Source organism: Eschrichtius robustus, chromosome X (assembly GCF_028021215.1).
Source record: "Eschrichtius robustus isolate mEscRob2 chromosome X, mEscRob2.pri, whole genome shotgun sequence".
NCBI classification, from domain to species: domain Eukaryota; kingdom Metazoa; phylum Chordata; class Mammalia; order Artiodactyla; family Eschrichtiidae; genus Eschrichtius; species Eschrichtius robustus.
This window is the reverse complement of record NC_090845.1, coordinates 39,141,106-39,213,194: the sequence shown is the minus strand read 5'-3', so window position 1 is coordinate 39,213,194 and position 72,089 is coordinate 39,141,106. Positions and strand designations below refer to the sequence as shown.

General features: G+C 43.1%; 1 protein-coding gene, 1 long non-coding RNA gene and 1 pseudogene across 2 annotated transcripts in view; 1 reads left to right on the top strand and 2 right to left on the bottom strand.

Annotated features, from left to right (window-relative positions):
• Window positions 1-251, bottom strand: part of NYX (nyctalopin) — a 14,632-nt gene extending 14,381 nt beyond the window's left edge. Inside the window, exon 1 of the mRNA XM_068532604.1 lies at window positions 62-251. Coding sequence (XP_068388705.1) covers window positions 62-251 — 190 coding nt within the window. The remainder of the gene's footprint in view (window positions 1-61) is intronic.
• A 16,375-nt stretch (window positions 252-16,626) lies between these two features.
• Window positions 16,627-61,351, bottom strand: LOC137757324 (uncharacterized). Its single transcript, XR_011072326.1, has 3 exons — window positions 61,309-61,351; window positions 58,849-58,926; window positions 16,627-16,849 (listed from the first exon to the last, which is right to left on the bottom strand). It is a non-coding gene; the product is annotated as an uncharacterized lncRNA (long non-coding RNA).
• LOC137757490 (U6 spliceosomal RNA) lies at window positions 35,898-35,998 on the top strand (annotated as a pseudogene).
• Window positions 61,352-72,089: the final 10,738 nt, after the last annotated feature.

Sequence of the window (72,089 nt, the reverse complement as noted above, 5' to 3'; positions counted from 1 at the left end):
CCCGCACAATGATGTCTTTTTTTTAATTATATTTTTTTTGGAATGATGTCTTAATGCAGACCAGCTGAGGGATTTCTCCGTCGGTCCTCATCTTTTCGAGTATATGCTTTTGCCCCTTGAGGTTTGCTAGGAAAAGAGTTACTCATGGTGTTTCCAACCACAGACTGAGTTTGAAGTGTTTCTTCATCCTCATTGTTTTCAAAGAACTTGTGCCTCACGAAGCCAAAATAGCAAGGGAAAATGTGGTCCATTTTCTGATTTCAGCAAAATCTCTTCAGCCACTTTGGCTCTACAAGTCACTCCCCTCCCACTCTCGGTAAATGCTATCCCAATTACTCCTCAGACCAAGCCGCAGTGCTGGATTTTCAGAACCAGATGGGCTGAGGGAAGCAGAAATGCAGTGAGGGAGACCATTCCATGGCCTCTCATCTCACAGTGACCCCAGAACTTGCTTCTCACATCGTGCAGGTATCTTCTGTGACAGAAAAGAAAGGCTCATGGATTCACACTGCAGCTTTGCTGGCCAATGTGAATCATGGCGGGGGTGGAGAAATCAGTTGGTCTTCAGAGGGGTGGTCTGCTGACGGCCTCGCAGGCCCTGTGGATCTCGAGGTGGAGCGCTGTCCCATCTGAGGAGGAGAACACTAGGCCCCAGAAAGTCCTCCAGGTCTAAATACAACTGCCCCAAACTGGAAACAACTTAAGTGCTCAACAATAGGGTAATGGATAAACAACCAGTACACCCAGGCAAGGGAAAACTACTTGGCAAACAAAAGGAAGGAGCTACTTATCTATGTAATGACGTCGATGAATCTCACCCACATACTGCCCAGCTCTCCACAGCGCCTGACTCTCGATAACGAGGGATTTGTTCTCCTTGGGGTGCAGCTGCTCTCTCCCTACAACCTTCCTTTTTTTCTTTTAAGTCAAGTTGATTCAGGTATAATTTACTCACGATAAAACGTATCCATTTTAAGTGTATGTAGTTCAGAAAGTATAACAAACATATACACCCACATAACCCCCACCCCAATCACAATTTAGAATATTCCTACTACCCAGAAAGTTTCCTCAGGCCCCTTTGACAGCAGTCCCCTCCCCATCCTCTGCTCCAGGTAACCAGTAATACAGTTTCCGAAGTATACTCTTGCCTGTTCTAGAACTTCATGTAAATGAAATCAAAGGGTTCTTTCAGTCAACATTGTGTTTGTGAGATTCATCTATGTTGCTCTGAACATCAGCTGATTCCTTATTATTGCTGAGCAGTGTTCCGTCGTATGAATGTACCGCCATTTGCGTATTCAGTCACCTGCTGATGGACATTTGGATTGCTTCCAGTTTTCACCTATTGTGACTAAAGCTGACTAAAGTGACTAAAGTCACCTATAGTGACTAAGGACTTGGGCACAAGTCTTTTTGTGGACATGTGTTTTCATTTCCCATTTATCTAGGGGTGGGATTGCTGGCTCATATGGTAAATATATGTTGAACTACCCAAGAAACTGCTAAACAGTTCTCCACAGGGGCCGCGCCATTTTGCATTCCCACCAGCTGGAGAGTCCCAGTTGCTCCACATCCTCACCAACAACTGCTATGGTCTGTCTTTTCGACTAGCCATCCTAGCGGGCGTGAGGAGGCATCTCATTGTGGTTTGGATTTGCATTCAAATCAGTGACTACTGATGTGGAGCATCTTTTCATATGCTTATTAGCATTTTGTATATCTTCCTTGATGAAACAGCTATTCAAAAATGTTTGCCAATTTTTAAAAATTGGGTTGTCTTATGATTGGATTTGAAGGGTTTTATATATATATGTATATATATATATTTTTTTTAATGGAAGACCTTTATCAGGTACTGTCATGGTTCTAACCTGGGCAGCTTCACCCATTCAACAAGCAAACCCTTATTAAGAACTTACAGTAAGACTCTAGAGACAGGAGGCAAATAAGCCCCAAACCCTAGCCCTCATTAAAGACTCATGGTTTAGAGCAAGCCAAGACCCCTGTAAAGCAAGACAAGGAAGTGGGATATTGTGGACAACAGGAAGACCCTGAAGGGGTTGCCATGGGGGAGGGGGGAGAGGAGAGGCATTTCCAGGAGACCCTCCTGTGGAGAATTTGTGTTTCAGTTTTGCCCTAGATTTACCCTGCTATGAGCCACCTCTGATTCCACCATGATCTTGTTTTGTCAGGCTGATTTAGTCATTTTTCTCTAGCTGGGGAGGTAGAGTCCTATCCCTGCCTGCTTCTCTGGAACACGTTGTCTGCAATCCTTGTGACTTGTAGTCAGAGTAATATTGTCTGTGCTGCTGAGTGCGTTTTAAATGAAAGCGCCAGGGGATGTGGAGATGGTCATTAATTTTAAGTGCATCTATTGTTAGCAAATGATGTCACCGCTCAGCTCTCCAACTTGTCACAAGAAGTCTGTCTGTATTTCGGGTCTCTGCAGCAGGGACAGTTCCTGTTTGGCAGCATGCAGGCTATGAATACTGTCTGCTTTCTGTGAGGAACGGGAGAGCTTTGGGTACAGAATTAAAATAATGTTGGCTCTTCGAAGCAAACATTCTGTCCCAATGAGTCAATCAAACTTCATATCCTTTCTAGGTAGGAGAAATGGCAAGGAGCTGACTGTCTGTAATTATATAAATGTCAACCTCTGTCCGTTGGAGACTCCTGCAGCTAGGAAGTCATGTCCTATTTATCCATACTGTTCCCTGAGCCTTGTTCCAATTTTTTTTTCTCATTTACTTACTGAGTCGGCCATTAAAGAATGTAAATTTCTCAAGGACAAAGGCTATGCAATTATCTCTCTCATGATATCCCTAGAGTGTACTGAAGGTACAGTGTGTACCTGTTGATTCCTTGAATACAGCAAGTTCTACTTTTTGAAAAGGTGGAACTGAAGAATAAGAAAATTCTATTACTACCGTTCTTAGAATTATCTGGTAACATTTTCTCTGCCAGCATGGCATAGAGAGGTCTATTATGTGGGTCGTTATAACCTCAAATAATTACATTCACCTGAGGGTCAGAAGAACAGAGTCTTTGTGTAAATTGCTTACTGCAGAACTTAACAAGGGATTTTTCCTTGGGCTATTTCGGTTGGCTTGGAACAGCTGGAGCTGTAGAGGTGTGGAAAAATATTGGAGATGAGTCTTCCTGTTATATTAAAACCCATATAACAATAGGACCAAAAAACTTGGAAAAAATTCCTGAACATCCATAATCACATAATTCCAACATGATATTTTTCATGTCGTCTTCTTCCTTTAGGAAGATGATTTCTTTAAGGGATTTTTTAACGAAATGAGCTTAAAATAATGTGATTAGAAAACCACTATAGTTTTTGGTAATCACACCAATGAATTCATATCTGAAATTAGAATAAGAAAACCACCAAGAGTTTATTTCATATATTTGGCTCAGGAGTTTTGTTTTTAAAACAAACAAAAAACCAAAAACACCCCCCCACCCGCCCCGACCTGCTGTTTTAATTCTCTGTCCCCTCCCCCATGATCGCACATTCAGCGAAACCTAATCAGAAGCATTGGTGTCCAGGTACAGCTTTCATGGAAGCCACCTGAAGCCCACACTTCTTTGGTAGAAGCCCTGTGGTTTCCACGCATGTTCTAGCATCTTCTACTGACTTCCCAACCCCCGCACCCACTGGCAGGTGTCTGCTAGGGGACGGAAGGAGGGGGCCTTGGAACTCACCATGCAGCAGCAGGAACAGCATCCCGCAGCTTTTCACGCACCCGGTGGCTTAGAACCACCCAGCTGTGGAATCCCTACCTAAGGGGAGAGAGCACAGGTCACCGGGTGCCCAGGAGGGGTCCCTTGACACCCAGGTCACTCAGGCCCCTCTCTATACCTCCACTTCCTCCTGAATGCCCTGCCTCTCCCCCTTCTTCTCTGCATGCCTTTCTCCCCATCACCTTGGTGCTAGGTTAAGAAAAACCAGTAACAACAGCCAATCAGATGCTCCCCCCAAACTGACAGCTTGGATGTGTTTGGAAACCCTTCGTCAGCAGCAACTCACACGGACTCACTGACAACCCAGCAAGGAAATGGACAGAGAGGAAACCTCTGCAGAGGAGCATTAGTGAATAGTCCCCAAATGTTGCTTACCATCCTGGGGCTCTGCCTGATCCCGCTCCTCCTCCGAGGTGCCCTTCGGCTCCCCCAGCCCATCCATCTCCCAAGTCAAGCAGCCACAGATGCTAAAAATGATTCGACAGAGAAGGAAAGTGGGGGCAGGGAGGATGGTGAGCCGGGGCAGAGGAGAAATAGTTGCTTATGCAGGTTTGAGTGCCTATTTTTCTTTCTCCAGATTTAATGGCAGGAAAATCCTGTATCAGATGAGGATTAACAGAGATGAGAGAATGTGTCTGCCTTTCGAATCACCAAAGCCAGTGACAGATTTTGCTGACACACCAATCAGCTTTATTCCCAGGCCTCAGCTTCTCCATCTGCCTGGCCCCTTTCTCTCCTTAAACCTTCCGCAGACCCCGCCTCCTGCCCTGACCCCAGCCCCAAGCAATTTGCAGCCAGAAATTGGCTCCCTGCCACCCAAACAGCATTATCAGCATTTTCAACAAGGACATGTCATATAACTTGGAGAGGTGGGGAAGGGACAGAACAGCTTAAAATAATGATGTTTTCCCGAAATGCAGGCTGCTGCTTTCCTTTCTCTGTGGAGTGGTTGAAGGCAGATGATCCAAAAACAGACTGGAGATGGCTTTTCACTATCACAAGGCTTAGAGTCCCGGCTTTGGGGTCAAGGCCATGCTTGCCACCCCCTAAGGCAGCAGGTCCGTGGGCCATTTTCAGAACCTGGCTGAGATTTCTCAAACCCATCAGGACTCAGAGTGTGGCCTCAGACCAGCAGCAGCATCTGGGAGCTGGTTAGGAATGGGGAAGTCTCAGCACCCCTACCCCAACCCCAGGCCCCTGGAATCAGCATCTGCATTTTAACAAGACTCCTATGCTCCCTGAAGTGGAAAGCCCTGGTTTAGGGGAGTGATGAAGGGGGTCTGCTCAAGGTGGTGGCAGCAGTTCGGGTGCCCTCACATTCTTCTGGGCCCAGCAGATCCACCAGGCCTGGCTGTAGGGTCTGGCCCTCTGCTCGAGCAAGCTCCCAGGTATCCATGGCAACCTGCTGCATCCTGGCCGTCATGGCCTCGGTGTGCCGGTGCTGATGGGCCAGGAGTCCCATCCCACAAAGAGGTCTCGGGGTGTGAAGCTAAGCATCTGAGGCTGCTGTGCCCTGGGCAATTTTTGTTTTCTTCCATTTGGGTCTTGAAAGCCAAAATACGGCTGAACTTGTCATAACCTCTGCTGGGAAGGAAGCCATACTGGGGATGGGGTACGGATGTGGGTGGAGGAAGCCCCCCAAATGAAGTCCCTGTCCCCAGGGGTGGGCTCACCCTGCCCAGGTGAGAGCGGTAGGCAGCTCTCCCCTTGTGACCGCTCATGTTGGGGGCATCCTTGCAGCCTTCATTCCAAACCTTGGCCCCATGAAGCCTCTGCAGCAGGCCACAGACTGAAACGTGGCTGTGAGAGCAGCCTGTCGGCACCTACAACCCTGAGCTGTGCTTACTGGGTCCACCTTGCCTTCAGTCTTCTGCAGGCTAGTGGGCCTGGGGCTCTAAACCAAGGATCTCCCTCAGGAAGACCGCCTCTGCCTGTGAAATCAGACATTTCTCCCGAGCGGGAAATAAGGAGCAATGAGAAGCCTGTCAAGGGAGAGACGAAGGGCCCGTTCACTGGGCCAGCTAGTCACACTGACAACAACTGGGGAACAAGCAGCCTCGTCATCAAAACCTAGTTCCCAAGGGGAAAAAAAAGCAAGGAGGGAGGGGCTGTCACAGGAAGTGCGATTGACTGGCATGCCCCCAAGGAGAAACTTCAGACTGGACCCTGTTATCCAGAGAGCAAGACAGCAGGCCCCCAGCCACTCGGGGGCTGCCGGGGCAGTTAGCACCAGTGCTGGCTCTCTGTCTCCATGTAGCTGGTGGCTGATTAGAGGGGCAGGAAAAGGGAGGAGGGGTAAGCTAAGTGAGCCCGTGATATAGAGGCAGCCCAGGATGGGGGGGGGGCGGGGAGGGAGGGAGCCCTAGTGTTTCTTTGTAATTCCTGCTGCACTGGTTTGGAGGCAGCCTGCAGGGACTCAGCACGGGGCCTCTAATGATAGGAAAAGACAAAGTTCCTCCTCGGGTTCAGGGGTTCAGACTTCAGCGGCCTCCGATGGGCACCCTCAGGGAGGACTTGGATACTAAACCAGATTCTTGCCATTCCTCTGCTCCCGACTCCTGCCGGCACACACGTACACACACACCACAGGGAAACATGACCATTCCGCAGGGCCAGCGCTCGAGGGCATGTTCAGCCTGGCACCGAGTGAAACAAAGCAAAGTGCCCTGTTTCCATTTGATACGAGGCAGGAGCTTGAGGTAAACTCCAGCAGAGCCTGGGAAGGAAGTCGGCGATCGCGTCATTCCACGCTTTTATTTACTGATGAGGAAGCCCCGGCCCAACTGCAACATGAAATGTCCTTATGCTGAGTTCAGATTCCCCCAGAGGCAGGTCCTGGGACAATGATACGAATGGAAGTACTTGACTTGTGAAGCGACTGCGGAAGCACCAGCAGGAGAGTGGGGAAGGTAGAAGTCAATGGTGTTATCAAACAAGTTGGTGCTGTAAGCAAGCGGAGCCTAATCCCGTGGCAAACTCTGCGAGACAGAGCACACGTCTCAGAATTCTCTCTCCTGCAGGGCAGGGAGCTGGGGCACTTATCCACCAACTCCCGCCCTTGGTAGAGGCTGCTCCCAGAGGAGATGAGGGGCCGTTCCTTCTCCAGCAGCCTCTGGCTGGCAGGCAAAATGAGGCTGATGCACCAATTCCTAAAGAAAACTTCTTTCCAGGCTCACCTCTTACAGCAAACCAGGGCGGCTGGGGGAGTAGCTAAGTTTCCCCAACTTGGAATTGGTAAGGAAATGCTGATTACCAAGGAGGCATGGTGCGGGGAGGGGTGTCGGGACTCCTGCCCTATGCAGAGCTGCCCTGGGATGGGCTGCAGGGTCTCATCCTGCTCTGATGGGTGAGGCTGCCCCTCAGGGGCTGCACAGCTGGCGGCTGCACCCTACGTGGTACGGCGATATTCGGAGGACACAGATTTGCCTCCAGCCTTTCTACACCATGGTCACAATTCACAGACATTCCGACTCTGGATGGCTGATCCTCAAGGCCTTTGCTCCTTTCTTTCCCCACTTCTCCACCTGCTGAAACCCCAACCTTCCCGCCGGCTTAGCCCAAGTACTACCTCCTCTAAGAAATGAGCCCCTCTTGGCATCCTCCCTCCTCGCCCACAGGCATCAGCCCTGCCCTTTGGAGTGTCTGGATGGTCCAGGGCTGTGCTTGGTCCAAGTCTGCACCCCCATAACGCCTGGCAGGTACCACCCTCAGACTGGGCAAGATGGAGGACGAGGAGTCAAAGTGCCAAGGAGATGTCCACCGGATTCTGGGTACCTGGGACTGTTCCTGGTGAATTTGAGATTCTTTCTTTGTCACCGAAAGAATTCGGAGACGAAGTGATAGGTAAGAAGTGGATTTATTTAGAGATATACACACTCCACAGATAGAGCGTGGGCCACCTCAGAAGGCGAGAGAGCCTCGAAATATGGCGTGGTTAGTTCGTATGGGCTACTAATTTCATAGGCTGATGAGTGGGAGGATTATTCCAACTATTTGGGGAAAGGGGTGGGGATTGCCAGGAATTAGGCCACCACACCTCAGGACTCCCTGCCCAACAGATTCTGAACCCGCTTTTCTTAGTCCATCCTCCAAGGATAGTACCACCACTGTGCACACTGGAGAAGTGGCCCCTTAAAGGGCATCTGTTTGCACTTGAGGACATGTGTGGGAAAGGGTCCTTGTGGTGTGGGATGGACGCAGGCAGGGAAGAGGGAAGCCATGCCACAGCCCTTGAGCTGGGGCCACTCTCTGCGCCACCACATACCTGCTCAGAACGCTGAGGAATACAAGAATTCCAAACTGGAACCTGGCCTTCCAGATTGTTATTCATGGAGGTATATCTGTCAAGGTAGAAGGATAGAACACATTTTACTTAAGAGTTTGTTGGCTTGATTTATAACCTTTAAATATTTAGACATATGGTATGTGGTCCTCTGTGTGTACTCTTGTCCCAGGTCCCACAAACATCAGGGCCGAGCCTATGTTTGGCATGCAGGCAGTGGTGCACAAATGTTTGCTAACGAAGCCCATGTGAGAACTGGTGGGCAGAGGTGGAGGGGGGACTATGGAAGGAGGACTGGGGCACACGACAGCCTTGGCCCCTGGCGCCACCTTCTTCTCTGACTTACTCGGTGGTCTCAGGACAGATACCCTCACTTCCCATGCCTTACAGTACTTGAAACTTCCACAGTCTAGTCCAGACCATCATTCTTCAAGTAGGGAAACTGAGGCCCACAAAAGTTAAGTGACCAGCTCCCCAGGGTGACAGTTAAGTGGAAGTGGAACTAGGACCCAGTCCTCCCGCCTCCCAGTCCCTGGGTTATTCCGGGACCCTAGTAAGACAGGGACACAATCTATCCATATCCCCGTGGCCACTCCCGCTGCCGGCACTAGGAGAAGGGGAAAGGGGCAAGGGGAGGGGAGTCACTCCCCTTCTTGCCAGGCACCCCTAAACTACCTTGGCTGAACCCATTCTGTGGCTACAGCACCTAACTCCTTTGTTCTCTATGAGCAAACCATCCTACTTCCTTTCACTTCCAACCTTCCAATGGAAACCCAGCTCCGACGGGTCTGGTTAGATCTGCCTGGGCTCAGGGGCCTCGTTTCTGGAATTGGGGGGAGGGGAAGGGAGGGGCAGAGAAAACTGTGCCTTCATTCCGCGGACTTCCGGTGAAGTGACGTCGCCCCAACTGCAGGCCCAGACACAGTCGGGGTGCGGGCTCGCACCCCCTTCCATCCTCCTCCCCGGGGCGCAGGGCGCGCCACCGCGCTAATGGAGGGGCAAGTACGCAGCGAGTCAGCGGTCTGGACATTTCGGCCCAGCCCCTCCTTCCATCCCTCCCTCCCTCCCCGGGCTTCGGAGAACTAGTTCAGCTCGCTAACCCCGGTTAGCAACCACTCGTGACACAGTGGTTTTTTTCCCCTTAAGGTCACGTCCTTGTGAAACCTCTACAGCTCCTGCCCGCATCCGCCGGCCCAGCCCCAACCCCTCCGGGGGCGAAGAGGCGGAGCCGCTGGGCGCTAAGCCCCACCCCCGCCAAGCCCCGCCCCACCAGACGCGGCCGCCAGGGGGCGCTGAGGCTCCGGAGCCGGGCCAGGGCGGCTCCCAGCACTCAGCCCCCACCCGTCCCCGCCTTCGCGCGCCACTCTCACCAGCTCGGCGGGGCGGGACGGAGGCCCGGGAAAGTCCCAGGGTGCGTCTGTGCCGGAAACGTTAGTCACGCACCTGGAGCCGCAGAATATCCGGCTGGAAGGGATGCCAGGGCGAGGGCCTGACTTGTCAAAGGTCACACCGTGGGGAAGGTGTTCCCAGAGCCTTGCCCTCCTGACCCGGCCATGTAGCTCCGATTGTGGCTGATAACCCTGTTTGCTCATCTGTAAATGAAGAGCTGGCTCAGGGTCCCTTCCTGGCGTATCACTCAACAAACGCTGCCCACTGCCCAAAGGTACACCTCCTTGGAGCCTCTTTTGAAATCATCGCTCTTTACATTGCATCAAAAGTAGGTGTCTTCATTTCCAAGTAAAAGGAACCAGAGCTCCTTGAAGAAAAGTCTGTTTCCAGGTCTGGGGCAGGCAAAGTACAACATGATCCTGGAACGCCTTATTATTTCAGAAGACAAGCCATCAAAGATATTTGAGTAGAAGGAACGTTAAGTGGTTCCACTGGCCAAAGATGGACCAATAAGAATATTGACTGTAAAATGAAATAAATATATTTGTTAAATCCATGAGTTTATAATGATATTTGAAAAACTCCTCAGTAGACTTTGGAGGTTACTAGGGTGTTATTCTGAAAGGTGATAACTAAAGGGAAAGAATCAAGCATTTATCTTGCCTTTCCTTTATGGGTTGTATTTCAGGGTAACCAAATACACTAGTTGATAAGGGAAAGTTTTTCTTTATAAAAGAATCACACATAATAAAAGCAGAAGTGATAGAATGAGGAAATCACTGTATTGCAATGAAATCATGCATCCTACGGATCATTCTTAAACATACCCCCCAGGTGGCACAACCAGACATTAGGTACCTCTTGATCTGACATAATAGAAAGTACAGAGCACTACCATTGAAGTGTTTGGAGCAGGGGAAAAAAAAAAAAAAAAGAACCTGAAGCTAATCAAGCCTCCAGATCTAGCTACCATTTAAAGAAATGTGAAGGATGGAGAAATATGTTAAAAGACTCCAAAGATACAATAAGCTAAATACACACTGTGGAAAGTTCTACAGGGCAAATGATCCAGTGTTCCCAACAAATTAATGGAATGGGGGATGAAGGGGAAGAAGGAAGACCTGTTAAGTAAAAGAGACTAAAGAGAGAGTCACTGGGAGTTCCCTGGTGGCCTAATGGTTAGGATTCCGGGCTTTCACTGCCTTGGCCTGGGTTCAATCCCTCGTGGGGGAACTGAGATCCTGCAAGCCACGTGGCACGGCCAAAAAAAAAAAAAAAAAAGAGATAGTAGTCAATGCAATTTTCAGACAATTTTGAAACCATCAGTAGAAACTAAATACAGATTATTAGATAATATTAAAGAATTGGTTTTCTGTTGGGTGTGATAATGGTATTATGGTTCTATTTTTAAAATTCTATGCATTAGGAAAAATACAGAAGTAATTATGGTGAAATATGATATCTGGGATTTGCTTTGAAATACTCCCACAAAACAAGGGGCGGGGAGAATTGAAACAAAAAATAGCAGAAAGTTGATAAATGTGGAACCTGGGTGATGAATACATGGGGGTGTCTCTACTTTTGTGTGTGTTTGAAATTTTTTCATAATAGCTTTTTAAAAGTATGCTCCTCATTTGGCCCCTTTCAGATACATAGCTAAATATATTTGGAGGGAAGAAAATTTTATATTTTTCTCTGCATTTCCTTCCATGCATTCCTATCAACTTTCCTATATTTCCTTCATTGAAAATGAAAACAACCTATAAAAAGTGGAACAATTGGCAATCGTGCCTTCCTTTTCTGATCTAGAACATTTTCATACATAACCCAGAACTCAAAATGGTTAAACTATAGAGGAAACTGAGAATCAGAACTTCTGAGCTGTATAGTCCCTTTGATTTGTTTTGGTTTTCTTGTTTTTTGTTTGTTTAGATAACTTTAGGAAGTGGCTTATAACAAGTAATAATTTCTCATGAACCCTAAAATGTTCTGTTTTGGCTCAGGTGTCTAGCGTGACAAGATGGGAACCAATTTGTGCTTCTCATTTAAAGCTTGTGAATGGCAGTTCTTGGTCAAGCAGAGGAGAAAGATTGAGCTCAGTGCTGAGCTGTGAGGAGGCAGCTTTATTCTACCTCCAAACAGGACCCTTCTTTGTGTTTCACTTTCCTCTTTTGTAAAATGGGAGCTGTTTTACTTCTTCCTAGTAGAGTTATAAGGGCTAATTAAAAGCCTGTGGAAGCACTTTTAAAGAAGATCCTAAGATGTAGGGTGCTTGAGAAGTGAAAACTATCATTAATATATTTTAATCATCACGTTAAATACCCACATAGACACACCCACCTCTTCTCCATTCAGGCAGATTTTTGCAAAGGGGTAATTAACAGAGATGATGTCATAACCACAGATGGCTGCTTTCATCCTGAAAGCTGCAAAGTTTCCAAATGCTCACTAACTCCTCATTAGACTTTTAAAACATATTAAATAAGTACAGAGTCCCCAAATCTGAGCGAAAGCATGCTGGCAAGAGAAACCTTTTTCTTTGTAAACAGAGTAAATGAACATTTAAAAGTAGCCATCTTTTAGGTAAGCCTGCCAAAACCCAGAGGGCAGCAGTAATAAAATCAAATGCTGAGATTGCATGTTTGGAAAAATCAACTTGACTACATCCAAAAAGATCTCCAGAGACCTGTACCTGCTTTTTAAGTCTTCACCAGGAGGTGAGGAGCTACAAGAGTCCTGTCTCCTGGCACCTAGAAAGGGATGAGGGCAGCTTTTCAGCTGTTAAATGCCAAACCCTCTGGGAAACAGCTGACAAGCGCTTCGCTAATGCAGACACCAGCTACGGTGATGCAGCTCTTTGAAATTCTAATATAATGTTCTCAAATTCCCCTGTGATGGGAAACCCTGTGTCCTTTTCCAATATCTACAGGGAATCATGGGATAGTGGGGTGGTGAAGGGTACATTTTACCTAGTGACTTCCGGTTCAGATTTCCGGGGTTTGCTCAGAATTCTATCACCCACACTTCACCTCTTGTTTTCTCTCCACTCTCTGTCAACCCTAACATGTAATAAAGCCCCTTTTCCTTGATCTCCCCAAAACGCCACTCACCAAGGCCGTCGTGAATGTGTAGCAGAATTTGGCTGAGGACTTGGAGAGTTTAAGACATAATGTAGGTAGCCTCAGCCATTCATCTTCCCCTCACTCCACTCCCCTTTCCCCACCGAGGACCCTTTCCCTCTCCTTTGTTCCTCTCCCGAGCAAACTCACCCCAGATTCTCATTCTTTTCTTATGCTGAGCAGTCTGGCTTTTTCTCTGTCTCATTCCCAGGTGGCCCCAGCCCTGCTATCTTTCTAAAACCACAATGGCCCATTAGTTTGCTTTTCTAAACAAAGACAGTTCTCACCCAAGAAGAATTCTGTTCCAAGTCATTCAGGAATGCTTTTCAGAAATGAACAATTTCTGCAGCAGTTAACAGAAGAATCCACCTAATAATGCCTTTGGTCAGAAGCTCTCAAACTTTTTTGGCTTTCAGGACTCCTTTACACTCTTCATTCAAAATTATTGAGGATCCCCAAAAGCCTTTGTTTATATGGGTTATATCTATCAATATTTACTGTATTAGAAGTTAATACTGTATTTCCCAGTTAACCGAGAAACTTTTTAAATTTGTATTCATTTGGACTTCCCTGTCGGTCCAGTGGTTAAGACTCTGCGCTCCCAATGCAGGGGACAGCCCTGGTCAGGGAACTAAGATCCCACATGGTGCGGCCAAAAAAAAATAAAATTGTATTCATTTAAAAATAACAGTAATAAGCCCATTGCATGTCAACATAAATAATACATTTTTATGAAAAATAACTATTCTCCAAAACAAAACCAAAAAATGAGTGAGAGTGACACTGTGTTACATTTTTGCAAATCTTTCATATCTGACTTAATAGAAGACAGCTGGATTTTCTAGCAGCTTCTGCCTTCAATCTGTTGTGATATTAAACAACATGGAGCCTCCGGAAAACCCCACTGTATGCTCATGAGAGAATGAGGATGAAAAGGGCTAATAACATCTTAATACTGTTGTTACTAAACCAAACTTGGGTCCGGCTCGTCTCGCCGGCGCAGTAAAGCCAATCTACTGACACTGGGTCGTGGTGAAGGGAAGTGCAGCGTGTACTGCAGGGCCCCAAGCAAAGAGTCCAGGCACCTAATGCTCAAAAGGCCCGAACTCCTGATGGCTTTCAGGGGAAGGTTTTTAAAGACAGGGTGAGGGAGAGGGTTGCTGGGTATGTGATCAGCTGGTGGACATTCTTCTGATTGGTTGGTGGTGAGGTAATCAGGAGTCAACATCAACCTTCTGGTTCCAGCTGGTCTGGGGTCTGCGTGCTTGTGGGCAGCAGACAGTTAACTTCTTCCACCTGGTGGGGGCTTCAGTGTCTGCAAAACAGCTCAAAGGATTTGACTCCGAAGATTGTCTATAGCCCTTGAGGAGGAACGAAAGGTCCTGACTTTGTTTAATGGCCAAACTATTATTTTGTCTTGTTTGACTGTTTTCCTTTGTTTCTGCATTTTCTCATTTCTCTGATTAAATATATTAAATATATTCTTTGGAACTCAGGGAAGGCCTAGGAGGCTAAAGGTTTTCTACAAACAAGAGACAGGTAGAGGACATGGGGGAGGGGTGGTCCTGTCCCAGGAAGGCCTTATAGGGTCCTGCTCAGTTACACTATTATAAAGGGACCTCTTAAAGGGTCTCAGGGATCCCCAGAACACACTTTGAGAACCACTATCTTAAGATATATCTTATATATCTTAAAACCTAAAGACATTTATTGTTTACTTAATAAGAGATCTGAGGTAGGTGGGCTCAGGGTTGGTTCGGCACGTAACACCACCGAAGACCCTCGTGCTTTCCTACCTTCCATTCCCCCCACCATTGCATGTTGGCTTCTCACCTTCAGGCTTGTTGCAAGATGGCAGCCACAGCTCCAGACATTAACTTCATGCACATTCAAAGGAAGCAAGCAGGGAGGTGTACCTAGGGAAACCACCACCTTCTCCCCATCTCTCTGTTTCTTACCAAGAGTAAGTTTTTTCCAGAAAGCCCCCAGCAGACTTCTCCTCCAACCTTATTGGCCTTGATGGGTCACATGGCTACTCTTAACTGCAAAGGAAGACAGGAAAGGAAGTCTCTTGAGATGGGGAACAAGAGGGCTATGATAAGCTAAATTCAAGACTCCTTGTCCCCTGAGGTTAGGCACATGGTTGCCCAAACAAAATCAGGGTTCTGTTAGCAATGTAGGTGGTGGATTGGCTGCATGATAAGCAACAAACAGTGCTACCCCCGACTCTTAAACTAATAAATATTTCTCCTACTATATCTTTATCCATAACAAGGAAGCAAAATGTGTAATTGGCCCAATACTATTGGCAGAGACTCAACTACAAGGATTGGATTTCTAGTAAAGATGGTCTCATGGGAATCTCTAGTTAACTTGAGCCACCAAATTGGGTGAAAGTGCAGAAAAGCATTGTTATTTTTCAAACATTAAGTTGAATGTTAAATTGGACATGAAAATCCTTCATCATATAGATCCCCAAGGCCATCTCTAAGGCCATTTTGTGAATATCATATCAGAAATGAGATCTCTTGTGGTTTCCTTGGATGGAAGATCTTTGTGGAAACAATAGAACTCCACACTAAAGATTATCATAAAGACTGAAGAGTATTCTTCACTTAAGTGGATTATCAAGCAAAGCTATGGCCCCACATAATTCTAATGGGTGGGTGTCCACAGTTGATGAGCCACAAATTTGGAGGTGCTCAGCCAATCTTTTGGGAAATATCCATTGAGCAGACTTGGAACATACAAATAAGAATATTATTATTTGTTTTTCTTTGAAACTTATCTCATTCCAAAAGGGATTCTAGTAGCATACAACACAAAGTATAAAATAAAATACTCTCTATAATAAGAATTTTTCTCCCCCAATTTTTTCTAACCAAAGTGAAGAAATTGGACAGGAAGGAAAAAATAAGATGAAGCTAAGGTTAATGCCTAAAATTCATGATATAAGGTTACATACTGGTTTTAGAGCTGACTTTCAAATTTAACACAACTGCCAGCAGCCCCATCACAGACAGAAATACGATGAATTTACACAATGCCACTGTTACTAAGGAAAATATTCTCCTCAGGCTCACATATATACATAGGTACACACACACATATAGGCACTGAGATATCTAAACAAACAAACAAAACAAGCTTTCAAAACCATCTCCACAATAAATAAAGAGTTAAATAGGGCTACTTCTCATTACAGTCTTCAATATAATGTCAAAGCAAATTTCCATAAACATCATGCTACAAATGCCTACAAGATGGGGCACAGGTACATAGCTCTTTGAGGATCTGCTTTAATACAAAAATAAAATTTAGAGACAATGGAGGTCTGCAAACAGCAAGAAGCAAATGAGAGATTAGTACATTTTCTTTAACAGCTATAAATTATTTTTTAATTGAAGTATAGTTGATTTACAATGTTGTGTTAGTTTCAGGTGTACAGCAAAGTACACCTATATATATATATATAGAGAGAGAGAGAGAGAGAGAGTTGTACAGTGATTCAGTTATATATGTATATATGTATATACATATATATGTATATGTGTGTGTGTGTATATATATATATATATATATAAATCAGTACATTCTAATATCACCAAAGGACAAGTTTGATGAGAAAAAGTAAAATAAATCTTACATTTTTTCTTTTTTTTTGCCACACCGTGCATACAGGATCTTAGTTCCCTGACCAGGGATCAAACCCGTGCCCTCTGCAGTGGAAGTGCAGACTCTTAACCACTGGACCACCAGAGAAGTCCCAAATCTGTAAATATTTTGAGAAATAATTGGTACAGAGTGATTTTTTTTTTTTTTTTTTTTTTTTGCCATGACACTCGGCTTGCGGGATCTTAGTTCCCCAACCAGGGATTGAACCCGAGTCCTCAGCAGTGAAAGCACAGAGTCCTCACCACTGGACCGCCAAGGAATTCCCTGAATTTTAATAAGAATATCTCACAACCATAGATGGTTGAGGGTGGGAGGGCAGAGAACAGAGAATAAAGTTTTTTTTAAAGTTATTTATTTTTATTTATTTTTGGCTGCTTTAGGTCTTCGTTGCTGCGCACAGGCTTTCTTTAGTTGCGGCGAGCGGGGGCTACTCTTCGTCGCGGTGCGCGGGCTTCCCATTGCGGTGGCTTCTCTTGTTGCAGAGCACGGGCTCCAGAGCGCAGGCTCAGTAGCTGTGGCGCACGGGCTTAGCTGCTCCATGGCATGTGGCATCTTCCCAGATCAGGGCTCGAACTCGTGTCCCCTGCATTAGCAGGCGCTTTCTTAACCACTGCGCCAACAGGGAAGTCTGAGGATAAAGTTTTTAAGACTAGACTTTTAACATTCCTACATGAGAATTCAAAGTATCCCAGGTTAATAATAGAAGTAAATACTAGAAGTAAACAGTTGTGTAAAAGCCTGATAAATCAAAACCTTTAGAAAAACAGATTAGTTAAGGTTACCTTCTAATAGAATTCAAAACGAAACAAAAAGTTGAAAGAACCTCACATAAAGTCCATAAATCGAAAGGGAGAGAACAAATGAAAATTTAAATAAATTTAAAAGGAAATGGGATATGGTAAAATTTCACCAATTAAAGCGTTAAGTGTAAAGAGGCTGAACTCTGCTCTTAAAAAAGGCAGTTCATTGACTGTTAAAAGAGCAAAATCTAACAATTTATTGCTTACAGGAGACACACAAACCAAAAAAAATCAACAGAGCAGCGGTGTAAGAGGATATTCTTATGTGAACAGAAGAAAAGCTGGGATTACTGTTTTGGTAGCAGATAAAGCAGATGTAATAGCAAAAGGCAGTACAATAAGTAAGGTCATTACATAATGGCCAAATGTACATTAAATTATGAAAATTGAAAAATACTGAATGTATGTGTTACAGAAACCATTGCAACAAAGTCAGGGAAAGAAAATGGACAAAAAAGGACAAAAAGGCAAGAAGAAATAAAAAACAAATATTACTTTAATTGGAACCCTCAACATTCCATTTCAGGAAGTAATAGACAAAGAATATATTGGAAAACACTATATGATTGAATAACTCATTCAATAAAAATCTTGGTGGGGTGTTCACTACGTTCCAGGGCCTCTGTACTCCATGCTAGAAGACAATTCCATAAACAATATGAGTTTAACAGACATGTGGGGAAACTAAAGACGGGACAGGTTCATATGGTCTTTTCTCAAATGTACATAAATCATACCATTCGCAAACAAACATACGAAAAACTATGATTCTATACTGGACCACAAAGACTCATTCTTTCATTGATTTAGCACACATTAACGAGTTTATTCAACTTACTAGGTTCAGTATTTGCAGAAAGGCAGAAATACGGTCCACCAAATAGTCAAACCACAAGGCATTAAAATTTTTAAAAATAACAAAACCAAAATGCCGATCACATAGGAATGCTATGTGACACATTTAAATGCTCTCTTTGGAAGTGCTTGAGTTACACAGGAAATCCAGAACATATGTAGGGGACATCTGTTGTTTTTGTCCTGCCCCATTTCTCCCTTCTGGTAACAGAGGTCGTCTCTTTCTCTGGGGAACTTCCCCTCCCCCACTCTGCATGACTTTGGTGGAACTGTCAACCCCTGGTTCTGTGATGAGGAGGTGACCCAAGTGGCCAGAGTAACTCATTCTTCTGAAGATAGTGATTGTCCTAATGGGCATGTGATCCACACGGGTGAATCAAGAGCCCTTTTCAAAGACTGATATGAACATTGGGGGAGAGAGAGTCATGGTAAATTCTCCAAGATTCTGAGGGTTAAGGAGAACATAAACCTTGTGACGCTCGTGACCATCTCAATTGCCTTGTGGAGAGAGTCTACCTGAGACTGAAACCTACACAAAGAAAAGAATGAAGATATGGGAGTGAGAGGGCCAGAATCCTAATGATATTGCTTTGATCCCTGGATCCAGCCGTGCCAGAAGCACGTCCAGTTGCTCCCCCTCTTTTTTAAAAAAAATTGTGGTAAAATATATAGAACATAAAATGTAACATTTTAAACCTTTTTAAGAGGAGTGGCGTTAAGTATACTCACATTGTTGTGCAACCATCAGCACTATCCTTCTCCAGAACTTTTCCATCATCCCAAACTGACATTCTGTACCCATTAAATAACAACTCCCCTTTCCCCCTCCTCCCAAGAAATTCCCTATGAGGCTTTAAACTGTTTCTAGTTCAATTTCTGTACCTTTTAATTAAAAGAGTCGACTAATGCAACTCTGTAAGAGAATATTTTTTAAGCAATGAAAACATAATACAAAATATACAATTATTACATATAACAAGAACTATAAAATTATTCAAACTCTTTGACACAGTAATTTTATTCTGGGAAGTATAACCCAAAGAACCCTCTGCCACACACACTCACACACACAAAACCTATATTGAATAAAAAGCATTCAGGCTATTGATAATAGTGAATTATGAAAACAACATGATATACAGCAATATGGGTGACAACTAAGCAAAATTTTAATGACATATGTGGACCATGTAAAAACATGACAATGTTCATATAAAATAATCTAAAGTGGAAAAAGCAATTGAAATAGCAGGCATGCATTGATGGTAAGTGTAAAGGAATGAAAGACTTGAATACACACTTCCCAAAAGCCCATGTAAAGTTGCTCAACTTCATTAATTACCAGGGAATTACAAATGAAAACCATAATGTGATACCACTTCACACCTACCAGAATGGCTCAAAAGACAATACCAAGTGTTGGTAAGGATATAGAATAGTGAACTCTCATACACTGTTGCTGGGAGTGTAAATTGGTACCATCAAATTGGAAAACCATTAGGCAGTATCTATTCCGCTCCTGGGTGTATACCCAAGAGAAATTCATGTACTAGAATGTTCAGAGCAGCACCATTCCTAATAGCCCCAAACTAAAAACTACTAGAACACACCTCAGCAATAGAATGGATCCGTAAATTGTGGATATTCACACAATGGGATACTATATATAGTGGTCTGCAACCTATAACCTGCAGGCCAAATCCAGCGTGCTGCCTGTTTTTGAAAGTTTTACTGGGACACAGTCGCGCTCATTTGTTTACATTCTGTCTAAGGCTCTTTTCACCAGCATCAGAAACTATAGTAGTTGCAACAGAAACTACATGGCTCACAAACTTAAAATCTTTACTCTCTGGCCCAGCACAGAAAAAGTTGGCTCTATAGCAACAGGAATGAACCACCAGTACACATGACGAATGAATGAATCTCACAAACAGATTGTTGAGCAAAAACAACACCAGACCCAAAGAGCACACGTTGTATGATTCCATTTACATAAAGTACAAAACCAGGCAAAACTCTTCTACACTGTTAGCAATCAGGATGGTGGTTATCTTTGGGGAGGCAGTGTCTGAAATAGGGCATGAAAGGGGGTTCTGAAGCTATGGTCACATTCTGTTTCTTGTTCTGGATGCTGTTTGTGAATATTCATCCAGCTCTGCACTTATGATTTATGAGCTTTTCATAATCTATTGTAAGTACAGATCTGGGTGTATATTATGCATTCACCATAATGCATACATTTTAAAAGTATAAAAGGACCATTACTGAAATTTGAAAAATTAGGAAAAACTACATGCATTAAATGTACTGTCTCAGACTGGATCCTGGAACAACAACAACAAAATAACATTAGTGGAAAAACTGGGGAAATCCAAGCAAAGTCTGTGGTTTAGTTAATAGTAATGTACCAGTGTTGGTTCCTTCATTCTGGCTAACGTACCATGTACATTATGTTAGATGCTAACATTAGGGCAAGCTTGGTGAGGGGTGCATAGGAACTCGGTACCAGCTTTACAACTTTTCTGTAAATCTAAAGTTACTTCAAAAGAAGCACAGGGAGATCAGCTCGGTGCTTTGTGACCACCTAGAGGGGTGGGATAGGGAGGGTGGGAGGGAGGGAGACGCAAAAGGGAAGAAATATGGGGATATATGTGTATGTATAGCTGATTCACTTTGTTATAAAGCAGAAACTAACACACCATTGTAAAGCAATTATACTCCAATAAAGATGTTTAAAAAAAAAAAAAGGAAAAGTAGTTTTTGAAAAAACTATAGAGCTAGCAGCAGTTCACGAATGTTTTGGTCTCAGGACCCCTCTACACTCTTAAAATTTACTTAAGACCTCAAAGAGTTGTTGTTTGTGTGGGTTACATCTATCAATATTTACTGTATTAGGAATTAAAACAGAAAAATTTAAAATATGTATTCATTAATTCATTTAAAATAAGAATAAGAAACCCATTACATATGAACATAAATCATATTCTTTTATGAAAAATAACTATATTTGCCAAAACAAAAAAAAATTAGCCAGAAGAGTGGCATTGTTTTACACGTTTGCAAATCTCTCAGCTTTTATGCTTAAAGAAGACAGCTGGATTCTCCAAGTGCTTCTCCCGTCAATCTTTTGTGTTAGCAAACATAAAACACTACTGTACATTAGGGAGAGAATGACAGTGACAAATGCAAACACTGCCTTAGTATTATTATGAAAGTAGTTTTAAACAGGCAGGACCCCTGTACTACACTATATAGGAATGGATTAAACAATAAGATTGTTTTTCATTTGATTCCTTGTTCAGTAAAATTGCTTCAACTAGGTAATTTTTTTGATGTTAAAAACAAAGTCTCCTGCAGGAAGCTAATTAAGCATCGCTGCCAAGAGGCCAGCAGCTCCTGTTTGAGCTTGTGTTTCTGCATCTTTCCTGCAACAGAATGAGGCTCCTGCCCGGGTTGCCAAGGACGCACTGTCCCCGCTGGAAAGCCCTGCTCACCACGGAGGCTCCAGCAGATGTCCATAGAGGGTTTTTTAATGCCGTGCTAAGCGGCTGGTACCGAGGTCATGCATGAGAGGGGAGGTGCAGCCTGCTCGGGATTTATTCGGGGGCTCACACCAGGGACCTAGCCTCTCAGGGCTGCAGTGCATGAACGTGCCCAGGCTTGCACACCACCGGGAACGGCTGCCAACAGGGCACCGCCGGCCAGCACCGCCCGGCCCAGCGCTGCCTTCTTTCTGTTTGTTCATTCTTTATATCAAGTAGATGTGATTTTGCACTTTTTAATTGAAGTACAGCCTGGATATGGAAAAGTGCACCTATGATAAGATAGAGTTTCATGAATTTGCACAAACAGCACAGCCGTAGCCGTGCAGCCCTTACCCCAGAAGCCCGCCCCTCCCCCAGCCCATCCCCAGACAAAACTCAAGCACTTTGCTGGATAGCCACTCTCCTAACTTCTACCACCATAAATTCGTTTTGCCAGTTTCTATACATAAACGGAATCAACTGTACCTGTTCTTCTGTGTGTGGCTTCTTTTGCTCAAGGTCTTATCTGTATGAGTATCTGTCTTATGACCTTAAGTGTAGTTCATTCATTTCCACTGCAGGATAGTAAGTATTCCATTGTATGACTATACTGCAATTGTTTATCCATCCTCCGTGGACATCTGGGCCATTTCAAGTTTGGGGCTACTATGAATAAGGCAGCCATGAACATTCTTGTAGGAATCTTTTTGTGGAAACATTAGCTAGTTTTAAATTTAAACTTACCATGTTTTTATTTTTTTAAACACAACAGTACAGGTTATAATGTGAAAAGCAGAAATTGCCTTCCTCATTTCTGCCTCTTTTTTGTAAGCCCTATTAAATTTCTCCTTTCAGAAATTTCTTAAGCATCTAAACACTCACGAATAAAAATGAATGAGATCACTCTTTTGGCACTTGGTTGTTTTTTTTTTTTTTTCACTTGATTATCATGGGGATTGTATTAGTCATGATGGGCTGGAATATGCTGAAGTAATGAAAAGTATTCACAACCTCAGTGGTTTAAATGTTTATTTCCCCCTCCTACTATGTTCATCATAGTCGCTCAGAGACCCAGGTCCCATCCCAACATGTGTGTCCACAGTCATTGGGGCAGGGAGAAGGGGATGTCACACACCAACACTTAAGGTGTTCCCCCAGAAAGGACATATGTCATTTTTGCTTGGTTATCATTGGCCACACCTATCTTCAAAGAGGGTGGGGAAATGCAATCCTACCCTGTGTGGGGAGAGAGAAGAGAGGCAGAACATTTGGGAACATCTTTAGTGACTACCACGGAGATCTTTCCACATCAGGACCCACAGATCTACCTCATTCAACCACAGTAAAGGTGTACTGCAAATGACTTAACCAATGCCGCTCCTCGGACAATACAAGCCATGTAACAATGAATGTTCTTTCACATTTATCTTTACTCACTTGTTTCAGTATATCTGTAGGATAAATTCCCTGAAGCAGAATTGCTGGCTCAAAGAGTTTGTGCATTTTTAAACTGTACTAAATATTGCCAAATTGCTAGGTCTTGCTAAATTATCTCCTGAAGGAATTGCCAATTTGCACACAGACCAAGAGAGAATGAGAATTTCTGTTTCCACCAAGTCCTGGTTCTATCTAACTTTTAAATCGTTGACCATTAGATAGGCTAATATTGTCATTTTAATTTGTGTTTATTTCATTAGGAATTACATTGAGCATCTTATCACATGTCTATTAGTCACTTATATTTCTTTTTCTGTAAATTACCCATTCCTGACCTTTGCCCATTTTCTGTTGGGTTACTAGTCTTTGTTCTCATTGATTAGTAAGAGCTCTTTGTATATTCAGGAAATTAGCCTATAGTCTGCCATGTGTATTTCAAAGTTGGTTTTTTTTTTTGGTATGTATTTATCTTTTGTCATTATGGTGTTTTTGTTTACACAGACATTTAAAATTTCATATTGATCAAAACTACCAGTTTTGGGACTTCCCTGGTGGCGCAGTGGTTAAGAATCCACCTGCCAATGCAGGGGACACGGGTTCGAGCCCTGGTCCGGGAAGATCCCACATGCCGCGGAGCAACTAAGCCCGTGCACCACAACTACTGAGCCCGTGCTCTAGAGCCCGTGAGCCACATCTACTGAGCCTGTGCGCCTAGAGCCCGTGCTCCGCAACAAGAGAAGCCCCCGCAATGAGAAGCCCGTGCACTGCAACGAAGAGTAGCCCCCGCTCGCCGCAACTAGAGAAAGCCTGCGCGCAGCAACGGAGAACCAACGCAGCCAAAAATTAATTAATTAATTAATTAATTTTTTTAAAAAAACTACCAGTTTTTTGCTTTGTGAATTCTGGGTTTAGGAACTTGTTTTAAAAGGCTTTTCCCAGTGAAAATATTTTTTTTTAAAGGCAAAGAGACATTTTATTAATTAATTAATTTATTTATTTTTGGCTGTGTTGGGTCTTCGTTTCTGTGCGAGGGCTTTCTCTAGTTGTGGCGAGCGGGGGCCACTCTTCATCGCGGTGCACGGGCCTCTCACTATCGCGGCCTCTCTTGTTGCAGAGCACAGGCTCCAGACGCGCAGGCTCAGTAGTTGTGGCTCACGGGCCCAGTTGCTCCGCGGCATGTGGGATCTTCCCAGACCAGGGCTCGAACCCGTGTCCCCTGCATTAGCAGGCAGATTCTCAACCACTGCGCCACCAGGGAAGCCCGAAAATATTTTTTTAAATCACCCATGTTTCTTTCTAAAACTTTTATATTCCTTCACTCTTGGAAGATCTTCCTCTCTTCAAAGGACAGGGTTGGTGTTACTAAAAATCTGTTTCTTGCAGAAAGTGGGTGGATAAATATTAAACTGAACTCTTATTTTGCACTTCAACTGCCCCCGCCCCCCCCCCCCCACACACATGCATGTTGGGCTCTGAAACCCTTTTCCTAAATTCACTCAATTCTTTCTCCAGGAAAATATCATTACTGGCCTAATTACAGATATTCACTCAGAAGAAATTGATCTGGGTCAGCAGGAGCTGTTTCTGCCTCCTTTCCACATCCTGTTTCCTGCACACAGACACCATAATTATAGGACTGAGTTGAGCTGATGGAACAACCACAAAACTGGCAAGATAAAAGGAAGATCAAAAAAATTGAGTGGCTACTTTGTATTCCCTTTTTCCTAGGACTGAGAACTTCAGAAATCCACAAACTAAACAGCTATGATACCTAAATTTAAAGTAAAAGAAGCAAGAGTGGGTGGAACTGTATATTCTCATACGTACATAAAAATGACATAGCTTTCTGGCTTAAACTTGAACAACAGTTTGCTCATTGAATTAGGTAAGATTCTTCATTTTTGTTTTCATTCATTTGTCTCTTAAGCACAGACTTCCAATACATACGATGAATCCTATCTGGATGTTTATTTCAGCTCCATATTTTGGGAATCTAAAACCTAGAGTATTCCTAGGAAAATCCTTGTATATATGCACGAGGATATGTGTGCAAAAATAGTCTTGGTAGCATTGTTTATAAGTGCTCCAAACTGGAAACACCCCAAGTGTTCACCAACAGCAGAAAGAATACATAAGTTATGTAATATTCATACCATGGAATACTATACAGCAATGGGAGTGAACAAATAGAGCCACATGCCACAAGAGAGTGTTCAGAGCCCTCACAAAATATATACAGTATAACTGATTTCTCTAAATTCAAGCACAGGCAAAGCTAAACCACATTGTTTTAAAATGCATACATGCGAGGTCAAAATATAAGAAAACGCATGGAAATGATTACTATAAAAGTCAGGAGAGGGATTATTTCTTGAGGACAGAAGACAATGATCAGGAGGGAGGGATACCTGGGGATTTCGAAGATGGGGGTGATGTCCTATTTCTTGATCTGGGTGTTGTTGACATGCGTGTTCCCTTTAGAAACATTTGTTAAATCACACGTGTAGGTTTTAGGCACTTTTCTGTTTTTTTACTTCAACATGAAAAAAGTTTTTTAAGTTTTTTTAAAAACCCTAGCAGGTTACACAAAGTTGAGTTACAGTAAAAATTCACAGGAGATTAGAGTGGGTTGTGGGCAGGTGTCTGCCTTACATTTGAGGAAGTCGGGTAGGGCTGCCAGATAAAGTAGACGATGGTTACGCAGTAAATGTAAATTTCAGATAAACAATGCATAGTCTTGTAGCATATTTCAAATATTTCATGCAGCAACATGGATGGACCTAGAGATTATCATCCTAAGTGAAGTAAATCAGACAGAGAAAGACATATACCATATGATATCACTTATATGTGGAATCTAAAAAAAAAAAATGATACAAATGAACTTATTTACAAAAGAGAGATAGACTCACAGACATAGAAAACAAACATATGGTTACCAAAGGGGGAAGGGGGGGAAGGGATAAATTGGGAATTTGGGATTAACAGATACACACTACTATATATAAAACAGATAAACAACAAGGACCTACTGTATAGCACAGGGAACTATATTCAATATCTTGTAATAACCTATAGTGGAAAAGAATCTGAAAAAGAATATATATATACACACACACACACACACACACACACACATAACTGAATCACTTTGCTATACACCTGAAATATTATAAATCAACTATATTTCAACTTAAAAAATATTTCATAGAATGTGCTTATCCTAAAAAATTTATTCATTGTTTATTCAAAATTCAAATTTAACTTGGCTTTTGTATTTTTATTTGCTAAATCTGGCCACAGTATACTGTCCAGGACAATAGTACAAAAGGAGGCCCCTACACCATATGTCTGAAAACTAAGTTATACACCCATCTAGCAAACTGTTCAATAAAACATGTTCTATTCTCCTATCTTGACAAATACACCCTCACAGTGACAAAGTTGATAAATATATACGTAAAGCTATGATATTTTTTGTATGACTGAAATTCAGTAAAACATCAAAGACTACTGAAGTCAGTTATGTTTGTGTGTGTCTGTGTATTTTGTGAGTTTGGAGGATTAATAAAATAAAGACATACATAATTCATACATTAGCATATATATGTTGCTTAAATTTTATTTTATTGCCTGAGTTTACAAAGTCACAAATTATGCTACGATAATTAAAAATTTCACATAACTTGTGTTCTGTTGATAGTAATTATCTCAAGAATTTTAAACAGAAGATGTGTGTTAGAAAAAATTCAGTCTCCCTCCTATGTATCTCTGACACCCACACTATGACCACACTCACAACACTTCTGACACCAGATGTGTGTGGGTTTCCCCACCAAGCAATTCTCTGCAACACCAGCTGGGTGTCCTACAATTCAACTCAATTCTGACACTATCTACCTGGAGACAGAATCAGATTCCACAAGTTAAAAGACTCAGTCCCACAAGACTGCCCCACCCTCACTTCAGATGCCAATTGCAAGCCCAGACTATTACCTGTACTTCTGACCATCCAGCTGTAAATCAGAAGTTCCCATGACCCCTTCCTCGCGTTTGATTAATTTGCTAGGGTGACTTACAGAACTCAGAGAAACAGTTGACATACTGTTTACCAATTTATTATAAAAGGATATGATAAAAGATACAGATGAACTGGCAGATGGAAGAGATGTGTAGAGCTAAGTATGTGGGAAGAGGGTTGGAGCTTCCAGCCCTCCCTGGGTGAGTCACTCTCCCCAAATCTCCACATGTTCACCAACCCGGAAGCTCTCCAAACCTGGTACTTGGGGGATTTTTATGGAGGTTTCCTCACATAGGCATGGTTGATCATTAACTCCATTTCCAACCCCTCTCCGCTCTTTGGAGAATGGGGGATGGGACTGAAAATTCCAAGCTTCCAATCATGGTTTGGCCTTTCTGGTGATCCAGCCCCCATCCAGGACCCCACCAAGAGTCACCTCATTAGAACAAAAGACACTGCTATCACCCAGGAAATTCCAAGGGACTTAAGAGCTCTGTGTCAGGAACTGGGGCCAAAGATCAAATATTAGAACAAAAGATGCCCCTAGTGCTCTTATCAGTTAGGAAATTACAAGGGTTTGGGGAGCTTTGTGCCAGGAACCAGGGACAGAGACAAATATATGTTTTCTATTATCTCACAAGATGTAACTGCATTAAAATTGTATACATTTTTAATATATTTACATCAAATTTTTAAATTAAGGTAGGTAGCAAAAATCAAAATATTTAAACATTTTCTTATGTTTCAAAAACATTTTTCTTATAAAATATTCAAAATTGTGTATTAAAGTTAAATAGCAGGACTTCCCTGGTGGTGCAGTGGTTAAGAATCCGCCTACCAATGCAGGGGACACAGGTTCGAGCCCTGGTCCAGGAAGATCCCACATGCCATGGAGCAGCTAAGCCTGCGAGACACAACTACTGAGCCCACATGCTGCAACTACTGAAGCCCATGCGTCTAGACCCTGTGCTCCGCAACAAGAGAAGCCACCGCAATGAGAAGCCCGCGAACCGCAACGAAGAGTAGCCCCTGCTCGCCGCAACTAGAGAAAGCCCGCGCGCAGCAACGAAGACCTAACGCAGCCAAAAATAAATAAAATTTAAAAAAATAAAAGTTAAATGGCAGTGGTTGCCAAGGGCTGGGGGGTCGGGGGATGGGGAGTTATTGTTTAATGGGTACAGAGTTTCAGTTTTGCAAGATGAAAAGAATTCTGGAGAGGGATAGCAATGATGATTGCAAAACAATATAAATATATTTAATACTGCTCAACTGTACACTTAAAAATAGTTAAGGTGGTAAATTTTATGTTATGTGCATTTTACGATAATAAAAACATTTTTAATTAAATGGGAAATATAATCAACAGACATCAAATTTTTATCTGAATTATTTAAAGATGACATTTTAAGTTTTTGAAAATTTAAATAATTCTTATTAAATATTTTATAACAGTAAAACAATATAAAAAATCTGGTATCACATTTCACACATTAGGTTGAGACCTGCATATATACCAAATTAAGAGTAATATAAGTTTTTTATATTATGTTTTAAAATATTGCTTATATTATTTATATGTTTTAAAATATTGTTCAATATTTGGCCAATGTTCCTCAGTTGCGATGTTGTGAAAATCACCTTAATTCCGTGAGTACCTCCAGAACCATGAATTGGGATTCTAAGAGAAGCAAGAAAATGGACACTTGGAACCCACTGGGGCAATCGCTTATATTTGTGTGATATTCAGTGATGATGTCTTTTCTCTTACCAAGCAGTTCAGTCCCTCTAACCCTCCTCCTCCCACTCTGAAATGCTCTCCACCTCTGGCGTCCTCAGCAGCCCAACCCACAAGTCTCCACAGCATGTGGCTCTGGTCACCTTTGGTTTGAAGGACACAAGATGCCTGAACACCAGTCAGTCATGGGAGTGGATGTTCAAGGTCACAGGCCAGACTGTGCCAATGCCGACTAGCTGATCCTAAGTCAAGAGGTGCCCATGTGCTTGTTAATAAGTGTGTTTTTGTGACCTGTGGGGCTCTCTGAAATGTGGAGCACATTTCAGAGAGCAGGGGTCCCTCTAGCCCAGATCTAAGGATGGTACTGGTTCTGGGAACCTGGTCAGATCAAAATGAATTCAAGAAGGAAGTAATCATCCAGACCCTTGGCAAGGGTAAGTTTGACAGGCTTTCCTCCAGTTCTACTAACATAAGGAAACAACCATGCTTTTGTAGGAAGTTCCATCACAGCTAAGTGAAATGTCAACCAGGCAACAGCTAGCCTGAAGCTAGGTAATAAGAAAGCCCCTCACTGAGGCCTTCCCTGTTTCCTTCCCTCCACCAGGTAGCGCCATTTCCCCCCTCCAATGGAAATAAACTTCTCTCTTCAATTTGGGGTCAATTTACAAAATATTCAAGTTTCAAATGCCGAGGCTAGGGGCTTGGCAGCTGGCCAGGAAGAGGCATGAGGCCGGAACTGAACTTTGCCCTTCCAGCTGACTGATTGTCCCCACTCTGCCTGCCTTGTTCAGCAGTTGTCAAGTTCCCAGCTTCATCATGGTGTGCCCCATCACCCCAGGGCCCCGCCCCCACGCTGGGGGCATTATAGAACCCTCCATGCTATTCCAGTGTGGAGGAAAGGGAAGTTCCCTACATTGTTGGTGGGAATGTAAATTGGTGCAGCCACTATAGAAAACAGTCTGGTGGTTCCTTAAAAACTAAAAACCAGCAATTCCACTCCTGGGCATATATGCAGAGAAAGCTCTAATGCAAAAAGATACACTCACCCCAATGTTCATTGCAGCGCTATTTACAATAGCCAAGACATGGAAGCAACCTAAGTGTCCATCGACAGATGAATGGATAAAGAAGATGTGGTTCATATATACAATGGAATATTACTCAGCCATTAAAAAAAGAATGAAATAATGCCATTTGCAGCAACATGGATGGACCTAGAGATTATCATCCTAAGTGAAGCAAGTCAGACAAAGACAAATATCATATGATATCACTTACATGTGGAATCTAAAAAATGCTACAAATGAACTTATTTACACAAAAGAAACAGACTCACAGACATAGAAACCAAACTTATGGTTACCAAAGGGGAAAGAGGAGAGGAGTGATGAATTAGGAGCCTGGGATTAGCGTATACACACTACTCTATATAAAATAGAGAGAAAATAAAGTCCCACTGTATAGCACAGGGAACTACATTCAATATCGTGTAATAAACTATAATGGAAAAGAATCTGAAAAAGAATATATATATATAAATATATATATATATAACTGAATCACTTTGCTGTACACTAGAAACTAACACAACATTGTAAATCAACTATACTTCAATTTAAAAAAAAAAGACTGTATTCAATGTCCTGTTATAAGCCATAGTGGAAAGGAATATGAAAAAGAATATATGTATAACAGAATCACTTTGCTGTACAGCAGAAATTAACACAACATTGTAAATCAACTATACTTCAATAAAAATAAAAACAAAAAAAAACACACAAAAAAGAACCCTCCCTGCTATTTCTTTGAGCAAGAAGCTGAAATCTTCGACCAATGCAAAATCTGCAGTAGACTTCTCACCTGGGGAGGCGGCTACTGGTCTTCTACCGCATGACTCCATGAAAGAGGTTGATTTTCATTATTATGCATTCTCACTGAGGCTTTTTTTCATGAATTTTTTTTTTTTAATGATTTTATTGGTCTAGCATGACCAACCGTCGGTGTGAGGGTTTTTTTTGTTTTGTTTTGTTTTTTAATACTTTTATTTATTTATTTAATTTATTTATTTATGACTGTGTTGGGTCTCTTAGTTTTCGTGTGAGGGCTTTCTCTAGTTGCGGCAAGTGGGGGCCACTCTTCATTGCGGTGCGCGGGCCTTTCACTATCGCGGCCCCTCCCGTTGCGGGGCACAGGCTCCAGACGCGCAGGCTCAGCAGTTGTGGCTCACGGGCCCAGTTGCTCCGCGGCATGTGGGATCCTCCCAGACCAGGGCTCGAACCCGTGTCCCCTGCATTAGCAGGCAGATTCTCAACCACTGCGCCACCAGGGAAGCCCCATGAATTTTTAAACATAAGCATTTGTACGTCACAAAAAAAACTCAATAATGATTCCATTTTAGATCTCGCTAGGTTAGTTAGATGGAGTTGCCATCAGTTTAGAGAACACAGGAGGAAAAAAATAACGTAGATGGGAAAGTGATGAGGCCAGTTTGAGACATGTGAGGCGGCAGAGCCCTTGGAAGTCAGTGAAATGGCTAATGGGCCATTGGAGATTTAAGCTGAAACTCCAAGGAGAAGTCTGGGGTACAAATACATCTATCATTCGTGTCTACCGGTCAGATAAAATTTGGGGCTGAAGCATACTCATACCTTTATATTCCCACAGATAGCACAGCCCTTCAGTGACTGGGAAGGACAACTCCTAGGACTTATGTGATGTCACAAGGAGAAAAGCAGAGTTGTTGAGAAGAGTAGTTAGCTGAGGGAGCCGAAAATAGAGCTTTGTGGCAGAATCAGACCTCAGGTTTGCAGACTGCAGGTTTAACCCCAGGAAGTCAGGAGACAAAGGGGAAGTGAGGGGCTTAAGATAAGGCGGAACACTAAAGACAACTTAGCAGAATCTCCTCAAAAGGTTAGAGGAATTGTCCCAGGTCACTCAGCAGAGCACCTTAGTTAATCAGTGACTCAATTCTATCTCCCCAAATTCTGGTCCCAGCTTTCCTGTGAATCCCCTGGGTGGCTGCCTGTGTCTTTGTCTTATCTTTCAAAGGAGTGAGTGGGCAACTGCTCTAACCTAGAGAATTAAGAAACGTGTAAGTGAATATATTTAACCTATAAAATTTATTCCATTTCATTGGAATAATAACTAATCCATTTTTAAAGGGTTTATTAATAAATGAGTCACAGGTATGAAATGTACAGCATGGGGAATGTAGTCAACGACTATGTAATATCTTTGTATAGTGACAGATGGTAAAAGTAGACTTATCATGATGATCATTTTGTAATGCGTAGAAATATCGAATCACTGTGTTGTGTACCAGGAACTAACATAGTGTTGTAGGTCAATTACATTTCAAAACCAAACAAACTCATAGAAAAAATGATCAGATTTGTGGTTAACAGAGGTGGGGTGGGGGGGAGGGAGAATTGGATGATGGTGGTCAAAAGGTGCACACTTCCAGTTATAAGTAAGTACTAGGGATGTAATGTACAACATGATTAATATAATTAACATTATATTATATATAATGTGTTATATATATGTTATATAGTATGTATTATATATAATGTATGTTATATATGAAAGTTAAGAGAGGAAATCCGAACAGTTCTCATCACAAGGAAAAAAATTTTTTCTTTTTCTTTTATTTTGTATCTATATGAGATGATAGATGTTCACTAAACTTATCGTGGTAATCATTTCATGAAGTATATAAGTCAAATCATCATGTTGTACACCTTAAACTTATCCAGTGCTGTATGTCAACATATCTCAATAAAACTAGAAGAAAATAAAATAAAATACAATAAAATAAAATAGGGTTTGTTGCATAAGCTTGTGTACAGAATATTGAAATCATTTCATAGGTCGGAAGACTTAGGTGGAGGACAAAATAAACTAATCCCAAAACAATTCAGAGTTGTCACCTCCTGTTCCTGACTTTCCTCATTCTCAACCATCATCCATTTGGCTTCACCCTGTGGCTTTTTTTTTTTCCCCCCAAAGAATAAAGCTTTGCTCTTCTCTCCCCAGCTTCCAGAATGGTGCCTGGCACATAGTAGACACTCAGCCAATAGTCACTGAATGACTGAATCAATTCTCTGAAAGTCTATTGGAATCAGATTCCTAATCAAAAAGAGTTACATCTTTCTCAACAACGGAAGTGTGTCTTTGTTTTTTCCTTTATAATTTTTTTCAGATGACAAACGTCATTCTGAAAACTTGAAAATTTAGAAAAGTGGAGAATTTGGAAGCAGCAGAAAAGTTTTGAAGAGAAGAAATCCTGACATCTTACTACTCGGGGCTACCACAAAACAGTTGAAGGGTTTTAGGATTATAATTAATCAAGTAATCTGTGTTCATAATTGAAATATTAGAGGTAGAGGCAAAAAGGGAAACGGGAGGAAACTGTAGCATCCTCAGAGGAGGATGGGGGACTTCCCTGGTGGTCCAGTGGTTAAGAATCCACCTTCCAATGCAGGGTACGTGGGTTCAATCCCTGGTCAGGGAACTAAGATCCCACATGCTGTGGGACAACTAAGCCCGCATGCCACAACTAGAGAAGATCTCGCGTGCCGCAACTAAGACCCAACACAGCCAAATAAATTAAAAATAAATAAATAAATAATTTTTCTTTTCTTTCAAAAAAAGGAGAATGGCTCAGGTCTTGAGCTTTAAAGAAAGCAGTTTGCAGTTAGCAGGGCTTCTGGGACATTACTCTGAGCTGCCTGGGAGCCTGAGGCCAGGACAAGGTCTGGCCCTGAGGTAAGAAGACAGCTGGGACTTCCCTGGTGGTCCAGTGGGTAAGACTCCGTGCTCCCAATGCAGGGGGCCCTGATTCAATCCCTGGTCAGGGAACTAGATCCCACATGCATGCCGCAACTAAGACCTGGCGCAGCCAAAATAAATAAATATGTATTTTTAAAAAAAAGAAGAAGACAGCCACAGGCCCCCATAGCACATGTCTACTTAAAATGTATACATCAGAATTTAAAGTCAAAATTATTTAAATCATGCTGAAATTTTATTAATTTGAAAGTTTAATTAAATCTTGGTAACTGTTTTTATAAATACATAACTTTTTGCATTATTAGTGTTCAATGCCCATTTTGGGCTCCATAGTAGAGAGCTAACATCATGCTTCCTGCACATTACAAGTGTGTGTGTGTAGATACCATGCATATTATAGATTTAAGAGTAATATGGGGCTTCCCTGGTGGTGCAGTGGTTATGAATCCGCCTGCCAATGCAGGGGACACGGGGTCGAGCCCTGGTCCGGAAAGATCCCACATGCCGCGGAGCAACTAAGCCCGTGTGCCACAACTACTGAGCCTGCGCTCTAGAGCCTGCGAACCACTGCTGAGCCCGCGAGCCACAACTACTGAAGCCCGCGCGCCTAGAGCCCGTGCTCCGCAACAAGAGAAGCCAACGCAGTGAGAAGCCCACACACCGCAACGAAGAGTAGCCCCCGCTCGCCGCAACTAGAGAAAGCCCACGTGCAGCAACGAAGACTCAATGTAGCCAAAAATAAATAAATAAATGTATTTTTTAAAAAAAGAGTAATACGAATTTTTTTAATGTCTCATGGTGCTCCTAGCCACCATGTGGTACTTCTGGAACCACAAAGACAAACAAGAATGCGGACGTGCAGCATCAATGGGACATTATACTTGGTTATGTGTGAATCTCTTGCATTCATGCTCTCCGGAAGGAAGGGTTTGACAAGTCAATTTGTCTTTTCTTTCACCTCAACTTTCTGCAGCTCAAATTCTCCCAGCCCTCTGAAGCAGTGGCCTCTCCAAGATCAGGGGAGGCACAGCCCACAGACCTTCATGGCATCCAGAAATAGTCGCCTTTTGTTTTGAAAACAGTGTAAGCCGCTGCGCAGAAGTATTTCCCTGGGGCCTGAACAGTTGTGAGTCACGCCAGTGGCTGTCCTGAGAAGCGCACAGCTCCGGGCTCAGGGCTCTGCCAGCACTGACCACTGGATTCCAAGGCAGAGATGCCCACGCACTCTCTACCACATGTATTCTGTATGTTCTTGTGGTATGTGGCACCCTCCAAAGCATGGAGCCCAGGGCCGGGCCCTCTTACCCAGGTCGCAGGGCAATATTGGATTAGGACCTCCCTTTGCCTCCTGGGGCAGCCCAGCCCATGTTGTAGAGCTACCCAGGACAGGACAATAAAAGAATGTGACAAAAAAACACTTCCAGGCTCACCTGTGCTTCACGGGATACACTCTCACTTTTTTGTGTTGATTCAGTATTTTTTATAGATTATACTCCATTTAAAGTTATTACAAAATAATGGCCAAATTTCCCTGTGCTGTACTATATATCCTCATTGCTTATTTATTTTATATATAGTAGTTTGCATCTCTTAATCTCCTACCCCTATCTTGCCCCCTGCCCCCCATACAGGCTCACTTTTGAAGCCACTTGCCAGACGCATTACCGCAGGCAGAGATCGCCTGACCCACTGCAAGGCTGTTTTATGGGAAGACAAGCCCCATCCCAGGCAGGCTCTACAGCAGCTTTTGCGGAGAGGGCTGGGTGCTTCCCGCAAAACCTCACTGGAGCCAGCCAGAGCTGGGAATGAAGCCCAGGCACTGTGGCTGTGTGCGAGGTCCCCTGGCCCTAGGATGGCGTGGGGGGCACCAGGAGGGAGTTTCATGAGGACAGCTGGGCTTGCTCAGAGCCCAGTGGACCAGGCTGAGGAAACAGGAGTCACCACAGCCACGGAGAGCTAAGTATGCACCAGTCCCACTCACAAGATCTCTGGGAAAAGACCATGGATGAGCTGGTGAGGTGGTCACGTTTGCCATTTCTCCTTTTCACAGACCAAGTCTCCTCTGATGGAGGGCAGAGGAACGGGCCATGAATATGAATGGGCAACTTCCAGAATAATGGAAACCCTACAGGACAAAATGGTTCAGGCCCTTCAACAGATAAACTGTAAAGAAAAGAAAGGGATGGGGGACTTCCCTGGTGGCACAGTGGTTAAGAATCCACCTGCCAATGCAGGGGACACGGGTTCGAGCCCTGGTCTGGGAAGATCCCACATGCCGCGAGCAACTAAGCCCGTGCGCCACAACTACTGAGCCTGAGCTCTAGAGCTCACGAGCCACAACTACTGAAGCCCGCGTGCCTAGAGCCCATGCTCTGCAACAAGAGAAGCCACCGCAATGAGAAGCCCGCACACCGCAACGAAGAGAGGACCCCACTCGCCTCAACTAGAGAAGACCAGCACGCAGCAACGAAGACTCAACACAGCCTAAATAAATAAATAAATAAACAAATAAATTAAAACATAAATAAATGAAATAAAATTGGAACGATACAGAGAATATTAGCATGGCCCCTACACAAGGATGACACAAATTCATGAAGCATTCCATGTTTCTGTGGGAATGTAAACTGGTACAACCACTATGGAGAACAGTATGGAAGTTCCTTAAAAAACTATAAAAAAGGGGCTTCCCTGGTGGCGCAGTGGTTAAGAGTCCGCCTGCCAATGCAGGGGACACGGGTTCGAGCCCTGGTCCAGGAAGGTCCCACATGCCGTGGAGCAACTAAGCCCGTACGCCACAACTACTGAGCCTGCACTCTAGAGCCCGCGCGCCTAGAGCCCGTGCTCCACAACAAGAGAAGCCACCGCGATGAGAAGCCCGCGCACTGAAACGAAGAGCAGCCCCCGCTCACCGCAACTAGAGAAAGCCCGTGCGCAGCAGCGAAGACCCAACACAGCCAAAAATAAATAAATAAAATAAATTAAAAAAAAAACTATAAAAAAATAGAACTACCATATGATCCAGCAATCCCACTCCTGGGCATATATACGGAGCAAACCATACTTCGAAAAGCTGTATGCACCCCAATGTTCATTGCAGCACTATTTACAATAGCCAAGACATGGAAGCAACCTAAACATCCATCGACAAATGAATGGATAAAGAAGATGTGAGGGCTTCCCTGGTGGCGCAGTGGTTGAGAATCTGCCTGCCAATGCAGGGAACACGGGTTCGAGCCCTGGTCTGGGAAGATCCCACATGCCGCAGAGCAACTGGGCCCGTGAGCCACAACTACTGAGCCTGCGCGTCTGGAGCCTGTCCTCCGCAACAACAGAGGCCGTGATAGTGAGAGGCCCGCGCACCGCGATGAAGAGTGGCCCCCGCTCGCCACAACTAGAGAAAGCCCTCGCACAGAAACGAAGACCCAACACAGCAAAAATAAATAAGTAAGTTAATTAAAAAAAAAAAAGAAGATGTGGTACATATATACAATGGATATTACTCAGCCATAAGAAAGAACGAAATAATGCCATTTGCAGCAACATGGATGGACCTAGAGATTATCATACTAAGTGAAGTAAGTCAGAGAAAGACAAATATCATGTGATATCACTTATATGTGGAATCTAAAAAATGCCACATGAACTTATTTACAAAACAGAAACAGACTCACAGACTTTGAAAGCAAACTTATGGTTACCAAAGGGGAAACATGGGGGGAGAGATAAATTAGGAATTTGAGATTAACATACATACGCTACTATATATAAGATAGATAACCAACAAGGACCTACTGTATAGCACAGAGAACTCAATATTCTGTAATAACCTATATGTGTAAAGAATCTGAAAAAGAATGATTATATGTATATGTATAACTGAATCACTTTGCGGTACACCTGAAACTAACACAAGATTGTAAATCCACTACACTCCAATTAAAATTTTTTTTAAAAGACAAGCTAAACTTACTGTAGGGATGCAAAATTGGGTGATAAACCACTTGTTTTTTTGTGACTAATATAAAAGTCAAGATCATGGTTACTTCTGGGCGAGGGAGGGGGCTATGATTGGGATGGGAAACATGAAGTGGTTTCTAGGGTGCCTGGCAAAGCTCTATTTCTTGACCTAGGTGGTAGTTAAAAGGATGTTCGGCTCAAAATAATTCATTGTCATACACTTGTTTTGCTTGTGCCTGTGTTTTATTTTATAATAAAGAGGGTTTGAAAAATAAAAACAGTTTGCTATATAATCTACAAGGACTTCATTTTGCTGTTCTTAGGACCCAGAAACCCTCAGTATAGCTCTTAAAATTTCCAATTCTCTGGTATCTGTTGCGGTCACACCATTCATACGGTTGTTTTCCAGATGTTGAGCATATGTTCTGGCTATTCTGGGACAACCGTGATTTTAAATAGTCTATCTGCATGTCATTGAAAATCATCATTTCCCCCTAAATTCCAGGATCTTGATGAATTATAGCTACATGAACCAAATCATTAAGCATTGTTTGAGATCGTGGGGCTGAAAAAAAAAAAAAAAACGCCACCTCACGATTATTTACAAAGTTGAGCTCACAGTGACCCATGTTCTGTTGAAGGAAGATTGTGTGTGCAGCACATTCTGGGCAGAATGCCTGTGGGAGAGGGAACAGTTCCCTGAGCAATGTCCTCTTCCTCGAGGTACAGTGATTGGCATCCGGGGGACCAAGGATGGTAGACACATTTCTTCTGAAGTAGGAAGAGCCAGAGGGTGGGCCTGGTTCAACAACCATTGGGGTCAAGGATGGGAAAGTAAGGTGAGCAGGCAAGAATCCAGGTTAGAAGCAGAGATAGAACAGGGGCAAGGCCAGGGGGCAGGACATGGACAGGGCAAGAGTAGGTATGTGTGTGGAAGTGGTGGCTTTCCTTGCTGGCCTTCCATCTTATGGGGTGTGCTAAAATGACCTGGTTTATGGGCAGCCCCATCCCTCTGCCATCTCCCCCCTAGGCAGCTGGGTAGGGCAAGGAAGAATTGAGCTCCTCCAAATTTGTCTAAGGAAAGACCTTTGCCTTTTCTTGAGAAGAAAATCAGGTTTCCTCTGGTGCTTCTGATCTACCTCCTCTTCCCACAGTACATATTAACTAGAGCTAGCCAAGGTCTCTGCCACAACCCAGTACTTCCTCCCCCATGTTCTCCTGCTTCCCATCTCTAGTGCGCAGGCTGTTGTGGTGGCAGGTATGGTAATCCCCAGAACCTGTGACTATGTCACCTTATGTGGCAAAAAGGACTTTACAGATGTGACCAAGTTCAGGATCTCACGATGGGGAAATCAGCCGGGATTATCCAGCTGGACCCAGTGTGATCACAAGGGTCCTTCTAAGAGGGAGGCAAGAGGGTCAGAGCTAGAGAAGGTGATGTGATGATGGAAGCAGAGGTGAGAGAGAGACATTGAGAGAGAGATCGGAAGATGCTACGTTGAAGGCTTTGAAGATGGAGGGAGGGGCCGTGAGCTAAAGAATGCAGGCAGCCTGTAGCTGGAAAAGGCAAGGAAATGTATTCTCCCCTAGGGGCTCCTGAAGGAACGCAGCCAACACCTTGATGTCTGGACTTCTAACCTTCCAAACCTTAAGATGATAAATGGGTATTGTTTTAAGTCACTAAGTTTGTGGTCATTTGTTACAGCAGCGATAGGAAACTCATACAGGGAGGAAATGGGGCAGGCTCTCGATGAGCCAGCTGAGGCAGGGAGTGGTAGAAGATGCTGTGGGGTGCCCAGACAGGGGCCACCGACAGTGGAATTCCACGGGGCTGAGGAAGTCTGTGAGCCTGCATGGGTGGAGAAAGTGGGCTTCAGCTTTTCAACAGGGACAGCTGAAGCAGCGGGAGGGAGGAGAGTCTTGGGTTGTTTTCTCTGATTGTCCGCTTGGAGCCCAAGGTCTGTTGGTCCATGCCATATTTCCCTTTTGCCCTCATTGTAGGGTATCCCTTTGGCCTCCCTTAAAGCTGACAGGCACTGTGTCCTACCAGGGCAAGGAGAAGCCTTGCTAGATATTAACAGGCAGCTGGCATTATGAGTTGGTCTCAGAGGCAGTAGGGATGAAAGCTCTAGTGATCAAGGAATGGAATGTTCTGGATAGAGGGAGGTGAATTGACAGGTTACCTGTTAGCTGGATGATGAGTTAGCATAGGGCCACATGAGTCATTCAGTTCGGCTGCCAGGAATGAATTGGAAAGCTGTGGTGACTCTTGCCCAGTGACAGGAGCTCTGGAAGCTTCAGTTCCCTCAGCTGTGAAATGGGCTGAACATACTATCTACCTCACAGGGCTGTAACTAGGCTTAAGGAGCTAATCCACGGGAAACAGTGCAGTGTTAGCACACAGAAAGCACTCAAGGAAGTTTATAATTATGTAACGCTGCAGCCTCAGCTGGAAATCAGGGAGAGGGTGGCCTGTGGAGGTGGAAAGGCCCTTTGGTAAACAGGGCAAAGGGAGGTCTGTTGAATGCAGGTGGTGAGGTGTATCGGATCACGCCGTAACACGGGTGGGGCACATCCATCAGGAAGTCCAGCAGGATGCTCGGTAATCAGGAAGCGGATGTCAAAGCCTGTCCTCGGCAGGGATGCATGCATGGTGGGGGGCTGGGGGGTAACGTGACACACCCTGAAAGGCAGGCCTCGGGACCTGACAGTCACCTCATCCCTATCCCTGTAACATGGGGCATGACTCTACCGTGCTGAGGAGTGGCCAGGAAGTCCAGGGGTCCATCCTGGGGCCAGGCCAGAGCAGGACCCCTGCAGGATGCAGCTAGAACAGAAAGAGCTGGTGGCAAGGCCAAGTTCGGTGAGCCCGGTGAGCGCCAGGCCTGAGGTAGCTGAGATCATTCAAGGAGACCAAAGGGTAAGAGGAGGACTGGACCTGAGAGGGAAAATGCAGCATCAGGAGCTGGAGTGCCAAGGGGCAAAGTCCAGTGGGAGGCTGGGAAGCACTGGGCAACTCCTCACCATCTGAAGGCCTGGGCCCCCAGGGAAATGCTCCATGGCTGTCCATGGTGGGCTGTGCCTGACTCAGTTGCGCTAACTTTGTCAACCGTTCCAGGCTGTTTGAAGAGTTTGAGGAAACCTTCAAGGAAATGTTTAAATGCAGTTTTTTGTTTCAGTGTCAAAATGAGTGCAAAAGGCATGAGAAGAAGACGTAGTTTTTAAAATGTTGACCTTGTACCATCTATACTCAGTGGAAAAGTGGCATGAATGTTTTTTACAGTGGGAAATCTGACTTCACAAACACAACCAAAGAACCATCAGTTCCCTACCCGTTCTGCAGCTTCTATTGTGTCTGTGAAGAAAATTTTCATGAAATTATTCTGTGAAAATGGAAGAGTACTTTTATAGTCAAACAGTTGTCATTTAAGTGGATCACCCCATTACCTAACACAGACATGATTTCAGATTGTACTAAACATCAATTTTCACATATTTAAAACCAATATTTTATCAGCACTAACAAAAAGTGGAACAATTGTAGAAAAGTTTTCTTCCAAAGCCTCAATTTTTTTTTTTTCTTTTTTTGGCCGCACCGCGAGGCATGCAGAACTTCCCTGGGGTCGAACCCACGCCCCCTGCAGTGGAAGCGGGAATCTTAACCACTGGACCACCAGTGAAGTCCCCCAAAGCCTCTTAAGAATTAGCCAGTGGGAGACTTCCCTGGTGGTCCAGCAGTTAAGAATCTGCCTTGCAATGCAGCAGATGCAGGTTTGATCCCTGGTTGGGGAACTAGGATCCCACATGCCGCAGGGCAACTAAGCCCGCGCGCCACAACTAGAGAGAAGCCCACGCGCTGCAATGAAAGATCCCGCGTGCTGCAACTAGGACCCGACGCAGCCAAAAAATAAATAAATATTAGAAAAAAAGAAAAAAAAAGAATTAGCCAGTGGTATTGAGTGAAACTTTATCTCTTAGAAAGATTTCTCTAAATTCAAACAAAAAGTTGTTCCTATCATTACTAAAATTTTTTATGAAAACACTATAGTTAATGTGAAAGCCCCTGAACTTTACATTCTACTGTGGTAGTTAACTGAGTGATTACATAAACATTGTCATTGTTATGAGCCATAAAGAACATGCTACTGAGATTGCTGGCACACCTGCTCAAAGTATAAATACTGACTTTGGAGAAGCAAAACTTACAAAGTTACAGTAGGGTTTAGAAGAAAGAAAAACTTCTGAAATTTTGTAGTTCCTAGAAATGAAATTTCAGGAGACAATTGCTAATGACAGTAGAGGCAAATCTTGAGACCATCTATTGTTTATTCTAATTCAATAGCGGGGAAAGCGCCCTGAATAGGATTATCTGAAAAAAGCATGAAGTCTTTTAAAAATCCCTCTTCCTTCTATATCATAGTGTGTCTCATCTTTCTTTATTTCTCAATGAGAACAGTAGTTAAACATTATCAGGAATGGTTGGATGTTCCTAAAAGTATTCATCGCAAGAAAACAAAAATATTGGCCCTTTCACTTCTAGGGAAGTGAGATTGTTTTGTTGATTATCCAGTTTGAGGGATCTGAAAAGTAATTGACCATTGACACTGTAAAACCTCTCCTAAGAACGCAAATTAATTATTCAGAGTCAGGTCAAGAAATGTTTGAAAGTTTAAAGAAGAATAAATAATGGTTGAACAGACTGAGTTCCTCAAACAAGTACATGTAGACCCACATGAAAATTGCGGGAGATAATTATTAATGACAGCTTAGAGAACTACCCACTAATCAATGTTCCTAACCTGTATGATCCTGTTGTAAAGTCCATAAAACCAAGTACTAAGTTTTTCTTGTTTAAGAGGAATACCCAATACCTAGAATAGTGCTTAGAATTTAGTAGAGCCTCAATAAATATTCATGGGATTAAAAAAAATAGGTGAATAAAAAATCAAGGCAATTATAAACTCCAGGAAAAAATGGTGTGGCAGAAATTATCCGCAGTAGCCATCCCTCCTTCTTCTTTGTTAATAGAACTCTGACTTCTTTTAAGTATAGGTCAGTTTCATCTACTTCAGGAGTGTTGGGGCTCCTCTCTGTCCCCCAGAGGGAGAATACTGATTAGTCAAAGCCAATCATGGTAATTTATCCCCTTTGATGGGTGACTGGTTTACAAATAAACATGTGACACAACACTGGTCAATGAGACCCAAGAAGAAGTCCACTGTGAAGTTTCAAAGAAAGTTCTCACACTTAAGAAAAGGACAAGGAGAGAGGACATCCTCTCTTCAATCCAACTGACGCTCTGTGATCCTTGCAGCTGCTGCAGCCCCCCTGTGACCATGATGAGACAAGCCAGAGGACCAAAGCCAACACTTAGCAGAAAGATGGAAAAGGCTTGGAACTTTGCTGCCACTGTTGAGTCAGTCGCTAAATTAAGCAACCCTGGAATTCCCTAGCTCTGGACTTCTTTTACAAGATGACAAACCTCACTATTGTTTAAGCCATGTTAAGTTGAGTCTTCTGCCACTTATGGAAAAAAACACCCCAACAGGCTTATGCTATTGGTTGGCTACTCATTCCTCACCTCCTTTTTCATTATAGAAAGTGAAAATGCTTTCCCAGCTTCCCTTGCAGCTGGGAGCTCATGTGACCTCGTTTTGACCCATGAGATATAAAGGGAAGTCCACTTGGTGTTCTGGGAAAGGAATTACCTCCCCTCCAATCAAAATAAAAGACAGAGGCATGGGAGGAGAATTTTCTTTCTCTTCCTGAATGATGCAGTTGGAGCTGTGTCAACCACCCTGTGGCTATTAGGAGCAAAACTGGATACGAAAACCAGGACACAGGATGACAGAATGGAAGGAGGGAAGGGACTGGGTTCTGATGACACTGCCAAGCCTCTGAACCAACCCTTGGCCTTCCTGCTTTACACACATTAAGAAAGTAAGAAAGAGCCTTATGGTTTAAACCACTGTTTTGTTTTTTTGTTTGTTTGGTTGGGTTTTTTTGGCCGTGTGGCGTGGCTTGTGGGATCTTAGTTCCCCAGCCAGCGATGGAACCCATGTCCTCTATAGTGGAAGCATGGAGTCTTAACCACTGGACCGCCAGGGAAGTCCCTAGCCACTGTTGGTGAGATGGGTTTTCTGTTACTTGCAGCTTAGAGCATCCTTACTGATATATCCACATTTATAGAGCTATTGAGTCAGAAACAAAGTGTGGCTGTGGAGCACAATCTAGCTCAGCAGTGAATGTTTGCCTGGCCATAATAACATAAATGCTGACTTGTTTTAACCAAAAATTGTAATATAGCCCTGTTGGGGGGAGCAGAGGGAGGGGGAAAATGGGATCAGGGTATCTGAAAAGGTCCAGTTTTCATCACCATGATGGGAAGTCCACAGATAATGCCTAAACTTAAAAAATAAAACATAGTGGTTTAAGTGTATTAACTAGTAATATGGAGAGATATATCAGGAGAAAGAGAGAAAAGGACTGAAAATCTCTGCTTTGGAAGAAAAGTGAAAGAAGTAGGGAAGGCTGGGGCAGGGTGATTGCCCTGATTTATTATGAGCCTTTCAGTTCTACTTGACTCTTTAAGAAATGAACACATATTCTCTGATAAAATCTTAAATTAATTTCAAATCAAATAATATCCAAAAATGTTAGATTTGGAGACAAATTTTACTAATTAAACCATGCCAAAGAGAAATAAACTAACCAACAAAATGAGTGACTACATGAGAGGTTACTCATATAGTATCATTTAATAATTATAAAAATGGATGGAAGTCACAAAGACAAGGCTGTTAAGGGTGTATGGTGATGTGTATTTGTAATGAACATAGGAAATGTGAAGACAAAGCCTACAACTTTGACTTCCAGTTCAAGGCATCAATTTATCGGTTTACAGATACTAGTTTTATGCATATCACATGCTCAGTCCTATATTTGAATCTCTTTGAATCCCTGCAATGAAAACACTCAACATCACAGCTGGGGAGCCAAGAGTAACCAGCATAGAACAGCGTAAGAAAAGAGTCAAGAGGAGTTGATAAATGAGCATTGGTATGGTCAGGCATGGCCCTCTGGGCAATGTGGGTTTGACCTGGGCTGTAAAGAATGAATGGTGCTTCTGGAGGCAGCAAGGAGGAGGGTGGGGTTCTAGGTAAAATAAATAAGACAAACAAAGTCATTAAGGTAGCAAAGATCCTTAACATATAAAGAGCTCTTCTAATTTAAGAAAAAGAAAAAGACCAGGAACCCAGTAGTAAAAGGGGCAAAGGATATAAGCAGATATCATTCACCAAAAAAAAAAAAGAAATGTAAATGGATCTTAAATATGTGAAAAGATTTCCAGACATAGAAAGAGAAAAATCCAATAAATTCCATTTTCATCTCTCACATTTTACAAAGATGAAAAAGTTTGATAATTCAGTGTGTGGCAGGCAGAATTCTAAGGTGGTCACCCAAATCCCCACCCCATGGTATACCATCACCTTCTCCCAGTTCTTCACTCATACACTAATCTAGGTGTTGCTGTGAAGGAATTTTGCAGATGTGATTATGTTCCCAAATCAGGTGACTTTAGGATAATCTGGGTGGGCATGACTTAATCACATGAGTCCTTTAAATCTAGGTCTAGAGGTCAGAGACAGGGAAGGCAGAGATCCAAAGCACAAGAAGGATTTGATTAGCTGTTGTTCACTTGAAGATGGAGGGGGCCATGTGGCAAGGAATGTGGGCAGTCTTTAGGAGCTGAGAGTAGCCCCCAGCTGACAGCCAGCAAAGAGAGGCAGACCTCAGTCCTAAAACCATAAGGAACTGAATTCCGCCAACAACAGAAACAAACTTGGAAGCAAATATTTCACCAGAGCCTCCAGACAAGAACTCAGCCCTGCTAACACCTTATTTTTAACCTTGTGAGACCCTGAGCAGAGAACCCAGCCATGCCATGCCAGACTTCTGACCTACAGAACTGTGAGCTAATAAATGGGTGGGGTTTTAAGCCACTGAGTTTGTGGTAATTTATTACGCAGCCATAGAAAACTAATATGCTGTTTAAAAGGGCGTGGAGAAACTGGCTTATTCATTTCTTGCTGGCCAGCATGTAAATAGGCATAACCTCTATGCAGGGCAAGTTGACAATATCTATGAAAATTAAAGTTGCTCATCCGTTTGACCCAGCAACTCCACCTTTAAAGATTCATCCTACGGGTATACTCACACGTGTACAAGATGATCCACAAACAACAACATACACTGCAGTGTTGTTTGTAACAGCAAAAGACCATCTGCCACCTAAATATCTATCAACGGCAGGCTAGCCAAATACATGATGGTATGGCCTCCAAAATGAGACCACTCCAGATACACTGATGTAGAAACATAGGAATTATTGTTAGGTAAAAATGTAAGGTTTAGGTGGTGTATAGAATCCTACTATTTATATGGGGCCCCAAAAATAGATACAATCAGATATGTTGGTAAATGCACAGGATATTTATGGAAGATACACAAGAAACCTGTCCCAAGAACACTTTGGAGAGGGGACCATGTGACAAGAGGACAGAGGAGGAAGATTGTTCCTAGGTTACCTTTGTTCTCTTGTGTGTATTACGTGTTCAGAAAAATAAATACAAACAAAAGAACAAGGTTAGCTCTGCCCTTGTGGGTACTTGAAGAGCAGGAAACTACATTTCATTTGTTTCTCCTTCCTCCTTCAAAGGGAGGAAGAAGGGAAGAAGGAAAGAAGGGCAGGAGACAGGGGGAGGGAGGAAGGGAGGAAAGGAAAAATAGTAGGAGAAACGGAAGGAGAAACTTCCCCTCTGTTCAACTGGCTACTTTTACTTGGTATGAGCGTTATGGTTCATCTTCAGGCAGAGGTCCACTTGCAATTGGGCACAGAGACGTCCCCTGTGAGAACAGCACCTGCCATTTCCTTGTGCTGGCTGTGCACCCTCCTGGCTCCCAGTAGCTGCGCCATAAATATTTCCTGCAGGAAGAAGCAACTGACTAATGGCTGCTTTATCCACATTCTTTCCCTCGAAACAGTAGGGTGGAAATGTGCTTTTGTTCTTACGTTTGTGAAAGATTTCTAAACTTTTGCTAAAAAGTTGGCATTTCAATATGAGCTGTTGTCTTTTTTTGCCAGCGGGCGCCAGTTGGAAGGAGAAGACTGGGTTGGGGGGTTTGCTTATGGTGAACCAATTTTGAAATTGAGAAAGGACTTGATGGCAAATGGAATAGGGCAGAGAGGGATCCCGCAGACTCAGAGCCCACTCCAGCCCTGGCTGCAAGGACGATCACTGGACAGCTCTCACATGTGCGTACCCTGCATCCTGGTCCTTCTGAACTATTTCCAGTTCTCCATGATTTCCTACACACCTCCCCCTTTCCACTTGTTGGCCCCTCTGCCTGGAAAACAACCCCTTCTCCCTCTTTGCTTGACCAACTCAGGCTTCTCACCAGACTTGGTTCAAGGCTTTCTGTTTGTTGAAACTGTCATGACCCACCCCATCTGGATTAGGGGCCCCTCCTCTGTGTTCCCATAACCCCCCGACACTATTCACATCCCTACTGTCTTAGTTTGTGCTCTCCCCCAAAAGCAAGCCAAGAGACATTGAGACAAGGATTTTGGGTGCAGGTCGTTATTTGAGAGGTGACCCCAGGAATCACCAGTGAAAGAGTGGGGAAAGTGAGACAGAGGGAAGCCAATAAAGGATAAGTTTATGAGTTGATTATCACTGAGAGCAACGGGGCTGAATCCCGCTGGGGATCGTCTGATTTGGGGGAGGGGGCGGGAAACATGCCTCAAATCTGTCCCAGTGGAGGACCAGGCTGGGGCATTTCTTCACCAACTCCCATTCCCCTTTGGTAACCACTCTCTCCCAACAATTCCCAGTTGCCCCTCCAGGTTCTCAAACTGAGAAGCTGAGAGAGGCAGGCCCTGAGGTAGAAAGCAGTTACCTGCCTAGCACAGCTGCCGGTGAGCTCAGGAGACCCCGAGGAGACAGCATCTCCGAGGAGACAGTACCACCTAACATAACACACATGGAATGGAAGGGTACATTTGTTGTTGTTGTTGTTTAATATTTATTTATTTATTTGGCTGCGTCGGGTCTTAGTTGTGGCATGTGGGCTCTTTCGTTGCGGCGCACGGGCTCTAGAGTGCATGGCCTCAGTAGTTGCCATGCCGGGGGCTCTCTAGTTGTGGTGCGCGGGCTCTAGAGCACGCAGGCTTAGTTGCCCCACGGCATGTGGGATCTTAGTTCCCCGACCAGGGATCGGACCTGTGCCCCCTGCAGTGGAAGCGCAGAATCTTTTTTTTTTTTTTTTTTTATTTTTACAAGAGATAAATAGACTGACACCAAGCATTGTACATGGATGACCACAACAAAAGCAACAATGATTGCAATTACCAAACATGAAACACACTCATACTATGTCATAATATTGACATTCAGTCCAGTAATCCTCCACTGTAACAGCTCCTTTACTTTGCAGTGAAAATTGATTTGTATATTCTTTGCCTCTGAGTCCTTGTGGGATTTTTTTTTAAATTCAGACAGAAAGTCACAAAAATTATACTCATCCTCATCAGTTCACTCAGTCCCATGTAATTAATTTTTTTTTTCATCTTGATCTTTTGTTAGCACTTTTATGAGTTCATCAGTTTTTCATTAGAGTTCTGAAAATGCTTATTCATTCAGTTCAGCACTACAGTCAGTTACCAGAAACCTGTACTTGTCAGAGTCTTTTCCATGACTTTCTTGAAGATGAAACCCTTTTATAGGAACATGTTTGCAAAATCATCAGAGTACACCCAGAACTGTCTGTAAATGACAAAAGACTTAAAAATGACCACGGTTAAAGATTTGATGAAAGTTCATAATAATGCAGTTGACAAGAAAATTAGTTATTTCTGAGATATACATTTTAAAGTAATAACTAGGATTATTACTTATAACATTATACCAGAACATATAAGATTTTTAGAAATTTCATGTAATGTCTGAAACATTTATATTAACATATTTCCATACAAATACAAATATAAGATTTTTAGAAATTTCATGTAATGTCTGAAACATTTATATTAACATATTTCCATACAAATAGCCCAATGAAAGTTTAGTATTAGTTGTTTTGTTTGTTTTTTTATACTGCAGGTTCTTATTAGGCATCAATTTTATACACATCAGTGTACACATTTCAATCCCAATCGCCCAATTCAGCACACCACCATCCCCACCCCACCGCAGTTTTCCCCCCTTGGTGTCCATATGTCCATTCTCCACATCTGTGTCTCAACTTCTGCCCTACCAACTGGCTCATCTGTACCATTTTTCTAGGTTCCACATACATGCATTAATATACGATATTTGTTTTTCTCTTTCTGACTTACTTCACTCTGTATGACAGTCTCTAGATCCATCCACGTCTCAACAAATGACTCAATTTCGTTCCTTTTTATGGCTGAGTAATATTCCATTGTATATATGTACCACATCTTCTTGATCCATTCGTCTGTCGATGGGCATTCAGGTTGCTTCCATGACCTGGCTATTGTAAATAGTGCTGCAATGAACATTCGGGTGCATGTGTCTTTTTGAATTACGGTTTTCTCTGGGTATATGCCCAGTAGTGGGATTGCTGGGTCATATGGTAATTCTATTTTTAGTTTTTTAAGGAACCTCCATATTGTTCTCCATAGTGGCTGTATCAATTTACATTCCCACCAACAGTGCAAGAGGGTTCCCTTTTCTCCACACCCTCTCCAGCATTTGTTGTTTGTAGATTTTCTGATGATGCCCATTCTGACAGGAGTGAGGTGATACCTCATTGTAGTTTTGATTTGCATTTCTCTAATAATTAGTGATGTTGAGCATCTTTTCATGTGCTTCGTGGCCATCTGTATGTCTTCTTTGGAGAAATGTCTATTTAGGTCTTCTGCCCATTTTTGGATTGGGGTGCTTGTTTCTTTAATATTGAGCTGAATGAGCTGTTTATATATTTTGGAGATTAATCCTTTGTCCGTTGATTCATTTGCAAATATTTTCTCCCATTCTGAGGGTTGTCTTTTCGTCTTGTTTATGATTTCCTTTGCTGTGCAAAAGCTTTGAAGTTTCATTAGGTCCCACTTGTTTATTTTTGTTTTTATTTCCATTACTCTAGGAGGTGGATCAAAAAAGATCTTGCTGTGATTTATGTCAAAGAGTGTTCTTCCTATGTTTTCCTCTAAGAGTTTTATAGTGTCCAGTCTTATATTTAGGTCTCTAATCCATTTTGAGTTTATTTTTGTGTATGGTGTTAGGGAGTATTCTAATTTCATTATTTTACATGTAGCTGTCCAGTTTTCCCAGCACCACTTATTGAAGAGACTGTCTTTTCTCCATTGTATATCTTTGCCTCCTTTGTCATAGATTAGTTGACCATAGGTGCGTGGGTTAATCTCTGGGCTTTCTATCTTGTTCCATTGATCTATGTTTCTGTTTTTGTGCCAGTACCATATTGTCTTGATTACTGTAGCTTTGTAGTAGAGTCTGAAGTCAGGGAGTCTGATTCCTCCAGCTCCATTTTTTTCCCTCAAGACTGCTTTGGCTATTCGGGGTCTTTTGTGTCTCCATACAAATTTTAAGATGATTTGTTCTAGCTCCGTAAAAAATGCCATTGGTAATTTCATAGGGATTGCATTGAATCTGTAGATTGCTTTGGGTAGTATACTCATTTTCACAATGTTGATTCTTCCAATCCAAGAACATGGTATATCTCTCCATCTGTTGGTATCATCTTTAATTTCTTTCATCAGTGTCTTATAGTTTTCTGCATACAGGTCTTTTGTCTCCCTAGGTAGGTTTATTCCTAGGTATTTTATTCTTTTTGTTGCAATGGTAAATGGGAGTGTTTCCATAATTTCTCTTTCAGATTTTTCATCATTAGTGTATAGGAATGCAAGAGATTTCTGTGCATTAATTTTGTATCCTGCAACTTTACCATATTCATTAATTAGCTCTAGCAGTTTTCTGGTGGCAGTTTTAGGATTCTCTATGTATAGTATCATGTCATCCGCAAACAGTGACAGTTTTACTTCTTCTTTTCCAATTTGTATTCCTTTTATTTCTTTTTCTTCTCTGATTGCCGTGGCTAGGACTTCCAGAACTATGTTGAATAATAGTGCTGAGAGTGGACATCCTTGTCTCGTTCCTGATCTTAGAGGAAATGCTTTCAGTTTTTCACCATTGAGAATGATGTTTGCTGTGGGTATGTCATATATGGCCTTTATTATGTTGAGGTAGGTTCCCTCTATGCCCACTTTCTGGAGAGTTTTTATCAGAAATGGGTGTTGAATTTTGTCAAAAGCTTTTTCTGCATCTATTGAGATGATCATATGGTTTTTATTCTTCAATTTCTTAATATGGTGTATCACATTGATTGATTTGCGTATATTGAAGAATCCTTGCATCCCTGGGATAAATCCCACTTGATCGTGGTGTATGATCCTTTTAATGTGCTGTTGGATTCTGTTTGCTAGTATTTTGTTGAGGATTTTTGCATCTATATTCATCAGTGATATTGGTCTGTAATTTTCTTTTTTTGTAGTGTCTTTGTCTGGTTTTGGTATCAGGGTGATGGTGGCCTCATAGAATGAGTTTGGGAGTGTTCCTTCCTCTGCCATTTTTTGGAAGAGTTTGAGAAGGATGGGTGTTAGCTCTTCTCTAAATGTTTGATAGAATTCACCTGTGAAGCCATCTGGTCCTGGACTTTTGTTTGTTCGAAGATTTTTAATCACAGTTTCAATTTCATTACTTATGATTGGTCTGTTCATATTTTCTGTTTCTTCCTGGTTCAGTCTTGGAAGGTTATACCTTTCTAAGAATTTGTCCATTTCTTCCAGGTTGTCCATTTTATTGGCATAAAGTTGCTTGTAGTAGTCTCTTAGGATGCTTTGTATTTCTGCAGTGTCTGTTGTAACTTCTCCTTTTTCATTTCTGATTTTATTGATTTGAGTCCTCTCCCTCTTTTTCTTGATGAGTCTGGCTAATGGCTTATCAATTTTGTTTATCTTCTCAAAGAACCAACTTTTAGTTTTATTGATCTTTGCTATTGTTTTCTTTGTTTCTATTTCATTTATTTCTGCTCTGATCTTTATGATTTCTTTCCTTCTGCTAACTTTGGGTTTTGTTTGTTCTTCTTTCTCTAGTTTCTTTAGGTGTAAGGTTAGATTGTTTACGTGAGATTTTTCTTGTTTCTTTAGGTAGGCTTGTATAGCTATAAACTTCCCTCTTAGAACTGCTTTTGCTGCATCCCATAGGTTTTGGGTCGTCGTGTTTTCATTGTCATTTGTCTCTAGGTATTTTTTTATTTCCTCTTTGATTTCTTCAGTGATCTCTTGGTTATTTAGTAACGTATTGTTTAGCCTCCATGTGTTTGTCTTTTTTACGTTTTTTTTCCCTGTAATTAATTTCTAATCTCATAGCGTTGTGGTCAGAAAAGATGCTTGATATGATTTCAATTTTCTTAAATTTACTGAGGCTTGATTTGTGACCCAAGATGTGATCTATCCTGGAGAATGTTCCGTGTGCACTTGAGAAGAACGTGTAATCTGCTGTTTTTGGATGGAATGTCCTATAAATATCAATTAAATCTATCTGGTCTATTGTGTCATTGAAAGCTTCTGTTTCCTTATTTATTTTCATTTTGGATGATCTGTCCATTGGTGTAAGTGAGGTGTTAAAGTCCCCCACTATTATTGTGTTACTGTCGATTTCCTCTTTTATAGCTGTTAGCAGTTGCCTTATGTATTGAGGTGCTCCTATGTTGGGTGCATATATATTTATAATTGTTATATCTTCTTCTTGGATTGATCCCTTGATCATTATGTAGTGTCCTTCCTTGTCTCTTCTAACATTCTTTATTTTAAAGTCTATTTTATCTGATATGAATGTTGCTACTCCAGCTTTCTTTTGATTTCCATTTGCATGGAATATCTTTTTCCATCCCCTCACTTTCAGTCTGTATGTGTCCCTAGGTCTAAAGTGGGTCTCTTGTAGACAGCATATATATGGGTCTTGTTTTTGTATCCATTCAGCCAGTCTATGTCTTTTGGTTGGGGCATTTAATCCATTCACGTTTAAGGTAATTATCGATATGTATGTTCCTATGACCATTTTCTTAATTGTTTTGGGTTTGTTTTTGTAGGTCCTTTTCTTCTCTTGTGTTTCCCACTTAGAGAAGTTCCTTTAGCATTTGTTGTAGAGCTGGTTTGGTGGTGCTGAATTCTCTTAGCTTTTGCTTGTCTGTAAAGCTTTTGATTTCTCCATCAAATCTAAATGAGATCCTTGCCGGGTAGAGTAATCTAGGCTGTAGGTTCTTCCCTTTCATCACTTTAAGTGTATCATGCCACTCCCTTCTGGCTTGTAGAGTTTCTGCCGAGAAATCAGCTGTTAACCTTATGGGAGTTCCCTTGTATGTTATTTGTCTTTTTTCCCTTTCTGCTTTCAGTAATTTTTCTTTGTCTTTAATTTTTGCCAATTTGATTACTATGTGTCTTGGTATGTTTCTCCTTGGGTTTATCCTGCATGGGACTCACTGTGCTTCGTGGACTTGGGTGGCTATTTCCTTTCCCATGTTAGGGAAGTTTTCGACTATAATCTCTTCAAATATTTTCTCGGGTCCTTTCTCTCTCTCTTCTCATTCTGGGACCCCTATAATGCGAGTGTTGTTGCATTTAATGTTGTCCCAGAGGTCTCTTAGGCTGTCTTCATTTCTTTTCGTTCTTTTTTCTTTCTTCTGTTCCGTAGCAGTGAATTCCACCATTCTTTCAGGTCACTTATCCGTTCTTCTGCCTCAGTTATTCTGCTATTGATTCCTTCTAGTGTAGTTTTCATTTCAGTTATTGTATTGTTCATCTCTGTTTGTTCTTTAATTCTTCTAGGACTTTGTTAAACAGTTCTTGCATCTTCTCAGTCTTTGCCTCCATTTTTTTTCTGAGGTCCTGTATCATCATTTTCACTATCATTATTCTGAATTCTTTTTCTGGAAGGTTGCCTATCTCCACTTCATTTAGTTGTTTTTCTGGGGGTTTTTCTTGTTCCTTCATCTGGTACATAGCCCTCTGCCTTTTCATCTTCTCTATCTTTCTGTAACTGTGGTTTTTTCGGAAGCGCAGAATCTTAACCACTGGACCGCCAGGGAAGTCCAGGATACATCTGTTTTTATTTTCTCCCTCCCTGCTCCCATAGAGTATATGTTTCATCTCTGCATCCTCAGCTTCAAGCAGTATATTGGCACACATTTTATGCTCAAAAACTATTTACTGAATGAATGCATGAACAAGCTTGGAGTTTATGTTACTGACTACTGAGTGAGAAGACTGATTTTTAAAAATATTTTTTAATTAGTTTATTTATTTAGGCTGCGCCAGGTCTTAGTTGCAGCATGCGGGATCTTCGTTGCGGCATGTTTAGCTGTGGCCTGTGGGCTTCTTAGTTGCGGCATGCATGCGGGATCTAGTTCCCAGACCAAGGATCGAACCCAGGCCCCCTGCATTGAAAGCACGGATTCTTACCCACTGGACCACCAGGGAAGTCCGAGAAGACTGATTTTTGAGGTTCCAGGATCAGACTACAGTGGTGAATGCCAGAATGAGCTGTCTACTTTAATAATTCGAGGGAACAGCTTTCACATATAAAAATTGGCAGAAAACACAGGAGTTTCAAATCATAAAAATCTCAAAACCACTTGGCAAGCAGGGCTGTGCCATATCCATGTTGTGCCATGAGGATGAATTATCGCATGGAAAACGGTTGTCATTTCTATAATTTCTCAAAGCATCCGAGAGCCTCAGAAAATGACGTCCCCACTCTTCCCTTCTCAACCAGGGGTTTGAAAAGCCATTCCCAAACTTCCCTCTGAGTCCAAATAGAGGTGCTCTTTCTTTTTAGTTTCCTTTTTCAGTTCAAGTGCTATGGAAAGTAACCACGGCACAGCTAAAATGACCCCAGACAGGAAGAACAAGAAAGGGCAAGTCATGTGGAAATCGGGGGTTGTGTGTACAGCCACTGCCGTCCTCAGAGAATTGCCCAACACACCCTCCTGGCCCAGTTCGGGGATCTGGACCAGGAAGGCCTGGCCACGAAAGTGACCTGCCCACCTGCCCTTGGGCACTCCCACAGCCTCTGCCATGCTGGCACCGGGATGGGGCCACCTTGCCCAGGTTGCCATGGAAGTGGACGGGGACTGAGCTGATCCCATGACCTCTGGCCTGGAGCCAGGACCCAGGCTCCCAGCTGACAGGGAGTGCTCCCCTGGGCTGTCAAAGGCCCTGACTCATCTGTCCTGGCGCCAATAGGTGTGGCCTCAGCAGGGACTCTACCAGTAGGGGCCTGGGTGGCCTCCAGGATGCTTTCCTGTCAGCCTGGGATCCAACAAGAGCACTCTGGTTCCCTCAGAAAAGTACACTCAAGGCCTGGACAATTCAGCCCGCCCACACTGAAACGTAAGGCAAGCACGACTCTTTCCACAGGGATTAGCCTCACTTGGCCGCCCAGTGCAGTGGGGGGACCCCGAGCACTCATGGAATTGAAGCCCTGGCCGTCTCTGGCCTCTTTGACACAGTACTTTTCCAGCTTTCCTGCTACACTGCTGGCCTCTTCGGTGACTGTCTTTCGTCCTCCCCTTGGCTGGGGGTGCTTCCAGGCTTCTGTCCTCATCTTCCCTAATTTATGCGTCTCCCCACCCTGTTCGTCAGTGAGCTCACCAAGCTTGGTTTCAAGGATCACTTTTTGACAGCTCAAACTGTAATTGACCTTTGCACCACTCTCTATTTCCCAGGGCAGAACTTTCTAGGGGCTCAATGGATGTGGACTCCTAAATTTCTACCTATAGCCTGACTCCCTCTTCTTGGCCTGAATCCAGCCAGAACAGACATTTCTGCCCAGGCCATGCAGCACCAGGGGACACTCCTGGATGGCTACAGCCCTGCCCTTCTATCTCACCATGTGACCGCCAGTCTCCTCTTAAGGCACCAAAGGTGAATCTGGTCAAAGGCCTCCTGCTTCTGGCTTCCCTTTCAATTTCTCCAACTTTCCACCCTTTCCTGGCCAGAAGCCCAGAAAAGTGACCTTGGGACCCACTGCCACGCCTCTCCTGGCCCTGCCTCTATGTTTCTTCCCACAATTCCTGGCGACCAGAAGGGACAAAGGCTGGATTTTCACTTCCTCTAGATCATATCCTCCTCCTCAAAGACAAGTCCCGTGGCCCCATCGATGGTGGAAGGGGTACTGTCTGTCCATCCTGGAAGAAATACTGTGATCTAAATTCTCCAAGAAATTCTCTCCGATTCTCGCAAGAAACTTAGGAAAACCTTCCCCACTCCCAAGCAAATGGCTCCTCAGGCTGCCCAGGGAGAAGGTGGCCTGTAGAAATGCAAGACAGAAGAGCCCATTTCAAATTCTCCAGTGTTCCCTGTTTCAAGTGGATTTTCCCAGTTACACCTCATGACAACCTATGCGGCAGTTACTATTATTTGAATTTTACTGTTGGAAATATTAAAGCACAGAGAGGTCATGTGAGTTGCCCAAGTCACACAGCCAATAGTGGCAGAGCTGAGATTTAAACCAGGTCCTGGTCTCACTCGGGAAACAGCTGTGGGTCCATGATTGTATAGCGTTCCCTCTGATTCTTTTTCTTCTTTCTCCATTAGCCAATCTCACGCTAATTTCCCCTTTAAACTCTGACTTTGCTCTTTCCTCTGAAGTCCCCCATCAAGCCCCGGGCCTAGACCCCCACCATTTCATTTCTTGATTCCTGCCCCAGCTTCTCAGTTGGCCTTTTACTGCCAGTCCTTGCTTACAGTACATTTTTACACAAAAGCCAGGCTATTCCTCCTAAAACCCTGCTTTCTTCACATCGTTATAATCATCTTTGGCTCCACATCTTCAGCTGCAAGGCATCCTGGCATTCAGGGAGGACCTCAGCCCACTCCTGCAAAACTGCCTTCCCCAACTTCCCCAATTTGACTGTCCGGGTCAGTCTGTGCAGACCCCCAATCACTCCCAGCACCTAGAATGCATCCTTCTGTCTGCATAATCCTGTCTCTCCTCTAAGGCTCTGCTCAGTTCTCCCACCCCTCCCAGGCCACCCTGACCCACAACAGTCCTCTCTCTCCACAACTATACTCTTCTCTAAGACCACACAGTTTGACCCTGAATTGTCCCCTAAGAGACCCCTATGTTTCCCCAGTGTGACTGTGAGCTCCTCAGGGATGTGAGTGATGTTGAAACAGGAGGGAAGGGGGCAGGGCATAACCTTTAAAACAATGACATAGCCATAGGACATGACAAAAACTGATTAGAACCAACTAGAACCAAGATGGCGGAAGAACTGACTTCCAGTGGAGCTTGAGCCTCATTATACGCTCATTGTAATGCATTAGCATATGCTAAATGACACACAGGAGCCATGACAGTTCCGAGGCTGACCATAAAAGGCCAAAAACTGGGCAGTAGCCCAATTCCTGGAAACCCCCACCCCTTCCTCCAAATAGTTGGAATAATCCTCCCACTCATTAGCCTATGAAATTACCCAGCCCATAAAAACTAACCACCTCATATTTCAGGGTCTCTTGCCTTCCGAGATGGCCCACACTCAGTCTGTGGAGTGTGTTTATCCCAGGGCCGTTCTCGCCTTTTGAGACAGACCGCATTCTGTCTATGGAATGTGTATCTCTCTCAATAAATCCACTTCTTACCTATCACTTTGTCTCTCACTGAATTCTTTCTGTAACGAGACATCAAGAACCTGAGCTTCATTAAGTCCTGAGACCAGGTGTGCGATCTCAATTAAAAGATAGCGGGGGTGAGGGGGAACTTCCCTGGTGGTGCGGTGGTTAACAATCAGCCTGCCAATGCAGGGGACATGGGTTCGAGCCCTGGTCCGGGAAGATCCCACATGCTGAGAAGCAACTAAGCCCGTGCGCCACAACTACTGAGCCTGCACTCTAGAGCCCACGAGCCACAACTACTGAAGCCTGCGTGCCTAGAGCCCATGCTCTGCAACAAGAGAAGCCACCACAATGAGAAGCCTGCACACTGCAACAAAGAGTAGCCCCCGCTTGCCACAACTAGAGAAAGCCCGCGTGCAGCAACGAAGACCCAACACAACCCAAAGCAGCCAAAAAAAAAAAAAAAAAAAAAGATAGTGGGGGGAATTCCCTGGTGGTCCAGTGGTTAGGACGCCTTGCTGTCACTGCCAAGGGCCTGGGTTCAATCCCTGGTCGGGGAACTAAGAGCCCACAGGCCATGCAGCGTGGCCAAAAAAAGGCAGTGGGTTCGAGTCCCAGTCTGGGTTTTGGCTGGGTTCAAGTCCCAGTCTGAATTGTGCGGTTTCAGCGTCATACATTTCCTTGTAAACCACTCTCTCCCCAACGTTTAGGGTACTTTACTAAAACGGCAGCTGCCCAGGTCCCACCTCAGACTTGCTAAAGCAGAATCTCTGAAGGTAGGCCCAGGTGTATGTATTTTTTTGGTAATAGCTTAACTGAGATCTAGTTTACATACCATGAAATTCACCCTTTTTTCTCTTCCAGTTTTAGTGAGATACGGTTGACATACAGCACTGTATAAGTTTAAGGTCCATAGCATAACGATTTGGCTCACATAAGTTTAGTGAATAAGTTTAAGTGAACTTAAAGTGAACAATAAGTTTAGTGAACATCCATCATCTCATAAAGATACAAAATAAAAGAAAAAGAAAAAATTTTTTGTCCTTGTGATGAGAAAATTCGCCCTTTTAAAGTATGCAAGTCAGTGGTTTTCAGTACTTTCACAGAGTTTTGCAAGTATCACCACTAGCTAATTTTAGAACATTTTCATCACCCCCAAAGGAAATTCCATACCCATTAGTAGTCACTGCCATCCCCCACCTTCCTCCAGCCCCTGGCAACCACTAAGCCACTTTCTGTCTCTATGGATTTGCTTATTCTGGAAATTTCCTTTAAATAAAATCATATGATATGTGGTCCTCTGTGACTGGCTTCTGCACTCAGCATAATGTTTTTAAGGCTCATCTATGTTGTAGCAGGTGTTAGTACTTCATTCCTTTAAATTGCTGAATGATATTCCACTGTAGGAATAGACCACGTTTTGTTTCCATTTATCTTTTGCTGGATATTTGGGCTGGTTCCACTTTTTGACTATTATGAATAATGCTGCTGTGAACATTCGTGTACAAATTTTTGTGTGGACATAAGTTCTCACTTCTTGTGGGTAGATACCTAGTAGTAGAATTGCTGGGTCGTGGGATAACTCTCTGTTTAACCTTTTGAGGAACCACCAAAGTGTTTTCCCCAGCAGCTGCACCATAGAACAATCCCACCAGCAATGAATGAGGGTTCCAGTTTCTCCACATCCTTGCCATATGTATTTTTAACATGCTCCACAGGTATGACACAGTTTGAGCATCCCTGTGCTAAATTCTGGAAGCCCTGCTTGTGTACATCCGGAGAATTACCTGGGACTACTCCGAGGTGTTGGGTGACCCTGGGTTGGATGACCTTCTGAGACAGGAGGGAATAGGGCAGGACACAACCTTTAAGAGAATGACATAGCCGTTTAGGATACGACATAAACTGGTTAGAACCGGCTAGGTCCAAAATGGCGGAAGATTCAACTTCCAGTGGACCTTGAGCCTCATTATACTCTCATTGTAATACATTAGCATATGCTAAATGACACGCCCACAGGCACCATGACAGTTCGGAGGCCGGCCATAAAAGGCCAAAAAGTGGGTGGTGGCCAAATCCTGGAAATCCCCACCCCTTCCCCAAAATAGTTGGAATAATCCACTCATTGGCCTATGAAATTACACAGCCCATAAAACTAACCACCTCCACAACCCCCAGGCCTTTCCCTTTCCAAGATGGCCCACACGCTGTCTATGGAGTACGTAACTCTCTCAATAAATCTACTTACCTATCACTTTGCCTCTCGCTGAATTCCTCCTGTGCCGAGACCTAAAGAACCTGAACTTCATTAAGTCCTGAGATGAGGTGTGCGGTTTCAGCTGGGAGATCGTGGGTTCGAGTCCCCCACTAAGCCAGAGACTGTGGGATCGAATCCCAATCTGGGGTGTGCGGTTTCACTTCCACAGAGATCCCCAAGTGCGGGTGGTGGAAATGGCGTGACTATGAGTGTGAGCATTGCAGCCCAGGTGCTAAAACTAAAGGCCCAAGAAACTGAGTGCTTAGAGATATTTAGGCGGAAGTAGCTGGGCTAGGGGGAGGGCCTGAGACCAAGCCAGTTCCTGACTCGGCCTTTGAGTTGCTGTTTGTGTGTGATTGGGTCACTTAGCCTCCTGGGAGGCCTCTATTATGTAAAAAAAAAAAATGAGGATGGTATCTGCTCCCCATCCCCACCCCCACCCCGAGAAGGACGTTGTAAGGTTAAAATTGGTTAATCGAAAGCATACGGGGAGCTTCTAAGAATCCACCTGCCAATGCTAGAGGACATGGGTTCGAGCCCTGGTCCGGGAAGATCCCCCATGCCACGGAGCAACTAAGCCCGTGTGCCACAGCTACTGAGCCTGCGCTCCAGAGCCCACGAGCCACAACTACTGAAGCCCCGCGCGCCTAGAGCCCGTGCTCCGCAATAAGAAAAGCCACCGCAATGAGAAGCCCGCGCACCGCAACGAAGAGTAGCCCCGCTCGCCGCAACTAGAGAAAGCCCGCGCGCAGCAACGAAGACCCAACGCAGCCAAAAATAAAATATATATATAAATTTTTTTAAAAAAAGGAAAAAAGAAAGCATATGGTGCAAGTTCTGGGTCACTCCTTTGCGTGATTATGCTATTATCTCCGTTTTGTCCTCAGGTGGGAACGCGAGGGCGTGGTCGATGGGCCTAGGCAACGCCACAATTTTCTGGACTGACCTAGCTGTTCTGATTCCTTCCCAGTGCCACAGCCATGGTTTAAATCCCCGCCCCCGGGGCTTTAAAGGACTAAAATAAACAGGAAGTTTCCATTTCACCTCGACCTCACTGAGGCTTGGGCCGCGTGTGACTTTTGCTGTCCAGTTCCTTATCTCTCTGGAAGGACCTGTCAGGCTGAGCTGTGGCTCCTTTGTACTCACAGCAAAGCGTCATCTTTTTTGTTCGTTTTGGGGTTGTTTTGTTTTGCTTGTTTCTTTGCCTGTATAACTTCCTGTCCAGAAGTGATTCTAGTCGTCCCCCCACACACACACGCTTTTACAACATCGAGGGGACATGTGCTGAAGTCACAGGGTTAGAATTCATAGCAAAGGCCCCCACCCCAGATCTTGCTGCAAATCCAGACGAAGCTATTTGTGTGGGACGCGGACAGTTGCTACTCAGAAGCTCAGTTCCTGGCAACAGGAAGAGTGAAACCTTAGTCCCTGGAACAACTGAAGGCTGTTTTCTTGCCTTGCCGGGACAGACTCCCTGTGAGGTCGGTCAGAGTCCGTTGAGACCCAGCTTTTCTTTGTCCCTGGGCTTGTCATCGAGTCCCAGGCAGGACTGAGCGAGGGTCACCGCGTGTCAGTCAAAGGGCGGAGGAAGGGGTGGGTGACTGCTGTATGCGGGCATCGGGGGTTTTGTTTCGTCTCTGCCATGTAAAGGACAGCAGATCCCTGCAATGGGTCTACGTGGAAATAGTCGTTGAGAATAAACAGCTGTTCACAGCTGACAGCCATCACTGATCAGCCTCCCTTCTCCTGCTTCCTGGAATTGTATTCCTTGGCTGGGAGATGAGCAGATGGTGTAAGTTCATTTGCGGCTATGGAATGAAGGCTTTCCCCCACCCCTTTTTAAATAGAAAAACAAATGGATTCCACATGGGCTGCTGCCCAAGTCTTTGCTAAATTTTATGGAGCCTCTGTATGTTTCTCATGTTGCCTCATCATCCGGATCTCAGTCATAAATAAATAAGCCCATCGGAACGTCCGATACTTTCCTTACCAGAAATCAGATGAGTCACCCAGCTCCTCAGCCTCCCTCTTGCAGAAGCCAGTGAGAGTGGAGCTAAAGGGGACTCTGCCCTGAGGGAAAAGCAGGTGAGGCCTTTGCCCCCTGCCTACTCGGCAGTCTTCTAGCTTTTGGAAAACAGTTCCAGTCCCAGGGGGTGGTGGGGGAACTCTGTTCATGACTGGAAGAGTCAAGACAGCTTCTCCTACGTAGGCTGAGAAAATTCCCAGAGCTCTGAGGAAGAGCGAGCAAGGTCACCCCTGAGGAACCGAGGCCACGCAGGTGCTCGGGCTATGTCCCCAGGGCCATGTCCTAGGGATAGAGGCTGTTTGAGATAAGGCTTTGAACTGGAGGGAGAAATCCATGGGAGAGCTCAGGGCGTACCTTCTATTCACTCTAGCTTGCTTAGGGTCAGCCCTCCAACCTCATCCAGCCCCAGGCCAGGATTGGGGGACAGTGAGAATTTGGACTCTGAATGCACCCACACTGACCTTCCAGAAGCTTCGGCTGGAGTCACGTTCCAGACCTCGCTCCTCTGCAGCATCAGTGGATTGGAGCTGCCTTTTTCCTCACCAGGCACACTGCCCACCCAGTTTGATGGGTTGGGGGCCACTGCGTCCCCGGGGGGCAGTTTCTAGCCTGGCACTAGCATCCCCACACCTGGCACTGACAACCCTCAGACTCCAGGGCATCGTCCAGAATGTTGATGGTTGGGAGATGGCTCTGGAAAATGACCAAAGTTTAAAAATAACTAAACAGTGCCTCCCAACCCACCACTCTGACTCGCTGCCTGGCTGTGTGGAAAGGGGGACAGAGCCTCCTTTTCCAGGAGCTCAATTCATTGGCTAATGATGCAAGGTCAAGATGGAGGGCCTCTCAGCCATCCCTCCGCCATGAGGGCAGCCAGGCCTTGGTCTCTCAGGCTGATGTTCCTCAGTGGTTACAGGGCCAAATAACAGCTCCGCTAGCCTGAGGTTGTCAATGAAGATAAAAGGAGATAATGTGGGGGAACTCTCAGGAGTGCTGGAATGTTCTATATATAGCTTGATCTACCCAAGTGTATACACATGGCAGAATTCACTGAGCTGGTCACTTAGGATTTATGCACTTTGCTGCATATAAATAATATCTCTCAAAAAAGTACAGTTGGAGTGAAAAAGAGCGAAAAATGAGATAATAGACGTGCAAAGGCACTTTGTACCCTGTAAACCATCTGTTTCATAGATTTTTTAAAAAAATTTTTTTAAAAAGAGAAGCCACCACAATGAGAAGCCACGCACCACAACGAAGAGTAGCCCCCGCTCGCTGTAACAAAAGACCCAACGCAGACAAAAAAAAAAAAAAAAAAAAGGAAAACATAGAGGAATTCTTTGATAACATGTTGGAGTAGGAAAAAAACTAGGGCTCAATATTCAGACGTCCTAAAAGAAAAGATTGATGAAACAAACTACACAGAAAAAAAAAGCTCTCTGCATAGCTGAGAAACAAAACTATGATGTGAAAGTGAAAATACAAATGACAAAGTGTTAAAAAAAATTGGCTACTCGTATAACAAAGAACTAATCTTCCTAATATAGAGAGCTTCTACAAATCCATAAGAAATAGACCACTAACACAAAAGAAAAATAAGCAAGAGATATTTGTGGATAATTCACAGAAAAAGAAATGCAAATAGCCCTTAAACATACGGGAAGGTGTTTAAGCTCACTCAGAAGAGAACTATTCATTAAAACCATACAGGTAAAAAATAGAATCAGTCACACTGGCCAAAATACAAGTTTGTCACTGTGTTCACAGACCAAGCTATGGGAAAAGAAGCACTCTGGTGCATTGCTGGTGGAAGTGCAAATTGATTCAACTCCTGTGGGGAACAACTTGTTCACATGTACCCAAATTTCCATAGACATACTTATGTGTACAAAGTTAATCATTGGTAATAGCAAATGATGGAAAACTACCTATATGGTCATCAATAGGAGGATAGTTGGATAATTATGGTATAGCCACACAATAGAATATTCTGATTATACAAATGTAAAGAAGAATGGACTCTTTCTGTGTACTGATATGTAAAAATCTCCAGTATATACTGTATAGTAGGAAAAAGATATGGAACAATGTTTATAGTGTGCTTTCATGTAAAATGAGGAGAAAGTATATTCATACATTGCTACTTTTGTATATGGACACTCTGGAAGGATATACAAGTAACTAATATGTGGTTACTAGTTGGGATGGGGCAGGTGGAAATAAAACTTCACTGTATAACTTCATATATCACATGAAATAAGTGAATGTATTATCTACATAAAACATTAAATAATTAAAAGAGATGATAGCCAAGGCCATAAAGATGGATGAAAGCACTTAGGGAGAGACTGGAGACAGAGGCTGATTAATGACTGAACCCTGGGGCCCTCCAATATTAAAGAGTTGGGAAGGAGGAAGAGGACTCAGCACGAGAGACTGAAGGAGGAGGAAAACCAGGTAAGTGTGAGCTTGTGGGAGCCTTAGGACAAAAGGGTCAACGAGACAGTGCTCAGTGTCAGCGCTGGCTGCTGAAAGGCCTAGTAAGATGAGGAAGAAGAGGTGACTGTGACTTCAGTAAGAGCCACTTCAGTGGAATGATGGAGAAGAAAAGCTGATTAGAGTAAAAGAAAAATACAAGAGGTAAGGAAGTAGATGCAGTGAATTTGAGGTTTTGTGGAGACAGGCCGGGGCGGGGGGGAGAAAAATGGAGTAGCAAGCAGGAGAGGGACATGAGATCAAGAGAGGGCTTTGAGATGGGAGATAATAAAGGAATGATCTGGGAGAGAGGGCAATATGGATGATGCATTAATAGATGAGAGAGTACCACAGCGCTAGGTTCTTGAGAAAGGCACAAATAGAAGATTGGGCCTTAAACAGGAACCCTCCATGCTTCCTTCACTAGGAAGGAAAACATGTGAGAGGAGAAAAAGCATGATAGGGCCAGGGGTGATGATGCTAGTTCCTTTCTTAAGCTTTTAAACGGGGCTGTTACCCAAACATAGCCTTATCTTCTGGTACTACATACCTTTAAAAACACCTTTATTTTGGCTGCTTGATCATTAAAACATAGTAAGCCTGTAGCTATGTCCACCTTACTGACACTACCATTCAAAACAAATCTCATTAGTTGTTTGATCTCCCCTAGTAGATAACACATTCATAGGAACCATCCAGGGCTGAGCTTCTGGAAAGCCACAAGACAGGACGATAAACCCAACTTCCCTCTAGAGATAAAACCTGAAGAGTTGTATCCTACCCAAGTCCTAAGCAGGAAATGAATAAGATTACTTGAGTTGCTGTGCTGACAAATTTTAGGAAAATTTTTTTTAATTCTTAAAAAGTAATTTTTATTATCATCATTAAATCTAAATTCCTGTCCTCAAGATATTCCTTCTCGTTTGGTAAGAAACCAAAACAATACACTAAAAAAAAAAATAGTGCTAAGTTCCATTTTATATATTTATACCTTATCTCTAAAATTTGGAGGCAACTTATAAATGTCCATGCAAGAAAATGAAAAAAAGCTGGAAAAGTAAAAATGAGTAGGTGAAGATTCAACCAGGGGTATCGTCAGTAAATGCCATAGACCTAGGGCTCGGGGGTGGTGGGGGGGAGGTGGAGAGTGAAATCATGTACAGTTTCCACAGTGTTCAGAAGAGAAAAACATGTTTCTTAGAAGCAAAGCCTATCTGTTACACTAATACCAAGATAAATTTATCCCACAGGTCCTCTTACAAGATAAACTGTTAACACTGTAGATATCTTTGAAATCCACAGAATGAACAGGAGTGTGAATTGCACATGGCAGCTCCTGTGCCCCTTGTGAAAGAGAAGGCTCTGCCTGAGTGTATGCCAACTAAAGAACTCCTACGGGAAGTCTCCACAGTACATTCCAAGGACACAGTTCCTTGATGAAAACTGCCATTAAAATTTTGTGTTATTAAAATTCTGGAACATTATGGTAATTAAGTTTGAAGCATGCTGAGAATTAATATTCAAGTAAGACTCCAAAGTACTCTCAAAATAATGAGTTTTAAGAAGATGAAACTGAAAAGGTGTAAGGTTTCTTCCAAGTTTGGGATTAGCTGAATATTGCAATTTCTGCACAGGCAGTTACTAACTTACTTAATTGGCTATTGGGAGACCTCTGTCTCTCTCCCTAACAGGAACCCTTCCAGAAGGTGCTTACTGGCTCAGAATAGGGATGACTGACAGCATGAAATTTACACTTGCGTTTTTATGGTAATCTTCAGCAGGAGGGTTGGTCTGAAATACCCAGGCTGCCATGACTAGCAGCTGGACTCCTTAATATTCCTGCATGAACTTTCTCCACAAAATGTGGCCTTTCATGGAGACACTTGCACCATGGACATGCTCCAAAAGAGAAGCATGATCCTAGGATGAATAAATGGGAGTGTTCCATGTGAAAAGTACCAGATAATCTCCCTGTTGGCTGGATATAAGTTTTAGCACTAATTCAAAAAGATACATAGGGCTTCCCTGGTGGGGCAGTGGTTGAGAGCCTGCCTGCCAATGCAGGGGACACGGGTTTGAGCCCTGGTCTGGGAAGATCCCACATGCCGCGGAGCGACTAGGCCCGTGAGCCACAACTACTGAGCCTGCGTGTCTGGAGCCTGGGCTCCGCAACAAGAGAGGCCGCGATAGTGAGAGGCCTGCGCACCGCGATGAAGAGTGGCCCCCACTTGCCGCAACTAGAGAAAGCCCTCGCACAGAAACGAAGACCCAACACAGCCATAAATAAATAAATAAATAAATAAATAAATAAATAAATAAAATAAAAAAAAAAAAGATACATGCACCCCGATGTTCATAGCAGCATTATTTACAATTGCCAAGATAGGGAAGCAACCTAAGTGTCCATTAACAGATGAATGGACAAAGAAGATGTGGTACATATATACAATGGAATACTACTCAGCCATAAAAAAGAATGAAATTTTGCCAGTTGCAAAAATATGGATGGACTTGGAGGGCATTATGCTAAGTGAAATTAGTCAGAGAGAGAAAGACAAATGGTGTATGATATCACTTATAGGTAGAATCTAAAAAATAAAACAAACTAGTGAATATAACAAAAAAGAAACAGACTCACAGATATAGAAAACAAACTAGTGGTTACCAGTGGGGAGAGGGAGGAGGGGGCAAGATAGGGGTAGGGGATTAAGAGGAACAAACTACTATGTATAAAATAAATAAGCTACAAGGATATATTGTACAACACAGCCAATATTTTGTAATAACTATAAATGGAATAGAACCTTTAAAAAGTGGGAATCACTGTTGTACACCTAAAACATATAATACTGTACATCAATTATACCTCAATTCAAAATATATATATATATATGTTTTAGACACAGCATAATAAAGATGTCAGTTCTCTCCCAAATTGATCTATAAGTTCAGGACAGTAACCATCAAAATCCCAGCAAAATTTTTTGTAGATGTAGAAAAGCTTATTCTAAAATTAATATGGAAAGACAAAAACTAGAATAGCTAAAACAGTTCTGAAAAAGAACAAAGTGGGAGAAATCACTCTAGCCAATTTTAAGACTTACTATATAGCTAGAAACATAATTGAAACTCTGGTATTTGTGGAAGGATAGACACATAGATCAATGAAACAGAACAGAGAGCCCAGAAATAGACCCACCCAGGGATAAACAACTGATTTTTGACAAAGTTGCAAAAGCAATTCAATGGAGGAAGGATAGTCTTTTCAACAAATGGAGAAAGAACAATTGGACATTCATAGATAAAAAAGTAAATCTCAATCTAAACCTCACACAGTAAAAACTGAGTCAAAATAGATCATCAATTTAAATGTAAAACAATAAAATTATCAGAAAAAATAGTAGAAAATCTTTAGGACCTAGGACTAAGTGAAGAGTTCTTAGACATGACACCAAAAACAAGACCTACAAAAGGAAATACTGATAAATTGGGCTGCATCAAAATTTTAAACGTTCTAAAAAAATTAAAAGTGTTCTACAAAAGACCCTGTTAAGAAGATGAAGGGACTTCCCTGGTGGCACAGTGGTTAAGAATCCGCCTGCCAATGCAGGGGACACGGGTTCGAGCCCTGGTCCAGGAAGATCCCACGTGCCGCGGAGCCATTAAGCCCGTGCGCCACAACTGCTGAGCCTGCGCTCTAGAGCCTGCGAGCCACAACTACTGAGCCTGCATGCCACAACTACTGAAGCCCGTGTGCCTAGAGCCCGTGCTCTGCAACAACAGAAGCCACCACAATGAGAAGCCCGTGCACCACAACGAAGGGTAGCCCCCACTCGCCGCAACTAGAGAAAGCCTGCGCGCAGCAACGAAGACCCAATGCAGCCAAAACTAAATAAATAAATTTTAAAAAACTTAATTAATTAATTTTTAAAAAAAAAGCCCGTGCACTCTAGGGCCTGCGTGCCCCAACTATTGAGCCCGCATGCTGCAACAACGGAAGCCCTCGCGCCTTCAGAGCCTGTGCTCCACAACAAGAGAAGCACCGAAATGAGAAGCCCACGCATCACAACGAAGAGTAGCCCCCGCTCGCGGCAACTAGAGGAAGCTTGGCGCAGCAACAAAGACCCAACGCAGCTGAAGGAAAAAAAGACAACGAAAAGGCGCGCTATAGACTGGGAGAAAATCTTTGCAAATCCAATATCTGACAAAGGACTTGTATCTATGATATATAAAAACTCTCAAAACTCAACAGTCAAAAACAATAATTAAAAAACGGGCAAAAGACACGAACATGTATTTTACCAAAGAGAATATAAAGATGGCAAATAAGCACATGAAAAGATGTTCAACATCACTAGCCATTAGGGAAATGCAGATTAAGACCACTATGAGATATCACTTCACACCAATTAGAACAGCCAAAATAAAATGTGAAAATACCAAATGCTGGCGAGGACACAGAGAAACTGGATCTCTCATATGCATTGCTGGTGGGAATGTAAAATGGTACAGCCACTCTGGAAAATGGTTTGATGGGTTGTTAAACTAAACATAACTTACCATACAATCTAGCAATTGCACTCCTGGGCATTTATGCCAGAAAAGTGAAAACTTATGTCCACACAAAAACCAGTACACAAATGCTCACAGCAGCTTTAATTTGTAACAGTCAAAAATGGGAAACAAGCCAAATGTCCTTCAATGGCTGAGTGGATAAACAAACCATGGAACATCCATACTACTCAGCAATAAAAAGGAACAAATTATTTGCAAAAACCTGGATGGCTCTCAAGGGCCTTATGCTGAGTGACAAAAAACCCCAGTCTCAAAAGGTCACATACTGAGCAATTCCATTTACACAACAATTTTGAAATGACATTTTAGAGATGGAAAGCAGGTGAGTATTTGCCAGGGGTTGGTGACAGGGTGGGGAGGCAGGAAGGGGACAGGTGTGACTACAAAGAAGTAGCATGAGGGAGATCTTGGTGATGATGGAACACAAATCAACACATGATAAAACTGCATAGAATTATATAAATCCATGTAAAACTGATGACATCTGAATAAGGTCTGTGGATTGTACCACCATCAATTTCCTGGTTTTGATGTTGTATTACAGTTATGCCGGATGTAACCATTGGGGAAACTTGGGGAAGGGTACTCAGGACTTCTCTGTACTATTTTTGAAACTTCCTGTGAATCTGTAATCATTTCAAACTAAAAAAAATTTTAAAACCTAAGTTTTGGGAGTTCCCTGGCAGTCCAGTGGTTTGGACTCAGCACTTTCACTGCCATGGCCCCCAGTTCAATTCCTGGTCGGGGAATTAAGATCCTGCAAGCCATGCAGTGTGGTGAAAAAAAAAAGAAAAAACAAAAACCAAAAAACTAAGTTTTATTAGAATATATATTCTAGGGCTTCCCTGGTGGCGCAGCGGTTAAGAATCCGCCTGCCAATGCAGGGGACACGGGTTTGAGCCCTGGTCCAGGAAGATCCCACATGCCACGGAGCAACTAAGTCCGTGCGCCACAACTACTGAGCCTGCGCTCTACAGCCCATGCTCCGCAACAAGAGAAGCCACTGCAAGGAGAAGCCCGCGCACCGCAACAGATTATCCCCCGCTCGCCACAACTAGAGAAAGCCCACGCACAGCAACGAAGACCCAACGCAGCCAAAAATAAATAAAATTTTAAAAAAAGAATATATATTCTAATTATATAAAATTTGTTCAATAAGAAGCAACAGAAAATCTTTTAGTCAGAAGCAAGTATTGTCATTATTTTAGCATTCCCTTCTATGTATTTTCAAAATAGTTGAGATCATTCTACACTAATTGTAACCTGCCCTTTCTTCCACCCATTAGAGAAATTTTTTTCTCCACATCCGTTATAATTGTAAATGACAGCTTAATATTCTGAGTACAATACATAAAATTATTTTAAACATTAATATAGCTCCAATTCCAGCTAGAAGGAACAGGGTGAACAAAAACTAAGTCAGAGGCAGAGTGTGGGACGCACCTGGACAACAGCATATTCGGCTACTGTTTAAGGCATGAGAAATAAAAGCTGCAAAGGTAGACTAGTACCACACCATAGGGGCCACTTAATAGACTGCCATTAATTTGGTTGTATTATAATTTGGAATATAGAGATGATTCTGCCATGAACTACCTGAAGCATGATAATGGTATTTGGAACAAATGATAAAGGGTAGAGAACAGTATACTCCATTCTAATTTTGCTGCATCAGCATTACCTAGGGAGCTTTAGGAACAAAAAAGCAAAAGCAAAACACAAGATCCCTGAGGGAACCCCAGAAATTTTATTAGGACAGTTGCCCCAGAATCACTTCCCAGGTACTTCTGTTGCAACCCAGCTGGGAAACCACAAAAGAAAAACTAGGTTCCAAGAGGACAAGGACTACACCTGAGTTCACTGTTACATTCCCCAATGCCCAATACTCAGCAGACCCCAAATCAGTTTTTGAATGAAACTTAAATCAACCTTTGCCTTGCAAATGTCTACTAAATAACCCACTAGAGCCTATCAGGTGACTGGGTCAGAAGTTGAGGCTCCGAGACCTTTTGGCATACCATTAATCAACTGGTGTTAGGTAAATGAGATGGACTGTTGAAACCCTAGGTGTGGAGTGCACCCATATTAGGATGAGTGGAAAATGAAGAATGAGAATTTCCAGCCCAAGATGGAAGAGGTATTTTTTATTCTACTTTTCTCTTTTAAAAATGTCATCTTCAGTGTTACAAGGAAAAGAGGGGCAACCCCAATTATAAACCATGACTATATCTGCAAAATACAATAAAATCAGAACTGAAACAGGGCATTCATCCACAGAAAACCCAAGTGTCACAGGGCTAACAGGCCCACCTAGTGATCCTTTGAAGAGGAAGGAAATTAGGGATGTGGTTGGGTGCCCAGAGGATAGAGATAACATCAGTACTTTATTCTTCATCCATCCACCAGTTCACTAGCATTTGGGTTGTTTCCACTTTTGGGTTGTGAATAATGCTACGAACATTCACATGCAAGCCTAAGCTGTAGATTCTTTCTCCTGGGTAGAATTCTCCTAGGAGTAGAACTGCTGAATCATATAATTCTGTTTAAAAAAAAACCCCAAAACCTCCATGTTTAACTTTTGTTTTGAGACACCTCCTCTTAATGTGTTGACCTGTTGTTTCCTCCCATAATAAACGTTTCCATGTCATGAAATTTTCTTCCACAATACAGCTAAACATAGTGCTGTATCAAAATAATCTTATTTCTGGAATTACTCTAAACACATGTAGGTAGGGAAAATGGAGATAAAAATGAATTAGAAAGAAATGGAGAAGTCACTAGAGGAGAGCCGCATTAGAATCAGACTAAACATGCTGAAAAGTAGACTATAAACTGCCATGAGAAGCAGCAGCAAAGCAGTTTAAAACATACCCAGAATCATGTTCAATGAGAACAGAAATGTTGAGGAAAAAAAAAAAAATCCCAAACTGAACCCATAACTGCAGTGAATGAAATCTCTGCAATCTGGTGGAGAGGGGGATTAAGAGCAGTCAACACCCAGATATCTTAAGTTACTGAACTTCAGAATGCACCTGTGACCACTTCAACCAGGTCACTTAAAAAGGGCAAGAAAAAAAGCCATCGGAACAAATTTACGTCTAAGCATCAAGACACTGGGTATTTTCAAACATGACCCCTGTAAATCGTTTTTTGAAAAATATTATCTGATGTTGAAATTCAGCTGAGAGATGGAACGAACCCAGGAACACTTTAAAAGTGGGGAAATAATGAACTTATGTATTTAAGTATCTACAGAAATGTTAATAAACTTGGGTAAACATCTGCTAGACTAGAAGTAATCTCAAGAATTTAGGCAGTTCCTCCAGAGCAGTCATCTTAAGTGTTCACTCCTCATAATTTACATAAAAGGGCCAGTGAACCACGCTTAGAATCCAATTTCACTCTATTTCAACCACCTTCAGCCATTTGACTCTTTTCCATCTTGCCATTCTAAGGCAACCTCTTTCCATGCTTTCGATTAAGTTGACTCAACTACCTTCCTATCTCCAAAATCAGTGTAGCATATTATGCTCCAAAATTCTGCCCTACAAATTTAGGCTTGCTGCTCTGAAATTATGACTGATAAGCTCCGAAAATATAACTATCCAGAACCAAGTATGTCTTTACAATGCAAAAAAGTTCTTAATCATACTGTAAAACTAGAACTCAAAACTGCAACAAAAGGTGAACACATG